Source organism: Anarhichas minor, unplaced genomic scaffold (assembly GCF_050575085.1).
Source record: "Anarhichas minor isolate MPS153535 unplaced genomic scaffold, ASM5057508v1 ptg000021l, whole genome shotgun sequence".
Lineage (NCBI taxonomy): Eukaryota > Metazoa > Chordata > Actinopteri > Perciformes > Anarhichadidae > Anarhichas > Anarhichas minor.
This window is the reverse complement of record NW_027466467.1, coordinates 7,766,249-7,818,224: the sequence shown is the minus strand read 5'-3', so window position 1 is coordinate 7,818,224 and position 51,976 is coordinate 7,766,249. Positions and strand designations below refer to the sequence as shown.

At 41.8% G+C, this 51,976-nt stretch overlaps 2 protein-coding genes across 3 annotated transcripts; both read left to right on the top strand.

Annotated features, from left to right (window-relative positions):
* Positions 1-24,308: 24,308 nt before the first annotated feature.
* On the top strand, positions 24,309-30,945 carry kbtbd8 (kelch repeat and BTB (POZ) domain containing 8). Of its 2 annotated transcripts, none has more exons than XM_076095700.1 (5): positions 24,309-24,368; positions 25,936-26,143; positions 26,335-26,641; positions 26,831-27,650; positions 27,821-30,945. In XM_076095700.1, exons 1-5 carry the CDS (start codon positions 24,353-24,355, stop codon positions 28,282-28,284), a joined length of 1,815 nt encoding a protein of 604 aa, XP_075951815.1. In that variant the 5' UTR covers positions 24,309-24,352; the 3' UTR covers positions 28,285-30,945. The 2 variants fall into 2 exon arrangements, with proteins under 2 accessions (XP_075951815.1, XP_075951816.1); XM_076095701.1 differs by lacking the exon at positions 24,309-24,368 and adding an exon at positions 24,375-24,670.
* Positions 30,946-31,092: 147 nt separating this feature from the next.
* On the top strand, positions 31,093-44,318 carry LOC142954598 (monocarboxylate transporter 2-like). Its single transcript, XM_076095702.1, has 5 exons — positions 31,093-31,286; positions 32,141-32,361; positions 36,219-36,362; positions 37,691-38,506; positions 42,324-44,318. The coding sequence occupies exons 2-5, from the start codon at positions 32,145-32,147 to the stop codon at positions 42,518-42,520; spliced, it is 1,374 nt and encodes a 457-aa protein (XP_075951817.1). The 5' UTR covers positions 31,093-31,286; positions 32,141-32,144; the 3' UTR covers positions 42,521-44,318.
* Positions 44,319-51,976: the final 7,658 nt, after the last annotated feature.

The window sequence follows — 51,976 nt, the reverse complement described above, 5'->3', positions numbered from 1 at the left end:
AGAGTAAGCTCTTGTTCAGAGTGAACTCTGTCTTTAACTTGTGCTACACATTCTGTAACATTATATGGTATGCATTTATGCTCACTGATACCAGCTCATAAATAAAGCTTTAAGGGGGCACAATTGAAATTGACGAGCTCATTTTCAATTTGTCGATGCATATCAGCACAGGTGGCTTTAAAATCCTCGTTGACTTCACAACGTCACCACCTTAGAAGCTCCCACCTCTTCCACCAACAGGGAAAGAGATGACAGGATCACCCCGATGTTAGATCTCCCGTGGGTGATTAGGTCCCCTGACCATTCCGACAGCCAACATCATATCGTGATTCCTTTCACTGTGTGAGAAGACCTCTGTCGCAGTAACCCAGAATGAAAGAGACCACTTTTTTCTCCCCTCGCTGGGCCATCTGACAATCCAATCTACCAGGCCAGCAGTAACATAATATCCCTCTTCGGATAGGGACTCTCTCCCACTCTCTTTACCTCACTAGCTTTTCTTTCTGCCCCTTTTCTTCTCTGTCTTTTTCTCCTTGTTGTTGTGGCAGGGATCTGCAGAGAGGGGCGAAGGTTGGCAGGGCAGGTGTCTGATTTTCATTAGAATTGCAAATAAGAGTGAGTGGATGCCCGATCAGATAAGAAGGAGAGGAGAGAACAATGGGGGAGAGCAGAGAGGAGAGAAGAGGAGACGGGAGGAGAGGAGACGGGAGGAGAGGACTGTGTTTGGGTCTGACTGGGCTACCTTTGATCCCTGAGGGTTACAGCCAAGGCTCATCTAACTCCCCACCACACCCAGAGGACAGGACTCCTTACCTCACTTATCCTTCCTCCTTCCCTCCCTCCATCCACTGGCGTCTCATAGGTCAGAGCAAGGGGAGCAGGTCAATAACACACAAACATGGATAGAAAAGATCTTTCAACTCGTACTGGGTAAATCATAATTACATGTTCAGTGATTTTATATCTCCATCTCACTGATATTTCACACCTCATCACGGCTCATTCCAGTCTCTCTCAATCTTGCTCATATCATTTGAAAGGCACAATTAATTGGTGGACATCACACTGCATTAAATTAGCTATTAATAAAAATGAAAGTGAATGGACTTAATGGGTATGAACCAGTGGTTACCTTATATGTGCATATTAGCCACACCTACACCCACATACACACATATACACACCCACACATATACACACCCACACATACACATTCTCTTCCGAAAAACACACACACACACACACACACACACACACACACAGAACATGAACAGACCGAGACCAGCTGTGCCCTAAAGCTGTCAAACCCAACAGCTGGACTTTACAATTCTCCCCTCTCTGTGAAATATCACACCACATTTCTGGCACCAAAACCCAAATTAACAAAAAGGATGTGTGCCTGAATACCGAGTTCGGAGCAACAAGCAATCGTCAGGGTTGTGTGAAAATGGCTACGCTTTAACCCTGTTTCTAATCATATTTTAGTGTAATATTCTTTTTGTTGGCATAGACACACCTTGCAGTCCCTATCGTCAGCAATCAACACCCTCCCTGAGGGGGAAGTGTTGAAAATCATCAATTCCTCTGGGCTTGTTGCCGTGGTGAAGGCTTGCAGCGACAAGGTTGGCTGTGTGTGTGTGTGTGTGTGTGTGTCTGTGTGTGTGTGTGTAAAAGGACAGGATAGGCCTGAACGAAGGAACAGCTATGTCAATACTGCCAAAATGGGAAAAACAAACATTTCAGGATGAAGAGTTGTTTCAGTTATTTTTTCCCCTGAATAGTTTTCCCTCTGTAAATTCCCCCTAGTATGCAGACTATGTAGTCAGACAAAACAATTTTCCTGTAAATATTTGAGTATTTTTCCCCTCCATGTTCCACATTTCCTACAAAATCTCTAAATCAGACATCTTTTTGCTTGCTTTGCATCAACAGCGGTTGTTGTGACAGACAGGGATATGTTATACGAATCTTTGTGAGTAACCCGTCTCCTATCCGTGGAGAGCCTCATGAGGCAATGGTAGACTGCGTGGGCGAGCTGGCACTGTGTTAAACTCTGCTCTGTCCTGGATCAAGTTTACAGTTCTGCTTGGTTTAATAAAGTGGATCCCCCCCCCCCAGATGAACATGGCTCTGGAGCACCTGACCTTGCCATGCTCCCAGTGGGCTCTGTGTGTTCTCACGACACTGTGCTGCTCCGCAGCACCTGTTGGCCGGACCTCGGGCAGCAGATGTTCCAGCTACATTCCGTCAAAAAAAGCGTGACTATTGATTTGGAGGAAATCCCTGCCAGAATCCATCATGTTGTTTGCTTTGAATTGTGAAAGTGCTCCGCTCCAATTTTTCCTGCTCTTAAATGGTGGGAAGCGGATATACTTTTGGTGAGGCGCTGGAAGCTGTTTCCTATTTTTTCACAAGATATATATAATTTAAGGAGAAAGACAGACAGGTTAACACAGACACACATGAACATGTGCATTTAAACACACACCATGCTCCATTTCATACAAATCAACAATTTACTGCTATCCGATATCTGTCCTGTGACAAGAATCATATTTTCTTGTCTCTAACGATCACAATACGAGCATTTACTATGAAAAGGTGGTGTTTTTCCTGCCACTATACTGACACAAAATGGGCTCAGCGTGCCTCAGGAGATACGGATTGCAGAGCTTGTCGGCTGACGGATAGGAGTGTCCAAACGAAGCAGATCCGACAGACTAACAAGTGGCTGACTTACCGACTTTACAGCACATGGTTATCTTCTCAATTACAGAGGTACATGACAGAAAGAGGGGGGGGTTGAGAAACTCAAGGGGAGTGAGTGACATAATAAGTGAAAAGAGTAAAGAGGGCATGTGACAGAGCTGCTGACAAAGAGGTGGGAAAGTGAGTGAGCGGCAGAAACAAACTGAAGAAATGAGGGAGTAGGTGCAGAGAAAGAAGAGGACAAAAAGGAGGGAAAAGCTTGATACTTTTGAAAGATGGAAAAAGTGGGAGGCCCCCCATTTAAGACCCGGGCCAAAACTCCCTCTCCTTGCCGTTATCACCAATGGCCAAAACAGGGCTCTGTCACGGAAGAGCCTGTGCAGCTGCAAGCTCTAAAGTACTAACAGACAATTACAGGCTCTGGTTGCCTTGGCAATATGTTGCTTTCTTCCAAGCCATGCTACTTACCACAATGTTCAATAATGTGAACAAAGGCAAGGAAAGGCCAAACAATAGACCTTTGGCCGTTGCTTTTCTCTCTCCCTCTTTTCCCCAAAATGATGCATTCTCCCTCAATGACTTCAAACGTCCCACTTACAAAAACATTATTGAATGTTCTGTGCGTTTCAGACCCTGGTATTCAGGGGTGCAAAGGGGCTCCTCAAACTCCTTCACTTGTTATTGTGCTGCTTTCTTTTTTATTAATAGGGCATGAGAAGGGTCTGGCATGGGTGTGTGACATGTCCTGTGGACTGACGCACTGTGCATGTGTGTGGATGTTTGTGGGCATTGTGTGTGTGTGTGTGTGTGTGTGTGTGTGTGTCCTCTGCATACAGACCCCATCTGTTTGGTGGCCGGACACAGTCTGGGAAAGTGTGTGCAAGCGAAGAATTCACACACAGCATAAAGGTCCAATTATGAGCCCCCACTCAGAGAAAGAGAAGGGGGGTGCACGAGGGCATAATAGGGGCTTGTCCATCTCGGAAGGGGGTATGATGGTTTCCTTGCCTCTCACCTCGGCCTCCTCTCTCCTCCCTGCCCCAAACAAATATGTGTCAACAAGAACTTAGCATAGAGGAAATTCCCTTAAATAAAAACAGGTAAAAGCATGTATTTTATGCTGCGAATCAGCAGTTGTTAGAAAAGCGGCACCTTTAAATGAAATACAAGGCTGTAAAGGCAATAAAATAAAGCTGATAAGCAGAAAAATTAAAACAAAAACCACAAATATATATTCTCTACAAATAGTTTGAATCTCTCATGTGCGTACATGAAAGTGCCGCTTTCCTTCCTATAGACTGTCTCCAGTCTCGTCTGATGTGAGTTTAATCTCTGGAGTGTTGGGCTTCTGGCGTCTATACTGCTTCACCTCCAGTCTGTCTCTACTGTAATACAACTGATTAGATTAGTTTGTATTGGAAGAAAGTGATAGTAGCTCTGCCACCATCACCTTCCAAGCCCCACTGTTGGCTCAAATGGTGCCAGCTCAACTTTGATTCCTTATCTCCAACTTCAGGCACACACTTTGGGCAAATTGCTGTTTGATTCAGGATCGTGACGTGCCTGTTTTATCTCAAACAAATGTGAGGCGACTCCACGCTTTAGTCTGACAGCACAGTGCTGCGGTAGAGTCTAGACAGTCTTTGATCTTACGTGTCTTGTTTGAAGTGGTCAGGACAATGTGTGTGAATTCCCTTAATGTGCTATCAGTGGAAAGCTGTGTGCACAGGTACAAACCTCGACACTTGTGGCTGGGACAAAGTAAACAGCTAGAAGTACATGACCAAGTTAAGAATTACGAGGGCTGAGCTGTGGATAATTCACAATGTCAAAGACACTGTTAAAGTGTACCTACCTGCTGTTTACCGAGTCAGAGAATGAAATAATCCCACACTGGGCCTATTAATCGTTTAACAACCCCCCTGAATATGTTTTTGAAGAACACGTTCTCTGAAAGAGAATCAGTCCACAAAGTACATTAAACACCAAGTGAAAACCTTTTTTGAATGAAGGCTAGGGCAGATAATTGTGTTGTTTTTATGTGTATATTATCACTATAATAAAATTGATACTAAAAGGGAATTTAGCAGAAAAACAGGACTTTGAACTGGTTAGGAATAGTTAGATATTTTTGGAAATCTTTATTCGCGTTCTTGCCATGAGTTAGGTTTGAAGATCTCATGTCTGTAGGTAAATATGAAACCACAACAGCAGCTGGTTAGCTTAGTTTAGCTTAGCATAAAGACTGGAAACAAAGGGAAACCGAACGTTAGCCCATCTGTGTTCAAAAGTAACAAATACACATCTTGTCATCACCGTGAGGCAAACAGCACAGACTCGAGGGAGTCACTGCACCTGGTGTTGGTAGGTGGACTTTGTAAGAGCAAGGCTAGGTTTCCCCCTGTCCCCCAGTCTATATGCTAAGCTAAGCTAACTGGCTGCTGGATCCAACTTTATATTTGATGGACATATATTATGTGAAGTGTGGTATCAATCTTCTCATCTAACTCTCAGCAAGAGAAAGAGAATAATAATATTATTATAATATTAAAGTATCTCCCAAAATGTTGAGATAATAATTTAAAGGTCCTCACTTTTATTCATTAATATATATATATATATATACTTATGCATCTGTTGACATAATTCACTTTTAAACTGCACTTACGTTTTTTTTTAGATCAGAGTATTTAGGTTCATTGTGTCCCAGGAGGAGCTGCATTCAATATCATATTGTGTTGCGTGTCATTCTTTGTTGCACTTGTGAATGTAGAAATATGCATCCATGCATTATATGCAATGCGTGACATGGAGGAGCATGTGTCAATGCAAGGGCGTTGTATACATGCACACGTGTAGGGAATGAAACGAACAAATATACAGTTGTGTGCATACCCTATGAATGTGTGTGTGTGTGTGTGTGCGTGTGTGCATCTGACATTCAAGCATCAGCAGCTGGTGAAGTGCTCTCACACACCAGGTGCGACTTGTAGCTCTAGGCGCTGTGTCAGCACATAGTGTGGCAATATGACACTCTAAAGCACAAACTCACACACAAACATTTACAGTTATGCACACGCATAGACAAATACAGAAGAAACTGTGCGCACAAGTATGCATACAGAATACAGCAGGTTTAAATATGAAAAGCATAAATCCCTGATTGTATCACAGTATTCATTTTGATCTGATAGGCTGACGGCCTGGGGAGCTTTGTAGATTGAGAGGGTGAGAGAGAGAGAGAGAGCTCCGTGTCATGTAGTCCCTGCAGTGTTCATGACTGATGTGATCGGGACACACAAGTGGTAAAGGCAGGCAATAAAAGGCATTTGGTTGCCATCTGTCTCTATGGCCTCAGTGTCAAACAGTTGGCTGTCAGGCTCATGCCATCGACACACAACCAGGATAACCATTAGTCCATAAACAGGCGCCCTTCTATAGACAAATGGTTAGGGATTTCTATGGTCATATCTGTGGTGAGATAATGGCCATAACGCTTCGGCATACAGCTGTTCACGTGAAATACAGGCTAAGTGGAACTGGAATCAAGTAAAAATGCCTTTAAGGAGTGTTTGTTTATGTGTCAAAGAATAACTGGGTGACTTATTGAGGATCATCTAGGATGATGTGGTTTGGTCTTTCAGCACAAGGACAATTCACGTGGAGACCTCATCAGAAATGACTGTTTGTTTGTCAGATTGATACATGCTTATTATAATTTATCCTAATGAAACATTCAATTTTGCCATTCATGTCAGTTGGAATTGTCTTCCTCTTCCTCTTTCTTTTCTTCTCTCTAAAAAGAACCGGATGGCCAACGGATAGGTTTGAAATTTCAACAACTATTCGCAGGCAATAATACTTCTGTGAATTTGCCAGATAATGGTGCAATGATTTCCTCTTGTACACCCTAGCAATACTTGTACAGATTTTTAACATTTGATGTATGGTTTTCTTATCTTCAGAAATTCTGGAAAGGCAAAATGCAAACAGACTTGGCAAACTATGAACTGCATGACTGTAGAGGTCTTATGGTGCCGTGGCTTGACCCCACATGGTGCCACAATTTCAGCTAATTGCTGGACTTGACATTTAGTCTGTTGATCAGTACATTTGTTTTATGCCTCTTTACCTAAAGTCCTTCTACCTTTTCCCTCCTAATTTTAGGAAACTGTATGTTGTTGTGTTTACAAGTGTACCAAAGTACACCATTCTTTTGAAGGTTGTACAGCGATGTGTCTACTCTGTCCTTTACCTCTGTTTGACTGCACATCCTGCATGTCTGTGCAAGGCATCAACTTCTCCCAACTACCGGTTAACAGTAGGCACTTTATTGAAGCTTGATAATCTGCAGAATTAATCTTTTTCTTATGAGGAAAACAGAGTGGGCGATAGGAGCAGCGCTGACAGACAAGCTGAGGATACAAACACCGCCGGCTCCCACATCTCTCCCTCTCAACAGCAGACTTCCCAATCGTCTCCGGCTTCACATAAGCCAGTCATTGGGATTTAGAGGTTATTACTTCGTGTTCCCTTCTTTGTCTGAGGGGTTATCTTTCTGAGTTGAGGTGAGACTGGGGTGAACAGCATAACTGGGTAATGCAGTAATGATGTTAAACACACAATCCTGAACACTCATCGAGTCTGATGGAAAAAATCTTTGATGACAAACGTGGGAGTGTGGAGTTAACTAATATTTGTCAGTGAGAGGTAAAACGATGAGAGGAGAAATGGTAAAGTAGCTTGTGAGGAACCCCCCCCTGCACCCCTGTTTGTGAGGCCTGTAGTGTGTGAGCACTGAAGGTCATGGGTGACACCTGTTTCCCGTCTCATCTCCCAACATCAAGTTGAGTCGCTGGGAGGGGTGGGGGGTCTCAACCCCCACCGCAGCGTAGCACAAAACCTCCTGTGTTCGTTTCCTGCCTCGAGCAAAAAAGAAAAGGGGATGAAACGGCCAAGTTTATAAATCAGGGTGGGAAATTAATTTCCGAGGTGAAAGGAAAGGCATGCATGCCTTTGAATAAAAGGAGTCGCTCTTTGCTTTAAAGCCTGGTTTGAACAACAGACTCAAACTGCAGGCCAGCCTCAAACTTCAATACTTGAGCCAAACAACTGTGCCACTTTTGTCGTGCTTACAAGACAGATCTGTTGTTCGAGTAACTGCAGCGCACTTTAGTCATGACTCCAGTTAAAGCAGGTCCACATGGACCATACGTGCAAATGTTGGAGAGAGTTTGCCCCCTTGTGGAGGAAGATAGTGCCTCTATGTCTGACGAGTGAAGTGAGCCAAGCCAGAATGCCTGCAAAATCAGGCAGAATAATAATCACTTGTGCAATTTAAAATGTATTTAATGTGACATGAATTTCCCCAGATAATCTCGAAAAAGCCACAACAAGCAATGTTTGCCAAAGGCTTTGTGGTTTTATTGGAGAATCGTACCTGTTTGTGCTGTGATGCTGGATGACAGAGAGACATCTGTTTTCTTTTGTCATGGTCAGGATCAGGCCCTTGTTTTTCACCATATGGTGATATTAAAAAAAGAATAGAATACACTCAGACATATCCACAGTACATACAATGTAGTCAATACATACAGATAGAGTCCAACACCCTTTAGCTTGTGATGGGGAAAATCTCTACAAAAGCAGAAAATCATCTGCTCCCGGTCTCTTTATTAGCCCCCTGTTTCCAGGTCAATTTTCTGCAGCTGGGGCGTGAAACTGCTCCATGTTTAGGCCTGGCCTTAGCTTCCATACAACCCACTGTGCCTGCAGCTGTATCCTGACTCAGGGTACAACCCCAGCTGGGTCTGGGTCCTAACCCTCCTCCTCTTCCACTATTTCTTCTTTGCTCCTCCCTCCATCCACATGCTGAACCACTTATATCTCAGTTTATTAGCCTCTCTCGCACTTGCCCTCTCCGCCACCAAACGATTATATGGTTTTCAGAATGCATAAGCCACGCTTACTAAAACAGTTTGACTAACACTTCCAATGACTTGGAAAGTATTGGTTATTTCTAAGGAAAACAAGACTTACTTTAACATTCATTCCTTTATTGAAATTCGGAGTCGTATGTAACTGAAACTAACGAAACACAGTTTTGAGACCTGAAAACATCTTGCAGATACAGTGTGTGGACAAGGAACACTGTTCATGAACATACATAAGAATATCCAACAATGCCTCAAAACATAAAAGTACCTTATGGTCATATTTCATTCAAATCCAGTTTTGGGGGAACAGACAGCAGATGGCATCAGTGTGCCAGACCTCTCAGTGTGTTGTCAGCTGAGCTCTGACCAGTTGATACTTTGCTCAGGTTATTCCGAGGAGCACATTAGGTGCTGAATGTCTAATATTGACATCTGTCTGCCCTCTGGTGGATCTACACCTAATCACTAGCCATGATAATATGATAATTAGCATCAAACAAGTGAGTCAGAGCAGCGTCAGCGAAAAAACTATATGGGGTTGCCTTTGCATTCTTACCTCTCAGCGGTTTGGTACATGTATCCCATACTGCAGTCTGCAGAGGCAAACGGTGTCATTAAGGGAAGGGAGTCACACACAGTTAATATTGTAACTCGCACATTAACGACACCAATCAGAAATTATCACTTCACAAGCACTGTAACCAGATTTTTTTTCTAATCTTGCGACGATAACGTCAGCTTCTTCACTCCTCCGCCCACTGTATCCAGGTGCTGTCATGGGAACGTGCCGTAGATGGGAGATGACAGCTGTTTGGCGCTCGCGGAATTATTCAGCCAATCTGGCAACTCCGCCTCTTGGACAGATGGAGAGGTTGGCAAGGTAGTGATCACATTTAGCAACGTCACACATCACTCTGGATTTGCCAGCAGCCAAACTCGGTCCATCATTTTTTTTCCCCCCACGACAAAAAAACAGGACTGGCAGCGTGTTTTTTCTATATTTCTAGAGAATAGCAAAGTGGAGAAATAATGAATGAGGATGGGATTCAGTTGAAGCTCAATAAGGGGCCGCAGATGGACAAACTCTTCTTGCTTTCTTGTGGTTCAAAAAGTAGCCTTTATAGACGTAGATTTAACATAGATACATATATAGATAGACATAGGGGGTCACCAAAGTCTTGGTCATTGTCTGGGAGCCATGCATGTCAATACAATTGTGTGCCAATCAATCGAGCAGTCGTTGAGAACAACTCTACACAGGACGTTCTCTGGAAAAGTGTTAGTGGATTACTTCAAAGCAGAAGCTGCACTCTCTAAATGTGGCTCATCAGAGGAATTTATTCACATGGCCGCCAAAGACCTAGTTTGTCTCCCACTTGGTGAAGTCTCAGATGACAGAGTGCTTGCATTTTACCCCCTGCAAGTGGCAGCCAACCTCAGACAGAGAGACTGAGTATTAATCAGGCCTCGCTCTCTCCTCCGCCGCCTCTCTTCTCGCCCTCACCTCTCTGGGTGCTCCCACTAAATGGGCTTCTGTGGTCAACACTGGAAATTAGCCTTGAACGTGTAATTAATGAGTGCAATGGTGAGATAATTAGAGAGAACAAAATTATTGATCAGGCCAGCAAACTCCTGAATCTTAAAAACGTCTGACCTGAAAAGTCTTACCTCATACTGGTGTCAGGAAATATGGCGAGTGAGGTAATGCAATACAGTGGACCGTACCTGCGAGATTATTGGGACTCATAAAGAATAAACTCTGACCTTTGATTTAACCAGAGCGGATATTTGTCTTTGGTGGAATGATTGCTCATTTTGACTGGGGGATTATAACAGCAAGACGATGCCAAAGGTTATCTAGTAAGTATTTGTGCTGCCAATATAGCACAAGTCACAATTTAAGTGCTTGATACGTTTAGCCATGAGTCTTATGGTAAAGCGTACGGTTTGTCCAAAATATGAGTAATGATACAGTATCCTAAGGAAAAGTGCAAGCAGAATGTTATGAACTGTGACAATAAGGACATAATGAATGTATAACATCATAGTTTAATCTCTGAGGGTCTCAATTTACAAAAGCTATAGTTTGGATTCAACAAAAGAGTTTATGTAAACTGTAATTCCATTGATATTCAATACTCTGTGTTAGGCCACCTTAGCTAAAGCTGCCATGGGATTGACATTTATGGTTTTCAGTAAAATGCCTTAACAACAATTGGATTACCGGAAAATTTGGCACAGAAATTAACAACCCCCTCAGTATGCTTTGTTGATCCCTTAACATTTTATAAAGTGCCATCACAACGTCACAATTTAAAGTCAAATACGTTAGTTTGTGACCAATTATCTGCAAAACTATTGACTTCATTGTAAACATCAGCATGTTAGCTTTGTCATTGTAGCCCTGTTAGCATGCTAATGTTAGCATTTAGCTCAACGGATAGCTGTGCCTAAATATAGCTTTACAGAGCCGCATGGTTGAGGACTCTTAGTCTTGGTTGGTGTTCAACACCTGTTACTTTAAACATCCCACAACTAAAGCAGCCCGTTGAGAAATTTGACAGCAGCCATCTTCTTTCACTGGCCTCACGCATGAAAAGGAAAGATTAGTGATTTGGATCAGAATATATGGTAGTTGTATTACAGTTATTTTGTAATAAAATGTATTAATATTGGCTTATGGTTTTACATTTTTTGAGACATGAATAAAACAAGTAGCCTTACTACTGAGATTCTATTTTAGCAGCGTGTGCTGCTCCCACTGGAGTCTGAGCTGGTGGAGTTAATTGTAAACCTGCAGGATTTCATCTGAATTTGCGTGGAATCCAAGCCGGTAGCACAGATGACAAGCATTAGGAATAACTATACAGAAATTGCTGATCTTCTCGCTGATGGTCTCGTTTACATAAGAAAATATAGACGTTGTTGATTGGCAGAACATATTCATGTATACTGTAAAGTATGCATACAAAGTAGTTTGGCTCATACAGCCTGTACTTTTACAGACTTCAAATGCAGGTTAATCTGTCTCACGTCACGTTTACTTAAAAGACCTATTTGAGATTTTTCTTTGACGTTGCAAAGTGGGCTGTGATATCTCAGTGGTTTGTGATCACACAAATATGTATAAATGAATACCGGCATTTCACAGGGATGACTGGGAGAACCTGTAACCCAGTAATGATACAGACTTCGAGAATGTACTTCCAATTGGTCAAAGAGTTAACTATCATGAATTAACCAAACAAACCACTGTGTTATTACCGAACCCCTCGGAATGTATCAGGACTGCACTTTGAAAGTGGGACCGAAAATGTAACTGAAATATTGATTACAGGACAGAAGAAAGATGATGATATTACCTGAAATGAGATCAAATGATTGTCTGACATAGTGCTGAAGACCTGTTAAAGTGTGTGTGTGTGTGTGTGTGTGTGTGTGTGAGAGAGAGAGAGAGCAAGCGAGAGAGATAGAAAGTATATTTGTGTAAATGTATGTCTTTGCCTCTCTCCTCTCCTCTGTCCTTTCCCTTCCTTTCCTTCCCTCCCCTCACCTGTCCTGTGAAGGTAATGAGGCTGCAAGCTGATGGCCAGATGAAAGATGGACAGTGGGATGGGATCTTTTTTTATTTTTTATTTTCAAAAATACCACGTATGAAAAATTACGTGCCAGCTTGAATAATTAAACAGCTTCAGAGCTCCCCTGATCCACCTGTCCACAGATCAATAGACAACATTCAGATGGAGCGTGCCATATGCTCAAAAGTGTCCCACACATACCCAAAACCTGAAAGAGGCTGTCCGTTTTATATCTGGCAAAGGAGCTGCTTAGCAGTTATGAAATGCTTCACAGATAGTACAAATGAGCCGATTTTTCTTTCAGCAGGAAGCCTGTTATAGTTTTGTCTTGTTTGACCCGAAGAGGTTATAAATGTCTTGCTCTAAACACAATATCATACCTGATAATAATTCCATAATACCCTTCCTTCCCTGTCCACTCATGGGCTAATACCTAATGAATACTCTTACTGTCATTGCTCTGTTCTCAGGGCTCAATTTTCTATTCTATTTCTGTGTATTGGACATCAAATGCTGTGCAGGGCCCTTTTGTGGGATTAGAGGGCTTGTTCCTTCCTAATAGGTCCTTGACCTTCGCAGATCCCTGACAGGGCTCTCTAACATTAGCCCTTTGCGGTCGCGTCCGCTGCCCAAGCTCCCATGATGCAAATTTCATGTCATAACATCAAACGGCGTGCTGATCAAAGGTCAGCCCTCCTTTTTTGTAGGTGTTTGATATCAAAATTTCTATTTCATCTCCAGCTGTCAAGGGCTGTTAGCGCTGAAGAGCAAAGGATGGAGGGAGGCAAAGGAGAGCAAGAGAGGTAGCCTGATTAAAATATCTATTCTGCAGATGTATAGCATAGCGGAAATTATAGTGAGTGCACACAATGTTGTAATCAAATGCTAAATCTGAAATAGCTATGGTCTGTACTCTTTTTCTGGGGAGTTTCTTTGATTGTGTTTCTGTTTCCTCATGCATTTATCATAAGCCCTTGAAAATTGCAGAGGAAAGGGAATAAGGAAGTTGGAATCGATGCATCATTCCGATTAATTAGGGGAATGATTTGCTGAAGCGTCTCAGAAATAAACCAATCTGAGTGTGGAATTAGGATTCAGGAGAGAACAGTCGGTTAGCGCAGCATCCACATCTGTGACATTATGCATGAAATTGTGGTTAAGAAAGAAGTCGTCTCTCTCAATCCTAATGACATACTCCTGTGGCATTCGCTGAGTGTGTCTCGGTGAGTGGATGGATGCACTTTATATGTTTGCATGTGGGCTAATAAAAAAGAAAAGGTCATGCATCACACACTCTGATGTCACTGCTGCCATCCCAGCAACAGAGCAAACACACAGCCACATCAGCCACATGTTTAATCACCCGCACCACCTTCACTTGTAATCTTTCACACAGACAGACGGGCCACTCAATAAAACGCACTCTTCACTAAATTAGCCGGGGGAAATTAAATCACATCCACGCGAGGCACCGGTGGGGCTTTTGGGAGCAGCAGCAAAGCGGGATTATCATTCGACAATGTGGCAGCATCACCGCATCCAATGCAAATACACGATCTGAGCGCAAGCCTAAGGAATAAATCTCAGGATGGCGGTGGAGAATTCCCATCCAAGGCCATGCTGGAAACGTTATATGCATGAGTACAGTGTCAGTATACCGTCAGCGTGTCAGTCAATGCAGAGTGATAGGATGGAGGGATCTTGTTTAGCTTGCTTCGGATACATTTTTTTCACTTCACAACCCTAACTTTTAACCTGCTTGGTATTCACTACGAATACTAGATTAAAACGTTTAAGATATTGTAGCATAAAGACAAACAAGATACCACATGTGTGGTTTGTTTTAGCATTCTGTCAAGAGATCTTGTCTTTCATGAGTTTGTATTTGTAGACATGTAAAACACCCGATTTCAAGAAGCCAATGTCAGTTTTTGTTGTGTATCTGCATTTCCGTTTCTCAGAGATAGATGGCAATGTTGCTCTTCCATAGAAAACCACTCAGCTACACTTAAGTTTGGGGTATTTTCAAATCCTTCTTGCTAACTTTTATTCAGTAATTGTTAAATTTAAGCCCATCAGAACACTATTTTGTCAAATGTACTGTTATAAGGAAGCACAAATGAAGGTAACACTTTCTAAGGATGTTGGACTTTAAGCTTAGAAAAAGGGGATCAAATAACTCTCACTTTCCACTATAACTCCAAATTTGTTTTATTTCTATACTTTTTTTCTTCTATATTTCTTCATGCAACCTTTTTTATTCAGAATCTGTTGTCCTGAAATACGAAATATTCATACTACATCTGCATGAATCTCTGTATCTACAGTTCACTAGGACGAAGTGGTCGTGATACAGATATGACTATAGAGGCCAAGATTATGAGACTGACACAAATTTGCACTCATGGAATGTTTTCTCTGTAGTCCATAATGTTCCATCGAAGTATGAATTAAATAATGACAAAAATGGGGGTTACCCCCTAATAAAGGTTGCCACATAGAAAATGAATCTGTAGCTGCAGAGATAGATTAGTTGCATGGGGGTAATTACTCTCCCCCTGATACAAATGAAGGCACAGGGGTTATCTCCCAGCTCATGAATAGGCTTTGCTTATAATGGAAAGGCCCCTCATAGCCGAGTAGCTACATTAATTGCCTGATAAGCTTAACCCTCACTATGTTCATGGAAAGGCATAAGGAGCAAAAAAGGGGGATCAGTCCCTTTCTTCTATTTCTTTCAGGGTTTTTTTCTGGCCTCACCACCTGTGGAGGGCTGGGGAGTGAGGGAGAGAGGGGGGAGGTTGAACAGAATTTAAATGAAGTTCGAAAAGTTGGGAGAGTAAGAAATGATAGGCAGAGAAAATGGGAGATAGGGGCTGACAGAAACATAATCAGCGGCAAAATGAAACAAAAAACAAGACAGAGGAGGGCAGGTGAGAGGAGAGCTGAGCGAAGACAGAGAGAAGTGGAGAGAAAGAGAGACATCGCTTCCAGACTGTTCAAAACCTCCTTCTGCACCAACTCTCATCCGTGATGTGGAGTGGGGCTTCTTCTGGGGTTGAACACCTAATTTTAGAGCACTTACGCACACACTATCCACACACACTGGTGGTTTTGTGTCAGCGTGGCAGATAATGCCCTTAGAAAACTACAGTATGTCTTTCAAGGAGTTAAAAACAAATGTCCCCACTAAGTGAGATATAACGGAAAACATCTCACCCTTGCTGCGGTGATTGTAGTGTAACAAAATCGTTGTGCTTCCCTCCGTCATCCCAAAAAATCCCCGTAGTAAGACAAATGAGACAAGAGTGTAGCTTGCTATCAGCCCCAACCGACTGAGGGCAAGCCAAGCCAGAGGTAATAAACTCTGACATTTCTGGTCTCATTGTGGCAGACGGTGTCTGGCTGAACTCAACCCCACCACTCCTTGGTCTGCGCTCTATCCCGACACCTCAGGTCAGTAACTTTGACTCGCTAACCACCCTCATTAGTATTCTAGAAAGCTCCGTGGCAGACATCCAGTTTCTGTGTGGGGGAAAACAAAGGCTGGCTGTGTAGTCGTACTGTAGGATTCTGCTTCTTCCAAATTGCTGAGATATGACTGCGGCGGAGCCGAGGATGGAGGGAGAGGGCTGAGGAGAATGGGGAATTTGCTCTGCAATGCACGTTTTAGTCTCTAAAGGAAACTCCTGCAGAAAAGTACATGAAAACCCAGCGACGCTTGTGTATAAGTTGAAGGGCTGTGGTTTAGGCCTATGCCTCAGAGGGTGTTAAACCCACATTTACTCAAGTTCTGTATTTAAGTACAACTTTCAAGAGCTTTACTTGAGTATTTCCATTTCATCAGATATCAACATTGTACTTTTACTTCTCTATATGAATCTAAGAGCTTTAGCTACAAGTTATTATGAAGATTTTATATATAAAGGACAGGTCTGGTGAAATTCTATATTGTGGATCAATCCCTTGAAAGGACCAAAACCAACAATGAATTGATTTCATTCATCCGAAATAAAACAATATATTTGTGAGTTTAAAGATTTACAACTTTAATGTAATGAATGGACATAGGGCTGACAGCCAAAGAGAGGATAGGGAACGCAGAAAGAGACTCCTTGAGGGTCTGCTAGGGTCCGGGTGACGTGAATTTTGCCTAAATTTCAAGGGTGTACGCGTATGTTCTGTGCGGACGTCAGTACCTCTAATTTGTTGTAATCGTGAGGATTTGTCCGTGGAATAAGTCTTCCTGTATTAACCAATCTACTGTGCATGTTTAAAAGGTGTCCTCCAGACTACTACAGAACTACTACACGCCAGTGGTGTCCGCAGGTGTCCATGTATGCGTACACAGGATTTGTTGACAGTACAAAAAACATAGAATATCAGCAGCTTTACCCTAAAGTAAATGAAACCAAAGAATGCTGCACAAATCTGCACTAGTGCTCTCTCAGTATAGTGCATGAAACATCCACATTTATGCAAGCAGACACATACATACTCAATATAGGCAGTAAGTCAACCTAGTCAAAATGAATGGACCAAATAAAAGACAACACAGACACAAAAATGATCCGTTTTTAGGCACATAGACCCAAAAAAAGACTTTAAAAAAAAGACTATTACTCGACAGTGTGGCGTTTTATAGACCTGAATAAAATAAATCTAATAAAAACAAATCGCTGATTGAAATGTGACCTGATGTTAGTTAATCATCAACATATTGCCTTACAATTGTTTTAGATGGTGCAGTTTCAAAATACAACCATCCACCAGCTCTAATGCGTTGCTTTCATATTGCATCAAAAGCAGCCGGGAGGAGAAATTAATGAATGTGCAGATGTTTAAAAAAAAAAGAAAATCCAGAAAATGTACAGTGTGTAGTCATAACTGTAATTAATCGTTAGCACAAATCCTACATGTGTTCCTTTTAGATATGTCCTAAAAACACTGTCTGCAGCTTATTTATCAAACAAATAGCTCTCGGATAAACCTCCTAGTTAAACAACCTTGCCCCTGCAGTTTAAGCAGCACTGTTATGCCTTGCCCACTAATTCAGTGACTTGGCCTGCGGTCATGGGATTAAAAGAGATAAGCACTGGTGAATATTCCACTGCTTCTCCCATTTATCACCCAGTGAGACCAGTGAATAATACATGGGCTTGTCCAGTCCACACACAGTAAAGCAAGGGCACTTGTAGTAAAAAAAGTATCGCCCTTGTCTAACCAGTTAGGCCTCCCCGAGGCTGAATCCGACAGGTCTATTTGGAACAGTCTTGTTTGACCTCTCCCTTTGTCTTCCCTTGGAGCCATACGTGCAGCCGATCAATCACTTGATAATACACACACCTCCCTGTTCATTTCTATGCATTACACACACACACACACTACTTTTGTATGTCTCTTGCTTAGCTTGGACAAACACATTAGGGCTTTTCTGTATCTGTTTCCTATCAAATGTGAACTCTGTGGCCTTTGTAACATAAAACAGTAACGTCTGGTATACATGTAAGCCAATATCAATAAAGAACCACATCACTCTGCTCTGGCATGCATGGTCCTCCTCAGTGGCACGGCATTGATCACACTAGGATGACTCTGATTGCCGCGCACTCCTCAGTGAGGAGATGGGATTCATGAATCCAGCAGGAGTCGGCAGGTAACATCGCACCCAACTGAGGTATTTTTCCGCATGGGCTGAACTGACATATAAGCACAGGTCTGAGGCAGAGAATTTGCTGATCTTCAAATGGGAAGGCAGGATATTGGGGATACACAACAGCATGCCCACCATGAGGGATCTGGTTTCACATTGTGTGGAAAACCTTCCCATAGACTGGTGTGGCAGCTATGGGTGAGATGATTAAGTGCTAAAGTTGCATTTTCTCCTCCGAGCAGGCAGCCCTGAGGCCAGAGAGCTTGCATGATTGCCTCTGTGTGCTACATTACGTTGACATGATGGAGAATACTCTCCTGGGGCCTGAAATAATGTAAAAGGAAAGTGGGAGAGAGGGGAAAAAAGCCCATCCCAGCCTTTTCTGCCGGGACCTCAGAATTCTCTGCGTGCAATCAGATTTGCTGATAGATCTCCCCGCGCTCCCGCCTCTATATTGATGACAGGCAGAGCATTCACACACGGGTGCATGGCGGCACACACCAGGGGAGTCCTCTAATCCGATTCTGCTATTAGAGCCCGAGACCTCCCCACTGGGTGCCTTGAGCCCCCCGGCCACTCTGGCTCACCCTGACACAGAGAGCTCAACCATGCAGTGGACGCACAGGTCTGTGAAGAAGACCACAGGAGAACGATTTAGAGGGAGAAAAAAATAAAGCTTGTCAAATTGGACAAAATGTGTGGAGCGCTTGTTTCTTTTTTTCTCCCTTAACTAATTAGCGGAGGCTAAAAAAAGCCTAATTTTTCAAAACCAAATCCATCAGCTGGACAAGTGGAACAAATGAGTCGACCTCACAGTGGGAGGCAGCACAACATTATTTGTTTGCTTTTGCAACTTGAAGGGCAGACGATGCACGGTCACCCAGCAGCAGCTTAGTGAAATTGTCCCCAAAGTTAGAGCCAATGTGAGCCGCGGCTTCCTACTTGTCACAGGGAGTTTTGGCAGACAGATCAAAACACATGAGCTTTGAACCAGTGTTATCAGCGTGGTTACATTTTTCGGCACAGTTTCAACACAAAATGTCTTCTTTCTTTTATGGGCTCATCTCTGCTAACCCGAGAGTTTGCCTTCCCTCTTATAGCTTTGAAAGCATAAATGGTTATTATCGCCACATTATAGGACCGCCCACTGTGATTCCATCAGCCTGGTGCAATTAGTACAACTCCCAAAAGACTTATATTTGTACAATCTTATCTTTCCTTAAACAAACTCAATCTTGACGAGTTTTGTCTAGGTTGGAGTATTGAATTGTAAATATAAATGTTTATCATACCTTTCAACCCCTTTAATGCAAAAGAAGTTTGATGCAAACTATGAAAGATTTAGCCAAACAATTTAAAGAAATAGTTCAACATTTTGGGATACAACCTTATTTGCTATTGTGCCACAAGTTAGATGAAAAGATTTATACCATCAGTGTGAAGCAGCAGCAGTCATAAACTATAAGTTAACTTAGTTTAGACCAAAGATATGAAACAGAAACAACTACAGGGGGAACAGTTGCCTGGGGTTTGTCCGAAGGTAAACATATCCACCTGCCACCACCGCTTAATCTCACTATAGCTAAAGTTTTATATTTTGTATTGTTTATTCTGTACAGAAACCAAACACACGACATTTGCCGTTTCATAGGGGGTTAACGTTATGTGTGGGACTCCAGAAAGTTACTGTTCATGGCCAAGAAATAGTCCGGCATTTTATACAAATTAGATACAAAAATATATGACGTATTAATTACTGGATTTTTGGCTTCATATTTAGTGTTCTCATAGCAAGAAAGTGAAAAAGGGTACTTCCCAAAATGGCAAGCTATTCCTTTAAAGCAAAGCATAACATCTTTTTTACTTCATGATTTATTTACAATCAACAAAGCCATCAACAAAATGTCCAAATCTGGAGTTATGCAGCAAAAGAACTCCCATTAGCAAACAGCTTTCTCAACAGGTTGAGGTGCTAGGGTTGCAGTATAGTTGCTATCGACTCAGCTCATCTGCTCCTCAGGTGGGGTTAGTAGGAGAGAAAGTCAGAGGACAAGAAATGGACATTTTAAACATGGAGAAGGATCAGCTCTGTATTTACAGCAGCCTCCCATTGTGCTCCTATTTGTCTCCCCCTGAGTGGTGGGATGGGAGCCCGTGGCTCTTCACAACATCTGCAGGCATTCTTATACAGGCATATAATAACCCATTACCGCCATCTCTGACAAAAACACTCATTTAAACTACAATTACACCCCCTGCCTCCTCTTCTTCATGCATCCCATCTTGTATCTTCTTCTTCTTCTGTTCTGCCATTCAAACGTTGCCAACATGCGACTTCACCGTTTAAACCCCGCACTGTCTCTCTCTCATTTTCCCAAGCGATCACAAGAGTCGGCCCCCACAACAAAAGTGGAGCCTTATGGAGAAGATGAGAACACTTAGTACAAATGTAGACCCTTTCACTTGTGTATATACATATTATACAAAACACAGCGATGAATATACATATTTACCTCGTTCAGGAGGTAAATGGGAGTTATACTTGGAATACAAAAGGCAGTTGTGTTCCTGGATCTGAGAGTAAGCAGCAAACGATGATCCCATCTCTTCCTACATAGTCTCTGCCGATCTCTTCTAATTTCAATGGTTACAGCCATTCTTGCAGTTTTTTCAGGCTGAACCAGTATCATATTGTGAATGCACACTATGGTAATAAATCTCTCGTTCGGGGTGCAGATCAGAAAATTCTGTGCAACGTGGGTATAGGGAGTAGAAAGCGCAGACATCAGGTGATCAGTTTCAATGTATCAAAAGGGACATCTGTAGAGGAGTAAACAGAAACCAGAGCTTTCATCAAATAACAGCGAATCCAGGAAGCCTTTTTCTCTCATTCAACAGTAGGTAGGCCCAATTTCACAGGCCGCACTGTGGCTGAATGGAAAGAAATTGGAAAAAAAAGCGAAATCGATTGCTTAGATTGCAATTGTACTTTTATTTCTCTCCCCTTCTGTCATTTTGCAGTGTTATGCAGTGTTAGAGTGCATTTCCGGCCTGCACAGCACTGACAAAAGCACTGCAGTAAAGGTGCCACTTTAAAGGTTTGCAACAATGTCTCCCTGCATTCAGCAATTACTGCTAAACATAATCCAGGCAGGAATGTAGGCATAATGTCGGCTGCAAGTGTCTCTGGCTACATGCTTATACACCTTCTGTTGAGTTTATTGTATTGAAATATCTTCATAGAAAACATCAATAAAGAAGGCAAAGAAAGCAATATTCTGTTGTGCCGTTATTAGTTGTAAAAAAGTTACCAGAATCTCCAGTGCACATAGTCAGAAGTTGAACAGTGACACATTTTCTATTATTGGTGTGTACTCGAGCAGAATGGATTTGAAATTAATTTGAAAAAAAAAAAAGTCTGAAGTGCTGCCTTTCTGCCCTTAAACCCTTAAGGGTATTTGAGGGTGTTCAAGTTCATATTGGGTAAGAGTGTACAGTGTTTCACTTATAGACCCATTTTATACATAGTCCACTAAATCTGAATACAACAAGACAATGATAGAACCACCTTTCCAAGAGTTTATCTAACTGCATGTAAACACCCTCAAATCAAAACTGACTGAGAATGTTTAACCTTATTGTCATTATTTTGTCCAATATGTCATAAAACACAGAGCCAACACAATAGAAAATGTGTCAAATACTTGCATGAACTGCACTGTATCTTGTTTATTTATAGAATAGAGAAGGATGACTTTTCTTAAGAAAATTAACAATTTATTAAAATAGCTGAAATCCTGCAGGCTGAAGTGGGAGGAATACTTAAAGAAGTTGAAATCGCAGTTAAAAAGGAAGTGCTGCAAGAAGTTGAAGTTCAGTTTCAGTCTAAGCACTGAATGAAGGTGACGTGTCAATTTAAGTGTAGGTGCTTTATGAAGTTGAAGTATCAGCTGAGGGCTGAAGGCTGAAAGGAGTTGAAGTTGAGTGACAACGTGTAAGTGATGAAATACGCTACAACTGTCAGTTGAAGTGGAAGTCCTGAAAGAAAGTGCCAGTTCAAGTGTATTAACTGAAAGACAATGCCAATTGAAGTGTTGAGGTGTAAACAATAGAACAATTAGAGTACATTTTGTATGAAGAGTGGAAGTTATGGGACTTAGAGGAGCGGAATACAATTTCAACAATTCAACATTGAAGACGTTAGACCTGAGATGGAAAGTTAAAGCATTGAAAGGAAGTATAATCGGCGAGAGTGTAATCAGTGACAGCAGGTTAACTCTCAGATACATGATAAGAGATGAAAGCAGTGGCACTCTGGGTTGACCAACGGGTAAAGGAAATGAAAGCAGCAGGTTAATGTTCTGGATACGAGACAGACACAATTTGTCATGCTGCTTAACAATAACATTATCAGACAGGCTTCTGTAATAATTCTTACAGATAAATTACATACAATTGAAGTGTTCAGTCAACAGCAATTAGTGTATTTCTTTCAACAGCATGTGGTTGCAGGTGTCTCCACATGTTGCTAAATGTCAATCAGGCCAATCGAGGCAAACGAGTCAAAGTCACGACTCGACTTTGTTGGAGACCTCTAAATGCAATGAATTATCAACTGCAATCTCAATATGCAATCAACATAATAATAGAGAATTCAAATGACAACTGGTAATATTTAAATCTTAAATCTTACATTTTCCTTTTGAATAGAGAGATTTAATACAACTTGCTTATTTGTTTCTGATAAAATAAATCATCTACTTAAGTGAGTACGGTTATGGTATTATTGATTTGCTGACCATAATATGTAATATTATGTCATGAAATTGACTTACGTTTTTATTAAATGTTGGCCTAAAACTTACTTATTCTCTGGATATGTCAGTAGCATACTGGGCAGTATGAGCCACTGTCACTAACATGCTGGTGGTCTGAAACTAAGCGTTATTTGTGCGGGTTAAATATTTGTCTTCCATCATCAAGCCTCGTTTGTTTAATCAAAAATAAACAAACAAATAAATACTATAGAAGCACAAATGATGGGGGTTATAGAATACAGCTCTACAAGAGAATGACATTTAAACAGAAATCTTAAATGTTTAATGGGCGAAACATTGAAATCATCTTCATACCATTTTCACAATCATTGTGTTAAATAAGCCAATTGATGAAACCTGTGACACATATGTAACAGTCAATTCTGGCGAAGACCACCGAATGGATGGAAAATATATAATTAAGAAAGAAAATAGGAAATACAATATTATTAACTGAGCCTTTGAAGCAAACATAATCCTGTGTGTCAAGAATTCATAGCCTGCAAATATGATAAGTAAGAGGTGTAACAGGTTATGTTTTATAAATTGAACTAAATTCGGAAAACATGCTGAGGATATAATATAAGTGTAATATAGTTTGTCAAAATTTTAATTTAATTTGAATTACCTTGGAGGTCTGCAATGAAAAGCTGTAAAATCAGAAATGTATCACTTGCATATTGATTTATAAAATTAAGTCAAGTAAATGTAAAAACAAGGCTAAACTAAAAATGAACTCTTTTAAATTTGTCCTTGGAACACATTGATGAGACAAATTAAATGTATTGACATTTAGTAAATATTGAACTCTGAACCACAGCGGTGACATGTGAATGCTTTTGCCAACTGTGCCACACAAACACACTATGCTAGCATAGAGTTGGCAGTACGTGAGCACAGACACTTTTCAAACAAAGCAGGTCTAGAATTTACAGAGACCTAACATGAGCAAGCACTGGGGCTTGCTAAGAATAGAATTAGAAAAAGCTTCTGATCTGAAACTTTTCTATTATAGGGTATCGAGTCCTCTATGGAACATGTACTTTCTATTTTTAATGCGCTGCCACAAGAAACTGATGTTTTACGCTAGACTTTGCTTTTCATACAAAGTGGAAATGGCTTATTTTAATCCCAAATGCCAACTGAGAGACTAAAACCTATTCATTTTTCAATATAATTTTGGAAAAAAGGATGTTTGATTTGATTTAGTTGCAGGCTTTATAGTTTACTCGCTATTGTTTACACCAATTGAGTTACCCTCTTGTCTATATGACAAAGCATTTAGGAACTCGGACTTTAGGAATTAGCTTCTCTAGGAGAATATCGACTACCCTTTGTGCTCCAACATGTTTGTTATATCAGCTCAGGGCACTGCTTCACTCTCTGCTTTGGACTACTCTGTATCCACCTGTTGGCTGCTTTGACTTGTTTTGGTTGATTAACGTTACATCGAGTGCAAGTCTTGTTATTCCTTTACATTGAATAATTTGCCCATACACGACTATGTAACTTTTTTATTTTTTTTTCCTATTTCAGATGAAAGGAACGTGATTGGCTGAGAGATCCCGGCTCCTCTTGTGATTGGTTGATCCTTGTTTCCGGGGCCCCGTTGTGCCCTCTCTGACGTTTCTCGGTCTGCCCCGAGATAGACTGGAGAGAATGGCTGCCAGTGGAGGTTCGCAAAAAAAAAAAAATCTTCATTGTTTTGTGTAGTAATCAGACTGAAATAACGCCTTCTAAAGTTAAAATGTATGTGTTCATATGTTCGTGGAGTGTAGTGTTGTATACTGATGGAATGAGTCGTGACATGTTGCATTGTCGTTAAAAGGGGTCAGGCTCTAAACGACTCCTCAAAAAAGTGTTGGTTATCGTTAGCCTCGCTATGCGGCTAATGTTAGCTGCCGGGCTAACTTTCGGCCGGTTAGCTTGCTACCCACAGCTGATTGTGTAAACACTTGTTTATGACAAGAGACAACGGTTAGACAAGTGTGGTTATAGTTACCGTTTTCAGTAGTAACGCTCTAGACATTGTGCTAAATAATGTTGTGTTCATCTAAGGTTGAAACGTTACGACGGAAAGCGTTTGAGTTATGATCGCCCTTTAAATCTCGCAATGTTGTGTCAAAGAAAGCTTTGCTAATGTTAGCTTGGTGCCTAGCTGTCTGCTAAAAGTTACGCTCGCTTGTCAACTAGCTAACGTTATGGTACGCATTGCTAGTTTTTGTGATAATAACGCATTCCGACCAACCGTTATAAACTGTTAAATAGTTGTATTCCTCCAGTTGCCTTTCAGTCCAGTTAGCCACACAGACACACACACGTTAACGTTACTGCAGTCACCGGTCAATGTGAGATGTTAGCAAGCTAGCTACCACCTGGCGAGACAGTAGTTTTCTATACACTCATCGCGAGCCTTTGTCCTGTCAATGAGTTAGCGACGCACAACGCGAGGTATTTGTTGGAAAAAGTTTTTTTGTTCCTTAGCAGCTGATAATATAAGACGATATAGTGACACGTTACGGAAGGCATGACGTTTTGCTAGCTACTTGTATATAACTTGCCATAACACGCGTGATAATGAACATGTTTACTTTGCAGACACTACTATAGGGGGGCTGAATCCACGGGTTGATAGGCCCATATGTTATCCGTGTGATCAGTCGGTCAGTGAGAACATGAACAACTTTGACCTAAATTAAGGGACATTCAGATGTAGAACAGACGAGTAAATGGGATGAGGTGTTTTTTTAAAAACTTGTCAGTCATTTATATATCTCGACCAAATATACTCTTGGCTCATACCCACTGTAAATACCTAGACGAGCATTGATTTTGTGATTTATTTTGAGATTGTATACTGTTCCGTTCTCAGTTAAAACACACACACTCAGTAACCTTTGCATTTTGTTTTTCTTTTATCATGTTTTAGAATTAGAAACAACATCGTCAGTATTTTAAACACCTGCGTCATCTCAAACTCATCTTGTGTTCTGTTAAAATGTGTGACACAGTACAGGTGTAACAACAATCTATGTTTATGTTTTTCCGAGACTGCTCATCTATAAAAAAGTGATTGAATGAAGGGTCTCAAAATGCTTACATGAATGACTGTTTACTAGATAAGAGCCTGTATCAAATCACTTTTTTTGTTACGGAAGTCTGGTCAAGTTTTTCGTGTGGTTTCCACACAGTTCTACAGGCGCTGTGCTGATGTGTTTCTCTCTCTTTGTTGTGTTGTTCAGAGGTAGGGAAGCTGTTACAAGTACAAAATGGGACACCTCCAAGCACCAACTACAGCGGGGTAGATGCTGTTCATGCCTGTAACGTCCTTCAGCAGCTCAAAGCCTTGTACGATGAAGCACAGCTCACAGACATCGTCGTAGAAGTGGACCATGGCATGACTTTCTCATGTCACCGAAATGTCCTCGCAGCAATCAGCCCGTATTTTAGGTGGGAAACGTCGGATGTTTACTAATGTTTGTATTTTCACAATTTAGTGGCCGATAGTCATTTCTTGAAAAATGATGTATTGTTAAGATCAAACGCCTTTGTCAAGTTTTAGCGTGTTTAAATGATAATGTAGTTGTGAGAACTGATTCATGTAGTTATATCATTTGTGTTTTCTCCACCATCACCACCAGGTCCATGTTCACCAGTGGCCTTACAGAGAGCAGCCAGCGTGAGGTCAGAATCGTTGGCGTGGAATCTGAATCCATGAACCTCGTCCTAGACTATGCCTACACATCCAGGGTCATGCTCTCTGAGTCCAATGTCCAGGCCCTGTTCACTGCAGCCAGCATTTTCCAGATTCCTGCCTTGCAGGACCAGTGTGCCCAGTTCATGATCAGCAGACTTGACCCCCAGAACTGTATTGGGGTCTACATGTTTGCTGATGCCTATGAACACCAGGAGCTGAGGGAACGCTCACAGGACTACATCCGCAAGAAGGTCAGTTAAACATTAGCACAGGATTGGCTTCTTAACAGTAATTAGCATCATGATTTCATCATTATATCTGCTGCTACCATATTCCAATTTTCATTTAAAGACATTCTGTTTTGTTCTTGTAACAGTGCTGTCTTTGTGACTAGTGTGTTTGGTTGCTAATACTTTAAACATTTTATGTTTTTGTGGTAGTTCTTGTGTGTGTCATGGGAGCAAGAGTTCCTCCAGATGACCAAGGTGCAGTTGGTCAGCATTTTGAACAATGACGACCTCAACGTGGAGAAAGAAGAGCATGTCTATGAGAGCATTGTCCGCTGGCTGGAGCATGATCTGTCTGGCCGTGAGGCCCACCTCACTGAGGTTTTCTCCCAATGCATCCGTCTGCCCTTGCTGGATGAGGCCTTTCTCAGTCTGATACCTGCCCCCTTCGCGTGTGCCCTTTCCCTCTCTAAGGACCCTGCTGAGGCCAAAGCCCGCCTCACTGGCACCAATGGTTGCCCCCAGCGCCTGGGTATGACTGCATCTGAGATGGTCATCTGCATTGACGCCGCTCACAAACACTCAGGGAAGAAGCAGACGGTGCCTTGCCTGGACACAGCCACGGGGAGGGTGTTCAAGCTCTGCAAACCACCCAATGATCTCCGGGAGGTCGGTATCTTGGTGTCCTCAGAGAACGACATCTTCATTGCTGGAGGTTACAGGCCGAGCAACAGCGAAGTGTCCATAGACCATCGGGCGGAGAGCGACTTCTGGCAGTACGAACACGCGGGCAATCGATGGCTTCCACGCGCACCTCTGCTGAGAGCACGGATCGGCTGCAGGCTCGTGCACTGCTGCGGGAAGCTTTATGCACTGGGAGGCCGAGTATATGAAGGCGATGGGCGAAATGCTTTGAAGTCGGTAGAGTGCTATGATGCCAGAGACAACTGTTGGACAGCAGTCAGTGCTATGCCAGCGGCCATGGAGTTTCACAGTGCTGTGGAGTACAGGGACCGCATCTATGTCCTCCAAGGTCAGTTAATGCTGCTGATGTGAAACGATGTAATCTCTATAGTGGACTGAGGATTTTGTGATAATGTCTTATTTCTCATATACACACATTTGTATGACAAACATACACGACAAAGTATGTTGAAGCAGTTCACCCCAGCTCTAAATTGCATTTCTTTTTGTTTTCTGCAGGTGAATATTTCTTCTGCTTCGACCCCCGGAAGGACTATTGGAGTCATCTCGCCCCGATGAGTGTCCCTCGTAGTCAGGGTCTGGCTGCCTTGCATAAGAACTGCATCTACTACATTGCCGGCATCTGCAGGAACCACCAGCGCACCTTCACTCTCGAGGTTTATGACATTGAGAAGAACACATGGAGCCGCAAGAGAGATCTGCCCTTTGACCAAGCCACAAGCCCGTATATAAAGGCCATGCTGCTGCAGGGCAAGCTACACCTGTTCGTACGAGCCACGCAGGTCATGGTGGAGGAGCACGTGTTTCGCACCAGCCGAAAGAACTCCCTTTACCAGTACGACGACGAGGCCGACGTATGGACCAAAGTCTACGAGACACCTGACCGCCTCTGGGATCTGGGTCGCCATTTCGAATGCGTGGTGGCCAAACTTTACCCACAGTGTCTACAGAAAGTGCTTTGAGGAAGCCGGTTAGGTGAACCCAACCTATAAGGCAGAGGGGAGTTGTGTGGTCCTGCCTGCCTTGTGCCTGGTGTTACCTCGGGTTTGCACCACAAAGGACCATTTTTTGGTTAAGTCTTAAGTCGTTCAAACTTTGGTTTAACATGATCAAAATGGGGTGCTTTTAAAGATTGCAGTATTTTTCTTTCCTCCCAGACAGCACCAACTACCCACACTGATGCTTGTTTAACAAAACCGTACAATGAATCATAAGTGCAATTATCCTATTTTTTGCTTGTTGTTGAGCCATGTTGTTCCATTCTTTGTTTTAGATACATATAGGTAAGGATTTCTACAAATGATAAGCATGCAAAATGGGGGTATTGGCAAGATACAAGTGCCCTCTGGAGATAGATGCTAGGTGTCAGCATAAAGTGAAAATCTATATATATATATATATATATATATATATATATAAAAATAACTATATAAACTATATATTCATACGGGTAAGGTGAGTACCATAGCTCATTAGTTGGTTGCTGGCTCTGAGGTTTGTGTGTCTATTCTGTTCTCAAGTCTCTTCAGCTTATTTTATAGACGAGTTTTAATTTGAAATGTGCTCGTGATTTACATTACTTTACTGTTTTTGACTTTTTTTTTTTTTTTTTTACGGCTCCCTCTTCCTCCACATGCGTCAGTGTGTCAAACAATACACTATGTGTGGCTTCCGAGCTGTTTTTAAGTTTTGTTTGAGATTCCAGTTGCATGGGAGCTCACACCTCCCCGCTCTTTGAGTTGGCATCCATTTTGTGTCACGTGCGAAAGACAACTTTAACTGTAAATGTAAGAATACTCATTCTCCACATTGGAGAAATAAGGACGGAGTCAAATTTGTGGCGACACTAAGTGGAAAGTTCAGAGCGACTAACGGGCTTACCTCAGAAACTTCAAACATGTTTGATTAGGAGAAAAGGGACATTTCAGGCCGTCGTCTTGATGAAGCAGCTGCGCGAAAAGCTCAGTTCAGCATTGAGCTCTGTTGAGGTCGTCTTTGACATCGGATTATAATCATTTGAAAAAGGCTGAAAGAGCCTTCCTCTTAAATGCCAACAAAAAAAAAAGCATTTGAGGTCTTGTTATTGTTGATCTGAACATTGAAAAGATTTTTTTTGTAGTAGCAATAAGTCATGGAACTGTGATCAGGCTATATTACGTTATGTTACCTTTCGTAAAAGTGCATTAATTGTTTTGTTTGTGCTCGTCTCGCTGGTGAAAATCACAATGGTTCCAATGATTGTGTGTGTGGCTGTTGCACGGGTGCAGGCTGGCAGCGATGCGTACGTTAAGTGCAGATCATTTGGAACGCCGATGTGCCTGTGGCTTCGTAAAAAGGAGGCGACGGATCCAAGAACTGCTCCTCCCTGGAAGAATATCTGAAAGGTCTTACTCAGCGTTGCACTGAATCCACTCTCCACTTCAGCAGTCCGTCACTGCAAACGTTGCGAAAGCGCCCTCCTGGACACGCAGACTGTATGCGAGGGTGGCTCCGGGTTGTGTGCTAATCCATCGAAACAGCCGTCTTTACACGCCATCACGCAGAGGGCACAAATTGTTGGTGCTGCTTTCTCTTTTTTTTTTTTTTTTTTGACAATCTTGTATAGAAGAATTAATACCACCACTGAGTGGCGTTCCCTGTGAAAGTGTGACATTTTCAGTGCCGTCAATTTTCCTCAATGCAGGTTCCTGTGTCATCTTTGCACTACAACTTTCTCTTGTGTTTTATTTTAAGGACTACTCAAAAGGTTTCAGTAACCACATAGCAATCATCTATCGAGATTCACATGGAAACAAACACCAGAAGAGTCCAGTGAGGACTTGAGGATACGATGTAACTTCTCCAAGAGAAGGATCCACTGTTGACTGACTTGGAGCTCATGTTTTCTTGCCCCCCCCCCCCCCCCTCCGGCTTTGAACAATACTCTCAAAACTGCCTTTCATCGAGCGTGAGAGAGAAGGTTTGAGCTTCATCCACATGTCTACAAAACGGCCATTTGAGAACCAGGAACGGAGAACTCTCAGGATTTCTACTGATACACAGTACTGTATTTAAATGTTTTTGTTATGTGTAATATACTGTACTATAGGTTTGCTGTACTTGCACAGTTTTTTAAACTTCTCTTCAGTTTCTTTTATAACTTGAAAAAAAAAATAGATGTGATTTTCTTTTTGTTGTCTCCAGTGGCTGTTTTTTTTTTTTTTTTCTTTCTTTATGTCATTGCCTATTTAGTTATGGTAGAGTAATCCTGATTTGTTGAGAAAAAAATGTTTGCCCCCTCCCCCTACCCTCCTCAGTAGTACAGTAGTATTTCTTTGTAACATGTCACCACAACTAAGCATTACAGATCAAGTAACTAAATAGTTGCGTCACGTTTCATACACCAGTCGTGTAATACAACAAGCTAAAAACCGCTTTCTATGTTCAGGAGTCGGAGGCCTTGGGCTGCAGTACACAGCTCACTCTGGTTATTTACATGCATCACTCTCGGGTGCTATTCCATCGTGTTCATGCTTTGCTTTCGCTGGTTCGTCTGTTTTTGGGTTTCGGGTTATAGTGGTGGTTGAGCTTAACTGTGAAATTCACATTGCACATAATTTGAAAATAAAACTATTAAAAGTGAATATTGTTGTTTTCTTTTTACAAGTATGCTATTACTTGTGTCACATTTTAGGGGTTGACGTGCATTGTGTGTGGAAAAACACTGTGAACTGACTTGCAGTTATGGAGGATGTGGTAACCTTGTCAGCTCGCGGGCTCGACTCACGCAGCAGCGTAACCTTTAGGTTTACCGACGTGCAGAGGAGGCGAAGCTGCTGTACTGATGACACTGAAACCAGTCAAACTAGAGGAAAAAAACCCCCGTGTGAGTCACGTGACCATACTTCAAATATAGCAGTGGGCTGAAACTTCGTTCACCAACTGTTGAGAGGGGTAACGTGCTGCGAGGGCGCTCAAGTGAAAGGTAAAGTCTACTCAAAACTTAGTACAATACACTTATTAGCTTATCTGTCTTTAACGCTGCGGAAGTTACCGGTTTAACATAGCTGCGACGTTTTATGAATGATTTCGGAAATTGTCCACGTGGGAAGTGTCTCCTCCCGTCGGCTCCTAATGGAGGAGTAAAGATAAACACGAGCCTTTCTTTCATTGATGACGTTTGTTTTCTAGTTTGGCGTGAACACGTGTAGTGCACGCGCGGTACACGAGTTTGTCTAAAAAGCTAGTTAGGACTCAGTCACTAAAGTGTTGACGTTAAGCGTTTCCTGCTCGGACTCTTTGTTGTAGTTTTATCTTGAATGGACCTGGTTTACTACTACTAGCTGCATTCGTATACACGTTACACTTTTCTCAACTTTCTGAGCTTAATTATCTAGGCTTACTGTGACGTGTTTGCTCCGTATTCGCCGTTAGAGCCTAGAAAATGCTACATTTGTATTTCTTAACAGTGAGTCATTCATGATCATATGAATAACAGGTTTATTCACTTTCAGCATTTATCATCTAATCATTATGAACATATTGCTAGGTCAGTTATAGCTTTGTGTTTATAAACACAACGTATGTAAACAAGCCTTTCACAGCATCACTTTGATTTACTTTTCTTATATTAGTCCATGTGTTAGATTACGTGAAGTTATATATCCAGGCTTTTATTTTGAAATTTGACGATTTGTTTGCTGACATTAGGTTCACAGAAGCATCAATTCTGCATTCTACATAATAAATAAAGGGTTAGAAAATTACCCACTAAGTTCTCTAATTTTCCACATATGTTTTGTTGTTTTCATACATGTATGTTTCCCTCTGTTTGAACAGGAACATGTCCCCTGCTCTAGCAAATGATTTGGGCTACAAACCCCTGGATGGTGGTTGGGGCTGGATGGTTGTGGTTGGGGCCCACATTTCTATTGGATTTGCGTACTCCACGCCCAAAGTCCTCTCCATTTTCTTCAAAGAGATCCAAGAAAATTTAGGGGCCAGCCACAGTGCAATAGCGTGGATCTCCTCTATCATGCTAGCTGTCATGTATGCAGGCGGTGAGTTGACTCAATCTGTATCTGTTACATTGGTCTGCCCAAATGGAAAAATGATCACTATTATCAGTAGCATTCCCTGTGGCCAAATAAGCAACCAATAGTTCACACATCAGTTTCTTTATACTATTAGAAAATGGTAGGGAGCTCCATGTGGCGGTAATGTGACGGGATATTCAGCGATGTGCCAGCAAAGTCCGGGAAGAAGAAGACTGTGGTGTAAGAGGGCCTTATCTCATTTTCCGATTTTGGGCTTCTTCGTCTCCTCGAATTCTCTAAACGCTAAGCAAAGGTGTCTTCAATGCTTCTTTTCCAATCTCCTTTAGCGTAGAGTACACGGGACCATCCTTTACCAAAGGATGAGATAATGCCGTCCAACAACTTCTTGCAGCAACAACATTTAAAGCAACACACCACTCAACTGTTGATGAAAACAAATGATAATGCTATCTTGCATTGATTTTAAAATTATTTCCATACAGGCATTAACCAATTGGGATTCATGTTGATAAATACGAGTGCACAGTGACAAACATTTCCTTTCATTTTATATGTATTCACATAATTGCACGAAGGAAACATTGTAGTTTCACCACAGCAGATCCATGTCATTAAGGTCACTTGACAACAACTGCTGTATATTTATTTTGAGAAGATATATAATTGACTTCATGTGAGTTACTTCACCCACTGAAATAGTGTTAGGGTGCCTAACAAGAGGCATGATGTTGGCGTGTGTTGCTCACCTGACTTGAATCTAATTGTCCACACTGACACCGTCAGTGATGCTGAAAGTCAGTCAGAGTTGGGGTTGTCTGAAAGGCAGTCAGTCTGTAATGAAGTCAGACTAAATGCTGCATGACATTCATGTTCCTGCTTTAATTTGAATGGCCCGGATCATTTTTATTTGATAGTTGTTAACATTTCAAATACATTTTCAGGTTTTTTACTTATAACTATGCAATTTTACATCACTTTGTACCATTATTGCTATAGATGACGCCCAAAAAGCTTAAAGACAAAACTTCTTATAATTGAATTGTTTACACGTATCTCAGGCTTTATCTGAAGATATCATTCTTATGGCAATATATGGCCTGTATAATCCTATTCTGTGACTCAGAAGAGCAGATTTAGAAAGCTGAACATTGTTCTCTCAGTGTGCCACATGTGACTAGATCAATCTCGTGAGCCCTTATGTCCAGACAGACGCCTAAATGCAGCCTCCTTCATTTGAATGGGATTCATTTGTTGCAGATGCCAGTACAGACGGCTTATTCAGCAAAACAAATTGTACCTGGCTCAACCTTTGCTGGAACTCGATGCAATGAGTTGTGGCAAGTTGCTGCGCTGGCCAGTCAAATACCTGCAAACACACATTCCTGGTAGATTGCTTTGTAATGGGATTGGCATGTTTTTTTGTCTACCTCACATATTTGATAGTTGGCACTACACAACCTCAGCACTGAGTCCGCAGTACATCTTGCCCGTCATGGTTCTGGTCTGAACCCATTTCTTGGTTTCAGCCACAAAGCAGCAATGGTAACAATTGGAGTCGGTAGATCTTTACATCTTTTATCTACCAAAGCAAAGTACTGCTGGTGGGGGCACATCACTGCTTCCACAACAGGCAAAACAAATTGCGGAATTTGAAATATCTTTTCCGCAGTGGATTTGAGAACTTATTGGAAAACCTATTAGACGACAAAATAAAAGTCTTGTGGAGGCTTTACTTGAATTTATCAGTAGCTGCCTTCAAGGTTACGGGACAACAGGGTGTGTGACTCACCTGCACTCTACTCAGAGAGGCCGAACTGGTGAAATATTCCCCTCCACTGTGGCTCAGGCACAGGGCTTCATCATATTGTCCTTGGCAAGGCTTCAGCAATGTCACCCAGTGGAGGAGAGAGACAGGGGGAATATATCAGAGGAAGGTTCAGCACACTTGGGTCCGACACCAGTTCCCCACGGGGGAGACGGGACAGCCTTTTCAGAGAACCTCTGACTTAAGGAGCCCGAATGATGAAGCTCTAATGGAAGTAGAAATGGTGGTAGTGCGGGAGATGCCCTATTGAGACACGGCTACAGTGAGAGAGAGGGATGATCTATCTTTGACCCCCGCAGGCACCTGGTTAACTATGTAAACAGCGGGATGGATATTTTTGTACTGTAGTTAAAGTGGTACAGCAGGCGCAGTCGTTGAGGACAGTTTTTAACAGCTCAGCTTGAAGCGAGAAAGAGAGATAATAAATGAGAGAGAACTCTTCATTTTGACTCAGGTGTGATTGATTGGTACCCGTACATATATATGCATATATATTTATGCATATAAACATTAATGTGTTTTTTTAGTGTAGAGTTAATGATAAACACACACAAAGGCATTTTTAAATGGTAATTTATGATCTCAATTGTGATATCAGTGCATGGAGATCATGGAGATCAGTCGGTGAGTCTTTTAGTCAGAGATGTCCCAGCCCAGCTCAGACAAAAGTAAACTGCTGAAAAAGTTTAGGTGCCTCTTTATCCTCCTCTCGGTCCACTCTGTACTGTGAAGCTGAAACATTTAGTCCATTAAGTGATGAATCCACTAATTTATTAATACATTTTTCAGGCAAAATTGCCAACATTTTCTGGTTCCAGACTAAATTGTTAGGATTTACTGTTTTTCTTTCAACTTTGTTGCCGTAAACTAAATAAATATCTTTGTGTTTTGGACTGTTTGTAAAACAAAACAAGAAATTGTGACTGTTAACACAGTCATTTCATTTTATAGAGACAATAATGAGCAGATTAATTGAAAATGAAAATAATCCTTCTGTGCAGCCCTGTGTCCTGGTAGTGTATATGTTTGTGGAATAACACCGGTTGATGACACTGTAGCCTGATGACATCAGAGTCAGCGTAGAGGCAGTGTGACATGCTAACAGACTCCAGTGTATAGATATAGGGAAATGCATTGAAGAAGTTCTGTTCTGTTGATGGTCAAAACTGTGTTTAATGTGGTGTTAAATGTTGTTGTTAGCTGCTGCTGTTTGACAAACTGCTGCCTGCTGCCTGTAGCCTTTTTAAAGTACATGCATTGATTCATATCAGTGTGGAAGCTTAGATATTGTTCTTGAAAGTGAACATACTTTTTGTTCACACGGATTCAGTTTAAGACAAAATACTTTCCCCCCTTGTATGAATCTGTTTTCTCATGCACTGAGAAATGAATCATCCGCCGTGGTAAACATGCTCTTGAAGTCAGTGGGTGTTTGCCAAACATGTAATCCTCTTACGACTCACTGGGCTGTTTGCAAATATCATCATCCACACAGGAGCACTTCTCAACACTTCCGTGAAAAGCGTAATCACGGCAGCATATTAGTTTGATTGATGCTCTCCCAGTTTTTCTATATGAATTGAGTAAAAACAAATGTATATTGAAGCAATTGGTCTTTATAGCAAGGAGAGAAGAGAAGGCTGTCGTTATGATTTGCTGCAGAAGGAATGGTGGTGCAATGTCACTCTTTCAGGCAAGGTTATAAATGAAGGGAAGAGTGACAGCATATAAAAGGCTGTTTAATTGCTGATTGATCATGGAGTGCGGCATTTTACATTATATGGGGAGAGTATAATGAGTCCCAAAGTTGCGTCGCAGCGGATGCAAAAGTTGTTGGAGGTGTTCCATCATCCGTTGTGATATCCTTTTGTCCTTGGTTTAGCACTAGAGGGAGAACTGGTGATGCTTTGTATACCCTTCATCACCAGCAGTAGCCAAGTGTATTACTAACAAACTACTGTTTATATTGAGATGTTAACATAATACGTCTGAACCGCTCTCTCTGTCCATCTCTTTCTGTTCCTTCTCTTTGCAGGACCAGTGAGCAGCGTGTTGGTCAGTCGCTTTGGAAGCCGGCCAGTAGTCATACTGGGGGGACTGCTGTGTGGAGTCTCTATGGTAACCGCTTCTTTTGGGAACTCCATCGTTTACCTCTACTTTTGCATTGGCGTCATAGGAGGTACAGTACTTATACAATATCTGGTGACACTGCTTCCTGAAATGTTGTTTTTTTGCCAGGTTGATAGATTTTACTACTGACACGCTGGCCTCCGTAGATAGTTAGTTGATTAGAGTCCAAAGTAAGACAAGGTACCGAATGTGTTTGCAATCAAGTGAATAAGTCAACGAATTCCGTGGTGGGGATCCTAGGGTTTACCTCTTTCCTTAGCATTTCCATCAGTTCTGGTTAAGACCTCCTGGGGTAGGGAAAGTTTGCAACGTTTCATATCCTTTCAGAATCTCTGGGTTCCCTTGACTGAGCTGCCGTGCCGATTGTCGGGGGGGCCCAGGGCATCTGCCCCAGCTCCTGGGGTGCAGTTAAAGCACCAAGGGGACCAAAGACCAGGACGGTAATCAAGACAGACCCGTCCCCGCTCCCAGAGAGAATGGTCGTCCGTGGCCCTCTGTGCCCTCCCGTAGGCTCCGATCATGGTCGTCACATGGGGGCTCCCCGCCACCCTGTGAGGCTCATTACCCTGCCAAGGACTGCTGTGAAGGATTAATAGGCCCAGCAAGTGGCTGGGCCATGTGCGTTGCCCGGGGGGCATGTGTGTGTGCCCTGCTCTGCTCCCCTGTGCTCTGGCGCACCTAGCAGACCTAGCAGACATATGCTTACACACATATAGGCACAATTATGAAGAACATCCCAGACTCAGTGAGTAGCTTTTGGTAAATACTTATCCTTATACAGCTCCTAGCCCAGATTTTAAATTTGATTGATTGTCCTTCTTTTGGACTTTATGTTATGTATTGATAATCCCCCCCCCCCCCCCCCCCCCCGACCAGTAAACACATGGCGATTAGGTTGAAAAACAGTGGAGCGTTCCTTTAACACTTTTTCTATAAATCTTCATTTTCATAAATCCTCTTTTTAGATCCACTATTAGATATTCACAAAAAAAAAGCCTTTAACATGGAACCAGAGGAGACAATTAAATCGTCATTGGAAAGAGAGAATATAGCACCCTGACCATCTACCTGTAGCTCTTCATCCTCCAAAATAAGGTAATATTAAATTACATTTTGGGGTAAAAAGGTAAGCGTGTAAATGCAATACCCAGGCTTTCTAATTTACTTCTATTGAAATGAAGAAATTATTCCTGAAATAATTTGATTATTCTGTAATGAGATTTTAGCCATTATAAGTGAAATGAGATTGAACCTTAACCAAGCTGAATCATTCTGTAATTTCGCGAGCACCCTTTGGAGTTTAGGTTCAGGACGGTTTTCTCACCGAGGCTTTTTGAAATGTGACTGTTTTTGTTTCTGTAATCTGTCTACTTACAGGCTGCGGACTCTCCTTAAACCTCAATGCGTCTCTCACCATCATCAGCAAGTATTTCCTGAATAAGCGTCCTTTAGCTAACGGACTAGCCATGGCTGGGAGTCCAGTGTTTCTGTGCATCATGGCCCCCGTCAACCAATATCTACTGCAGAAGTTCGGCTGGAGAGGAAGTCTCTTTATCCTCGGGGGTCTGATGCTCAACTGCTGTGTTGCTGGGGCCTTGATGAGGCCTGTCGTTCCGCCTCGTAAGCCGTCCACTTGCGCCGCGCAGAAAAACGTGGAGGAAGAGCCAAACGAGTGCAACACTAAGCAAAAAAGGAGCTGTATGAACAATGCTAAGACGTTTTTGGATTTTACCTTCTTCAAGGATAGAGGCTTCGTCATCTACCTCATTGGGAACATTATGTTCATCTTCGGTGCCTATGCGCCCATTGTGTTCCTGTCAGCCTACGCTATTAGGCAAGGCGTAGAGGAGTACTCCGCAGCCTATCTGCTCTCTATTATGGGCTTTGTCGACATGTTTGTTCGGCCTGGCACTGGCCTGATAGCCAGCAGCAAGTGGGTCCGGCCCAGAATCCAGTACTTCTTTGGCTTTGCCATGGTTTTCAACGGCATATGCCACTTACTGTGCCCGCTGATCAAGAGCTATGCCTTCCTGGTGACGTATGCTGTATTCTTTGGCGTGGGCTTCGGCATGGTTTTCGCCCTGATATTCGAATGTCTGATGGACCTGATGGGAAATCAACGCTTTCCCAGCGCTGTTGGACTGGTCACCATCATCGAGTGCTTCCCCATGCTACTGGGACCACCTGCTGCAGGTAACCGCATAAACATAAGCACACCGACCATAAACTGTCCATTTACTGACATGACCGAATCTGAATAACGGGAGCTCTCAGAAAAACACTTTTCCATGTTTGTCTGGATTGTTGAATCTGAGAAGCCAGTCACAGACACCAGTATTTACTTTTAGCTCACGTTACAATGCCTCATGCTGATCCTTCTGACTGAAGGGCCAAGATGAACACATCTATACAAACACACATTTTGAAAACAAACAGCATTTTTTATAGTAGAAATAAATAGCCAGTTTGGTGCAAGCTCCTTTGTAAATAGTGCAGCACTGACTTGCAGCAAAGTTACATTCTTCCTTTCTGTTTGTGTGTTTTTCTCTGTTTTAGTCACAGGCTGTGCATTGTGTTGCATGAGACTTAAGTTTTCTGCTAGGTTGTCATGACTGTAAGACAGAGTAAGTTCGTCACTGGTGAGTAAGGCTGTTATGGGGTGCACAGAATAAGGAATCAGAATCGGAACCGTTTATTGCCATGGTATGTTGAACATACAAGGAATTCGACATGACGGGAGGTGCATAACATTTATCAACAATCAACAGTGCAAAGTAGAAACATATTAAAATTTACAGAATATATATAATATAAAATAAAGTAAAATAAAGTGAAATATATATCGTAAAATATAAAATAAAGTGGAATATCAAATAAAGTGGAATATAAAGTAAAATATAAAATAAAGTGGAATATAAAGTGAAATATAAAATAAAGTGCACAAACGAACAGATAGGACTATGAACAAGTGAGATGTAAGTGTAGTGTAAAATCATAATCATAAATAACCATGATTGGTCAGGCTCGTATAAAGTCAACTATAGGATTTGGCCTCCATACAAATTATGGATCATAACTCAAAGCCCCTTTACTGTTTTGATATTTAATATGGGATATTGAAAACAACAGACACAGTCTAACAAACACATCCTGTGTCACTCTCTGCCTGTGTGTCCTGTGCAGCCATTGGATCTAATGAATGAAGCCGTGTTCTGGCTGCATGACCCAAACGTGATTCCAGTCTGAGACAGACTAAGAGGCAGAACCTATGACAATATTAGATGTTTTTGACGGTGAACCATAGATGATAAAAGGTGAATGCACCAGAGGGCCAGGGTTTGGTATCTGGTTAAATCTGTTGTCTTCAATGGATCATATGAATCATTTACACAATATTAATTCATTCCCTCTAATACATGTTGTCAGTGGGGACTTATATAATGGGTTACACTCCCTTTTACTTAATTATATTGCTCGGCATCAACTTACAAGCTGCTTAACTCTTTTTCTTCCCTTTTTCTACCCGGTCACTTGCTGTATATCTCCAGCGTTCTTCTGTCTCTGAAAGGGCTTTAGATTGAAGTGTTGGGCAGCTACCTTCATGGTCTGAATAACCGTGTAATCCGAAAGATATTGTTTACCCTCTCTGCTTCCCTGCCGTTTTCGAGATTAGTGCACTTTTGAAAACTCCCACTATGAAACACTCCTCTCTTGAGTCAGTAAAGGAGAAGCATGGTATCCAATGACGGTAACTGCCTCTGAAAAAGGAGAAAATTGTTTTTAGTGACAAATTCTCATCAACAGAACAAAAGTACTTTTAAATTGAGGTATTACTTTTGTCAGAGTGCTTTCTGCTGAGGTAGCTACTTACTTGTGAAATAATCTCAAAGAAACATTTTCACTGTGCACAATAAAGCAGAAGTACCACACCCAAAATGTGTCTTAAAAGTCAAATGAGCCAGCTGAGTATGGCTTTGCAGTGATTGCTCTACAGACAAAATCATTTTTCATATGTCAAAGTTGTATGTAATCATAGCGCAATGGCACTTGGATTGCATGCGTTGCAAAATAAGTTGTTTACGTGTCAATCAAGACGATGAGGTGATTAGTCGACCAACGGAAAAATAAGCAGCAGACACTTTTCAGAATTCCAAATTTTAATCTATAATGAAAATAGTTGTTAGTTGCTGCCCTTGTCGAGTTATTTATGTAGCCCAAACTCACAATTTTGTCCCAGGGGGCTTCTGTACAACATACCGTTAAACACCATCTATCTTCAGCGATGCAAAAGTTAATTGAGGTTGATTGGCCTCGAGATGGTCGAAGTCATCATTGGAAAGAATAAGCTAGAAGACAGACGCCATGCAAGTTTTTCTTTCTCACCCATAGTGCTAGTACTAAGTACAGTATTAAGTAAGTGATGTACTTAAATACCTGTCAGCCACAGAATAAACAAGTTTTCAAAATGGTAAAAGTTCTTCTTTGGTATTCAGCTTGTGCACCAATCCATAGTTTAGTGTCCTAGATAAATGCACCGAGGACGTGCAGACTGCTGCATGTCTTTATCAGCCGTACATATCGGCCCACTGACGAACTTTTCCTTTGCCTCCAACCTGAGTTCTAATGAGGTTAAAATGAATTGGGCCCCCCAGTTTGTCTGGTGCGACCCTGTTCTGAGGCGCTCATTAAATGGGGTAAATAAGTGCCTTCCTGCACGTCTACCATTCTCCTCCAGAGGGCACAATCGTTATGTCTCCCCCAACAAGTCCGCTTGTTACTGCACCCCCAAACCTCCGGGTCAGTCCAATTAGGAGAAAGTGAGGTAAGTGGGTGTAATTAGCCTTTTGCTTTGGGTGTTTAATGACGCTCTATTCAAACTCTCATTGAAGTCCTGTACCTGGGCCATCATTAAGCTGTGAATACATTAAAAAAAGAAAGAGGTGATCACGCCAGATGGATTTAATTACCACTCAGCCAATCAAGGGCTGACTTAATGAGGGTGATGGTCATTGTCGTACACGTAGCAGATGAGGGCTATCAATCAGATGATACAGACTGCATTGAGATCCAAATACAAAATGACCCCTCCTAGTATACGTAGTACAAGACCGTACATGCACACACACACAAACATTATCATTGTTTGATTCTGATGAGATACTGTAACTTGCTAATAAAGGTGCCTTCTACACTGTTAAGTGTACCTGGTTGTCAAAAACACTCCTGAGTTTGGTAAAAGTAATAAACAAATAGTTAAATCATTTTTACATTTATACTACATATTTTTTATTATGGGATGATACTGATGCTAAATTATTTATTTATATCTCTATATATATCCCTTCACTAAATTAAATGAGCTTGTTTTATAATTTTTGCTGAATGTCAAGCCGATAGAACATATTCCTTAAAAATAATTCTTATATTAAATTCATTCTTATATTAAATGGTATAAAGCAGGGATTGTAATATAGTGAGATGGACAAACAGACGGGTCGTCATACATGCTGAGACAGAGAGGGGGGGGGGGTCTTATCCCGTTAAGACCCCGGAAAACCTGGAGGCTTAAATCTGATCTAAACTACATTTGTCACTTTTCTGCAGACTTTGGCTCGATATTTATGGCTCTGAGAACGGGCCTCTCTTCTGATTCGTTTTGGTAGCAGCCGTCCAAATTGCCTTCCCAGAGATGCAGGCAGAGCCAGGAAGGGTGTAATGGCCCTCTGTCATTTCCGACATGGCTCTTCTCAAATTGGCCCCTGCTCACTCTCAATCCCTCGAACACACACACAGAAGCTAAGAGTTCGGTCTTGCTCTTCACCTTCAAACTTGTAAAGTGGTCGAATAAAGATACTATTCAGTGACATATTGTGTTGCGCTTGTCATGGTGTACAACATTTCTGAGTGTGTTTTTTTTGTTTCGACATAGTGTGGCATAAAATGGGTACAACTGACACTCCCTTGGTTTGAAATGTAACTTCATTGCACCCTTCTGCCCTTCTCCACACAGGGTTACTGCTGGATGTCTTTGATGACTACAAGTACCTTTTCTTCATGTGTGGCTCAGTGATCGTGGCTGGCGGGGTCTTTATCTTCGTCATGAACATCTACAACTACCACATGCTGGAGAAGGAGAAGCCAGCGAAGGTCAGAGAGCAGAACCAAATGACCATAGAGAACCAGGACCAGGTGAGCGCCTCAGCCTGAAGAGCACAACGGAGCCCAGAGAGATCCATGGCCGGAGAGAGCAAAAAAACACCAAATTAAATGGGAATTAATTTAACTCGCAAGTCAGGAGGTGCTATTTGATTATTGCAGGAGAAGAGCGGCCAACGAGACGACACGATTAAAAGAGCGCCAGTCAAAGCTGACACGGTGGAAACTGTAGAAAATACGATGGAAATAAGGCATTTGTGTTTGTTTCATGTATTCATTTGAGGACCGTTGCTGTCTCCATGTCATTCTTGATGTTTTTGCGACTATTTTTAGTAACTTCACTGGAAGTTTGAGTAAGAAACGAGTCGCATGCTTGTTTGTACAAAATTCTCAAGTCACAAGGAATGCGTCAATGCGCACAGCCTCAATATCTGAGTTACTGTTAACGTCTTTCTCTCACGTGATCATGAACGAACACTTTCTGCTTTGAAATTCCTGGCTGTTCATTGCACAGTAATCGAATCCGTCTCATTATAATTGTTTTTGTGGTAATGTACCTCAGGAGACTGTCATGAGATATTTTTCACTTGCAGTGTTTACGTCATAAAACTGGCAATTTGTTTTGCACGTGAAATACTGTAGCTGCCAGCGAAGACATGGACGCATTTAAAGTGGTTTGCTTTACTACTGCACAACATGCAACACAACCTGAAGTGTGGCATACCATGAAACTTCAATTAAAAGCCCCCACTGAGCCCCTTTTACTCGCCAGATGTGACGAATAAACGCAGGTCTCAATTATACTTATTTCAATATGGACATGCTTCACATTGTTAGATTGGTTAGATTTTCCATAATTAAATGGTTAAAACTATGAGCAATCAAAGTATTAGTCATTCGGATTTACTGGCATGGTAAATGAGGCTATACCCAATGTCCTTTCTTTTTTACATTCAAAGCTTCTATTGAGGTTTTCGAAGCTTTGAATGACTGCCATCATATTTTATGATGTCCCCCTAAAAATGGGGAAAATATGACTTTGTGTCGTTATATAAATGTAATTTTATAGTGCGGTTAGATTGCTACTAGACCGCCCTCTTAATACTTTTTTATTTTTTTTACCACAGTGAAGGCTAAATGTCAACAGATCCGGATTGAGGCAGGATACTTTGTTAGATAAAAACATGTGAATTCTGGAAATGATTACATCCGTCTCTTTTCAATACGTTTGGACTAAGGACAGACATTTACATGGCGAGAGAGACCAGCGTCTAAAGTGAATGATTGGTGCTCTGTATTTAGTATTTCCATCTTTGCTGAACAAAAGTTTTGTGCGAAAGGAATCAAAAGCCTGCCCCATACAGACGTCTGTCCACAATATATACGCCAGTTGAGTTAATAAAGGCTTGGGCTATTAATTGCAGTTTTACGGTTATGGTCTTCTAAATTGTTGTCAGTCTTTATTTAATTTGAACATGTATGCTTAAACACATTATAAAATATGTGTGTTCCACAATACTGTAATTCTTTCTTGACATTTAGCACTGACATTTGTTATTTGGACCAGAATGGATTTGCATACACTGTTAATTAATCTGTTACCGTGTGTATTTGTGCATATTAGTGAATGTGTTTGATGGAGTGGGTGACAAAGAGAGAACGTGGATTAAAAATAATCCTAAATTAAGTTATTATAGGTTTTATATTCCAAGGTGACGGCAGCTTTTTGGATCCTGTTGACCAGATAATTAAACCATTAGTTGGTTTGATTAACAGCTGCATTTCATGTACCACTGAAACGATGGATAACACACAATTGTTAACCTTAATAAATTCCCGTTGTATTTCTTATTGTGTTTTATTTATATATATATTCTTAAAAGTAAAGTCAGAGATATTTGTTGTGGGTGATGATTTCGTTCTGCAGATGAGGAGGAATAGTCTCATTTCCTTCATCGCTTATTGTAAAGTGTTTGCATTCCACATCCACGCAGCAGGTAAACGGGACACGAGAGAAACGCCGTCAAATGGAGATCTACCACGTAGCTTCTCAATGTTGGTGGCTGTGTCCAATTTTTCACGACAATTAGAAGACTGGGGAACAAGTTTAGAAATGTCAGCAGCTTAAGGGCGTGAGCACCTAATGAAGCAAGGCCCGGATGTTCCAGGCTAGTGCTCTTGAGCTGCATGCAGCTCCACACACATCAGCAAATCAGTGGGCCAATAAATTAGAAATGCAGTCGCAAACACGCATACACACACATTGGTGCTATGTCCCGTCCCTTCGCTGAGTATTAGGCAAGGTCTTTGGACATGACAAGGTGGAAAGGTACCCCAGAGGCGAGGCAATGGGCGCTGTGACCGGGAATCTGTTCATCATTGTTATATTTCCTCTCACCTCCTGTTCCCCTCTCGCCTGCTGACCCTCCTCTACATCCCACCCTCCCTACAATGTGTGTTCTCTATGAACTTCATGACAGTTGTCCTCCATGCTCAATTGTAAAAAAAAAGAAAAAAAAAAAAGACTTCTAGGTACCCCAGAGGGGCTTGTAGTGGTACAAAATTATGAATAACATGCTTTCAGGCAGTTTGATAATCTGTTTTTATTTTGTAGTAATTTTATATAGTATAAACATAGTTGTAATGTTGTCAATAAACACAAGTCACATGTTCCCTGAGATGAACATGAGGCTCCTTCCCTTTGAAGTTCAGAGCCCTTGCATATTGGGTTTTAGTGTCTTCCTCAAGACACCTGAGCAGGATGCTATAAATTTGCTTTAATTGCAAAATGAAACCGACTAAGTGGCATCCATGTCAGCAAATTAACAAATTAAAATTGAGTCCATTAAAAACGAGTCCATGAAAACAGAGAAGCTGTGATTGAGTTTCTCACTCTCTTAATAATGATTACCACGGTTCACCATCTGACTATAAAGCAAGGAACTGTCTGTCTGTGTGTTTGCATATCTCAAGAACCGCTCATCTGATCTGGTTCACACTTTGGGTGTTTTGCTGGGGACCCCATGGAGTGCTTTGTATAATTTGGTGCAATTTGGACACGCGACATGTTCAATGTAAATAAACTTTGAATAAACAAAAACGAAGAGCGCACTGTGCAGCAGCAGGGGCGGAGCTTCAGGGCTTTACAGGCCCTGATTGACAGCTCTCTGTTAACTGTCAGCTCTTGTTTACCGAGTAGCCAACTTTGTAGTGTGTGATTGTAATTGGGTACCACTTTTCCGAAACAACTTCAACTTTGAAAAAAGAAGAAGTGTTTGCTGCAAACATTTTGTGTTCATCAGCAACTACTGAACCGACATGAATGCAGCGTGTGCTGATAATAAACTGATCTCAGTTGTTTACAATAGGGGGTCAACCTGATGAATCTTGAGTGGTCTCACAAGCGATGAGTCGGAGGCAAGTAGGAAGGAAAGAGTGCTCCCAGAGGGCTGAAAGAGCACAGGCATCTATCAACAGAAGAAATTGAATTGGATATTTCAGAGCAGTAGAGATCAGATAGGCACAGGGTGTTGAGCAAGCACAGGCTATCCCTCGAGTGAGATCAAACTTATAGAGCACAGTGAAGCAAGGACAAGTGTGCACACACCCACACACACACTGAGATTCCTATAGTGGCCTTTAGGTTTGAAGTACAGATATGATGCTTTATTTGCTCAGGGAGTACACTGAGGGATAATGCTAGATAACACTAGAGACAAGCAATTTCCACATTTGCCACGTCTTCATAAGAACATGTATAGGTCCGGTAGCATATGATTCCCATCGGAGTGTTAATATTCACATCTGAGCAAAAGTTCATCAAAAAAGGGCTTACATAGTAGTTTTCATCGAGCGCCGTCTAAAAAAGCCACAATATGCTCCTATGCAGAAGGTGATATTTGTTTTACACAAATAATACGTTTCATTTAAAAGACACACTCCAAAACTGAGATCCGTCTGGTGAGGAGCTGCTTCTCTCAGTGGTCAGTTGCTCCTCCAACGTTTTGGGAGGACAGAGACGCAAAGAATTGTCAAATAGGTGCGTTTGCATTCTTTTAGTTAATGAGAGCGGACATCTTTCCTGCTGGAGTTAGGGCTACATGGTTAGGCTAATTAATAGAGCTGTGCTGAAGTGTTCAAAGCTTCATCCATAACGTTGACATTCAAATCATTATTATTAATAACATTGTGTGCAACATTCCGCCGGCCTCAACCCTCTCTTCCCTCTTGCTCTCTGTGAATCAAACACACATCTCGTCTCTGTAACTATCTCAGTCCTTATAGTCCAAATGTCAAATATATTTTAAATAAAGTTAGATGTAGTCATCTTTAACAATCACGACATGTTTTATCTAACAAAATCAATTGAATCCATATTTGTTGGCGTTAAGCCTTTCAAAAACAACATTTTCACTGCGGACAGAAATTGTTAACTCTCCCACACACACACACACACTTAACAGGGCGGTGTAGCGGCGCTCTAACAGCACCGCAACTTACATCTGTATAACCACAATAACAGAACATCAGATATATTACTTTTTTTTCTCTTTATGTTTCAATAAAGCAGTGAAGCAAAGAGAAAGCCAGAGAAGAAGAGTCTGAATATAATAGAAAATTAATAACAAGCGTTGCATTAGTGAATATTGTTCTGTAATTGTGGACACGTGAACAATTATAGTGTTCAGCTTTCATGTTGAAAAGTACTCTCGTCATATCGCCCAAGCCTTCAGCACAGGTCCACCTCTCCTCACCTTGATGTCCTCATCTCCATCCAGTCTGCTGCTTCTCCCCACACACCACGTGTCTTCTTCCTGAGAACCAACAAAGTAGACTAATGAGCTAGTTAAATAGGCTATAATGCCAGTTAAGATGAACAATGATATTCTCTGGATGTCTGAGTGTCCATGCCAATTACAGATCACATCCAATAATTTCACCAATTTTTAAGAAGTTTACAACGAAGCTAAAGAGGTCACCGAGTTAAAGTATTTTGTACACTTCCACATATGGAAACACCAGCAATGGAAGAGAAGACGCTGTCTCAGTTCGTCTTAATAACGTTCCTCTTCTTCCCAGGTGTCATCTATTGAGAGAGCATATCGACAAGTGTGTGACAAATAAAAGCACCTGTCTTAACATGCAACACGACTGTTACCCTTTTGAGGATTTGTGCCTTTACTAATAACCTCTATAGTTAATACTCTCTTTGGGCGGTGGGTGATGCCTAACGGGTTATGAAGAGTGTTTATTATGCGTGTGTGAGGGAGCCGGCAGGACGGGGCATTAGACCACTGACATGGTAACCCCCTAGCCATCACTCCAGCAGCGCCGAGGTCAGATTGGTGCAGCTATATGGGGCTCCGCCCGGTTTCAGCGCTCTCCTGAAGAAAGGGGGAGAAAGGAGGCACAGCACGTAGCGGCGCCCCAGGCAAATGTTCTCCCTCTATGTGTCCTGCTCTTTCTCTCTTTCTTTCTCCCCTTATTCCTCTCTCTGCTCTTCGTCGAGTAAACTCCCTTTCTCCCTGTCTGTCTGGCTCCACCACTTTATCTTTATTTCTCCAAGTATTCTCTCCTTCCCCATGAAAACTCAGCGAATGCTCTTCAGGAATTCCTTCTTTTCTTTTTTTAAAGGCAGACTGCTTTGCACAAACACAGTTCAAACCCGACTGCCCTCAGTGCTGTCTCCTTTTTAAACTCCCTGCTCTTTGAATACAATCCGTTTGAAGAGAATGCCCTCTGCATTTCTTTAACACAGTCATTCAAGTGCGCTCGCACGCTCTCTTGCATTTTACACAAACACAGGCATATTAGGCTTACAATCGCATCAAAATATAATGGCATGCACACACACCTATTAATCAGGAGTGTCATTGGTATAGAGAGAATTTATTCTACCACTTTGAACTCATGCACCCTTATTTCATGTGTCTCTCTCTCTCTCTCTCTCTCTCTCTCTCTCTCTCTCTCTCTCTCTCTCTCTCTCTCTCTCTCTCTCTCTCTCTCTCCCTCTCTCAGGCTGCACTTAAATGCATGGCCTTACTCCCGCTACTGGCCATGTTTCAGTAAAGGTCTAATTCAGATTCAACTGCTTTCATGCATCTTTTACTCTACAATTGAGAATTAATGTTGTTGCCTTAAATCAAGCGTTAAAGGGTAAATTCACTCAAATTACAAATAATACATACCTCTAGCAGTACAGGTTGTTTTGGGGGTTTATTTGCACAGGAACTTACCTCTCCACCATTAATCTGGATGTTTCAAAGATCACACTGTCACCAGGTTTCATAGGGGTGAAACTAAGTAAACTTTATCGATCACACACAAGGAAATAAGAAGTACAAGAACAGATGCACAATGAAGCATGAAGAACGAAAGTGAATGATACTAAATACTATGTGCACCATAGCAATCATAGTAAGTGTACTGAGACAGAAATGGTCATGAATGAAAGTTGACGCCAAGGAGGTTGCTATGACAAGAAAAATCATACTTTATATAAAAATTGTACTCAAGAGATTACAATTGTGTGTTGGGGAAAGTGTTTTGTGTTGCATATAGCAGTGTTAGCGTCTTAAAATACAGTTAGTCCATAACCTGTATAAGAAAAGTAGTCCCACTGTTCACACTGAGGTCTGTGAATTATGTGGAATTGAACACAGTTTCATGAAAAACACGTCGCTCACTGTCAGAAAATACACAATGTACCACTGTTTGAGTTGCGTTTGCTACAAACTACAATGCCCAGCTGCTTTATGAAATCTTAAGCCTTTTTTTTAAATGAAAGGAATATTTGAATATTGTTGGGACCTGTTTTTATGTTGGTTTACATCTTGGGGCTTAGTGCTGCAGTCAGGGGAGGAAAGTCATAAAGTATTGAGACACGGACTAGCACATTGTTGATTTTGGTCGTTTCATCATCAAATCGTTAATAGATAGAAAAATGTAGATAACACCGGCATTAATCTTTAAAACCCTTCAACAAAACATTCTTCTTTTCTCTCGGACCACGCAACTGTAAAAGGTTTTGCATCGTAGCATGAGTTAATGAGTACTAGACCTATCGACCAAAAGTCAGTTTACTTTAGTTTCAGCAGGACTGTTTCGTTTTGCTTTCCTTCAACTGTCGGCTGTCCTTTCCTCGCTCCCTTTGCTGCATGTGTTTAAGGCTTTGTCAACAGATGTGCAGAGGGTCAAGAGGTGTGTGAACATTGCCAACCAAGTGGCCACATGTCTGATTTTAATGGGCAGCATATGGAGGTGGTGACTGATGAGTGGGACTCGGCCGGTGACAGGTGCTGAGTCGTCTGTCGCGCTGACCCCCGCCCCACAACGGATCAAATCAGAGGACACCTTCATTCAGCAGGCCTGACCCTTACAGAGACAGACAGACACACACACACACACACACACACACACACACACACACACACACACACACACACACACACACACACACACACACACACACACACACACACACACACACACATGGATTTATTTAACTCAGTGTTTCCTTTACATTTATTTGCTAACTGCTCACGGCCAAGCCGTTCTAGAGAAAAGGCTCGGTAAAGCTTTATGGGTTGTCTGTTGGGTGTAGTCAGCAAACTATTCTTGATCTTCGTATCTCTTTAATACATTTGACTTTTCTTTTTGTCTTTTATTACGTAATAGTCACCGACACCATTTCAGGAAAGCTCAAACGCTGCTGCTTTCACCAGCATGACACCATTACGCGGTTGATCACAGAGCCTTGTGAAACCAAATTTTAAGCATTTTTCGACATACTATCCTGAAGGTAAATATATTTATCAATATTAAAGCACATAGTCAGAGAACGTACTGTATATAGCTGCATACAAATAAGTCAAGTGTTTTTTTTTCAGCTCATGATATTGAGGAAAGAACCAAAACACTCTATTATCTGAATATTATGCCATTTATGCTGACAATCATAAGCACGTTGTTATAAAACTCAGACCATAGAACTGTAAAAAACATGTCTGCATCTTGCAAGTCAATACCTCTATTTCGACTAGTGGATAGTGTACAATACAATTTTTTATACTGGTATGATAATTATGTATAATTATTTATAATAATTAAAAGTAATGAGCTTGCAACTGCTCATCCTTCTGTCCCTTTACCCTTTTCTCTCCGTCTATAATTCAGAGATGGGAGATGCAGTTTGACGCAGGGCCCAGAAGACGTTTTTCTGATTCTATGGCAACTGGCGCCTGCAATAAGGTCGCTTAGGAGGTGTTTAATTAGTGGGCCACAGCCGTCCCTGCAGAGCAGCTTTTTATTACCTCAATATGTCATAGAGTACATCAGCTAGCAGCCACACAAACACACATAAGCACAGAGGAAGGCATGCGCACACACACACACACACACCAGTGCTGCCCAGCGAGAGGATGGCAGGGCAGATAAAAAAAATGCTGAATGAGTGTTTTATGTGATAGAAAAAAGCGAATGAGACATTAGACAGAATGGCAGAATGAGAGTGAAAATGAGACAAGAGGAGGAGATCGAGGTCAGAAACAGAGAGACAGAGTGAGGGTCAGCGGAATATCAGCTAAGTGAGGATCAGCCCTGAAACTGGCAAGAGCAGGAAAAGGACAAACAGAAAGTAGGAGAGAGAAACGCTGCCACTGTGGCGAGGCTCCACGCTGTGCTGTCACCCAACAGAGCATTCGTTCCTTTCATTACCAGCCTGCTGAGATTTTTTTAGGTGTTTAGCCAGCTGATTGCTGGGTCACTTTGGCCAGCAGAAATGAGTGGCATCTGTTCAGTCCTGACTGTGTTCGTGCCACCAAGCCAGTTGGACGTATCACTTTACCGTGGGCGTGGGGTGCCAGGGCCATTAACTCATGCCAGCTCTGCGAATGGCTACGCAGCTACACGGTGCGTGCCAGTACATCATTAGCTGACTTAGAGGATGACTGTGAGACAGGAACACACACAGAGGGTGTATAGTTTTGTAATGATCTCTGATAGCTGTTTGCTCGTGAGCTGGATCTTTTTGTGTGTTGAACAAACAAACAGTATGTGGATAGTCAAATTCAACTGAGTGGAAGACAGAAAGTCTGTGTGTGTGTGTGTGTATGTGTGTGTGTGTGTTTGTGTAAAATCATGTTTGTGTGAAGCTCACATTTAAGCATTTACGTGAGTGCTTGGATGAATAACTACTCAGTATGAATGTTAACCTTGGCCTCATACTATACACGCCTTTACATCAATGTGTGTCTCACCACCCTCTTGCTCTTTGTTGTCTGTGGCACCCTATATAGCCGTGTATTAATGAGCACGTCTGGGCCTTCGAGGACCCCCGGGGCAACCCCCTCTTTCCTCCCCAACGCGCTCCAACTGCTATCAGCTTGAGGTGGCATTCTCAGCGCCCATCTGAAAATCAACTAAAGCTTTTAGAGGAGAATGGAGTTGAGCCAGGGGGTCCTGAAAGGAAAGATGAATGGTTTTATGGATATGGATGAGAGTAAAATC

Coding starts and splice junctions, on each gene's coding strand:
- LOC142954598 (XM_076095702.1), top strand. CDS start 32,145: ATGTCCCCTGCTCTAGCAAATGATTTGGGCTACAAACCCCTGGATGGT. Junction 32,362..36,218: donor AGCTGTCATGTATGCAGGCG/GTGAGTTGACTC, acceptor TTCTCTTTGCAG/GACCAGTGAGCAGCGTGTTG. Junction 36,363..37,690: donor TTGCATTGGCGTCATAGGAG/GTACAGTACTTA, acceptor GTCTACTTACAG/GCTGCGGACTCTCCTTAAAC.
- kbtbd8 (XM_076095700.1), top strand. Junction 26,642..26,830: donor AGGACTACATCCGCAAGAAG/GTCAGTTAAACA, acceptor TTTTTGTGGTAG/TTCTTGTGTGTGTCATGGGA. Junction 27,651..27,820: donor CCGCATCTATGTCCTCCAAG/GTCAGTTAATGC, acceptor TGTTTTCTGCAG/GTGAATATTTCTTCTGCTTC.